The 72,089-nt window shown below is 45.1% G+C and overlaps 1 protein-coding gene across 2 annotated transcripts; it reads right to left on the bottom strand.

Annotated features, from left to right (window-relative positions):
• Positions 1–15,865: 15,865 nt before the first annotated feature.
• On the bottom strand, positions 15,866–51,505 carry LOC142099363 (PC-esterase domain-containing protein 1A-like). Of its 2 annotated transcripts, XM_075182787.1 has the most exons (10): positions 51,439–51,505; positions 45,014–45,109; positions 34,151–34,230; positions 33,299–33,531; positions 33,076–33,217; positions 31,900–32,140; positions 29,325–29,378; positions 29,178–29,243; positions 26,106–26,198; positions 15,866–17,299 (listed from the first exon to the last, which is right to left on the bottom strand). In XM_075182787.1, exons 2-10 carry the CDS (start codon positions 45,093–45,095, stop codon positions 17,100–17,102), a joined length of 1,191 nt encoding a protein of 396 aa, XP_075038888.1. In that variant the 5' UTR covers positions 45,096–45,109; positions 51,439–51,505; the 3' UTR covers positions 15,866–17,099. The 2 variants fall into 2 exon arrangements, with proteins under 2 accessions (XP_075038888.1, XP_075038963.1); XM_075182862.1 differs by lacking the exons at positions 26,106–26,198; positions 29,178–29,243; positions 29,325–29,378.
• Positions 51,506–72,089: the final 20,584 nt, after the last annotated feature.

Raw genomic sequence — 72,089 nt, forward strand, 5'->3', positions numbered from 1 at the left:
TGCAGGAACCTCATGCCTCATATCAGTCCTGCTCTCAGCTATTCGCTTTTTAAAGACCTCAACGCTTCGGTTCACTGCCGTTCACCTGAACCTCTGCATTTATCGTCCAGCAGTCCTGCTCCACTCCACGGTTCCATCTCATCCTGCACTAATTCCCCTTAGAGGACCAAGACCTGCGGCTAGAAAGCAGCTAAGTCCATATTCCCTTGCGGGGATCCATGAAGAATACCTCTCTACCGTTAAAATCCGCACCTCTCTGGGGGTAAGTCTATCTAGAGTGGGCTTCGAGGTCTATTCTAAACTCAGGCTCCGTGACAATACAGGACGTAAAGTATCTGCTGATATCATCTTGGTGTCAGATACCGCAGGACACCTTCAGAGGTCTTGTGGAGTCCATGCCTCGACGGGTCAGAGCTGTTTTGGCAGCACAAGGGCGACCTACACAATATTGTGGTTTTAATGTTGTGGCTGTTTATGTATATGTAACAGCTGCTGAGGTGTACTGAGGTGTGCGGAGGTGTACTGAGGTGTATGGAGGTGTACTGAGGTGTACTGAGGTGTGCTGAAATGTACTGAAGTGTACTGAGGTGTACCCACACCTTAGAGCTGCACCTTAAATATTCCCAAGTATTCACAATAACTAGTCCCCTAGTCTGGTGACTAGAGGACTAGTTCCTGTATATAATGTGTATGACTAATAGGTACGGTAATAATAATTATAATGATGATAATAATAATAAAGATAATGTTTAGGCTCTTAACTAATGATTCTACATATGGCCTCAAATATCACTAAATTTCAGATAAGGATAAAAAAAATCTGTGCTCATAGATTAGCTTCAAAAACTGCTGTGGAGACAGAGCTCTGCAGAAACATGCAGCCAGCAATTAGTGTTGATACTAAGCAAGATCTCCGAATATCTGTTCTTCTGCCAGCCATAGTAATTTAACATAATAGTCTGGTAATAGGACAAATAACATTCCAGGGCTGGCTGGGATCTGTAGTTCCACAGAACTGAACTGTATCCAATAGTCATGAGGATGGTACTTCAATGCAGGCTGAGTCTCGTAATCCTACCAATCTAAATAAAGTTCTGATTCATTCTCTGCACCAAACAAAATGTCTGATCCTTGATGCTGCATTCACTGTCTTACAATGGTGGTGGTTAACAAACACAATTCCTTTAACTGTTGGGCAGTCTCAATTACAGTTCTGGAACAAGGATAACTTACTGCTAGTGAGGTAGTTTCCCTTGTCATGTACTGCAAAAACTTTAATTACAAAGTGCTTTTATATCCTGAAGCTGGCTGTGACCTGTAGTGTCACACTGTTACCCCATACTTGCCAACTTTTGAAAATTCATTTCAGGGAGAAAATAAAAACCAAGGTGGGCGTGACCAGCCCCGCCCACTGGGTGTGGTCAGCTCCGCCCACTGGGCATGGCCAGCACCGGCCACGTACCGCCCACATACCATATAGTTGTGCCTCATGTTCATATTATTATTCCACAGTAATGCCCCCGGTTCCTATACAACACAAAATGTGCAGCAGTTCAGTGTTGTGGAGATGTGCTGCATTGATAGCCGCTCAATGTGCCACAATGCAGGGCGCTGCACGCCGAGGGTTGCCGACCCCTGAACTAAAGTGTCTTCCACTATTGGAACAGCTTACAAAGTAAATTGTGTATGTGCAAAATAAAAATGTTAACTCTTACCTTCTCCTGGTTGGCTGGTAAGGCCCAGATGTACTGATATCTGACGCAGAATGCTGTCCAAGAGCAAATGCAGAATATCTAAAGGAGTGGCACAAATATTAGATTTCAGAACAGAGCAATAAATTATACATCACTCACCGGTTACACACTGACATGGGGTGCAGCGGTAATCTCACAGGGGTGCCACAGCCAGGGTAAGTGGTATGCAAGGCGGGGGACTACTTAGTAATTATTTAGGCTTAGGGATGTTTTGAAAAAATAGATATGACTGGGGAAGGGGGTTATACGTCCAAAAAGGCTGTGTCTCCATATCACCCACGGCTCTACATATATATATTAATTTAATTATCCCTAGTGAGGTTTGATTAAATAAAAAAAAAATCTGCAGCCTGTTCTACTGCATCCTGCCCACGGAATCACGTCATATTGTGCCCACTAACCCAAAACTAAATGAGGCAAGTGCGTTATTTCACAACGGGGGCCATAATAGAAATATAAAGATGGCAAGTATGCACTTCCTGTTGAAACATACACAAACTTTGTAATACTGAACGAGTATTTACTTTCTCTCCAGGTTTTCATTGACTCCACACTTTATTAACAGCCTCAAAAATGAAAATATTTGTGACCACATACTGCGAAGTTGATGCAAAAATTATTTACATAGTATATATTACACAATGCTTTCACATCAGGCCCAGTTTACAGTCTATATTCCCTATTATATGGATAGAATCAACCAATGTTCAAAAGAAATAAAACATATCAGCATTCCTGCCCCATTAAAAAAATAACTTTTCTTAATTCAGTTAAAATAATTCATCCAACCAGACAGCTTGCAAAGAAATATTGATTAATGTTTTATACCTATCTGATAGGTCTATCAGCATTCCTGCCCCATTAAAAAGTAACTTTCATTAATTCAGTTAAAATAAAATGTATTTAATAAATCATCCAACCAGGCAGCTTTTTATTAATATTAATGTTTTATACTTATAGTACTTGCCACCTCCGTATAGCACAATTAGATGCTAATTGCCTCTTTGTATTGTTATATAACATAGTATGGGCGAACTCACACATACAAGATGCCTCCTCACTTACTGGTCTAGGACCCTTCTGGGAGAATAGCAGCATTGCGTCATCACGCCGATGACGTCGCCGGCGCATGCGCATTTTGGCCACAATGAAATCGGCAAAAATTCGGGATTTTCGTGTCCTCTCGGGGAAGTCCGGGAGATTTCCCAGCATTACGGGAGTCTCCCGGACGATCCGGGAGAGTTGGCAACCATGTGTTACACAGATTCTATCATTTTGTGATTCACTCTCTTAGTTCCTCTGATTAATAATACAAGTGTTCCACATACATTCTGAGGATTTATACTTAGAGCTGTACTCTTGTTTCTCACTACTGTTATCCCTCAAACAGTACAAAGTCCCTGTTTCATCTCACGGGAGACTCCTATTGTTCAGTGTTATCGCAGGCTTTCCCAAGGCGCAGAGTCTAACGGACCTCCCGGTCTTCACCAAGAATCGCCGCAAGGCTGGATGGGTTTCGCTGCCGGAGGCCTGCAGGTCGTGACCTTAGGTTAGCCCCCTGACGTAATAATTGAGAAGCAGTAGATGAGGGATCTGGAGAGCAGACTCCGTAGCAGTATAGTAGTACAGTACGGTAGGATACAGAAGACTCAGTGGAACATCGGGTCGGATAAACTGAAGAGATACCACATACAGGAGAGTCACAGGGTTGGATACACTGATACTCAGACAGTGGAATGGTCAATATGGATAGCCGGGTCGGATACTCAGGAGCACAGGAAGCAGAGTAGTCAGTGTGAATAGCCGGGTCAGGTGCACAGGAGCACAGGCAGCAGAGAAGTCAATATGAATAGCCGGGTTGGATACACGTGAGCACAGGCGGTAGAGTAGTACAGAAGCAGTGATCTAACAAGCCAGAGGTCATACACGGAGGAACACCAGAAAGCAGCATATGATACACATAGAGAGCCAGACGACAAGTTGTAACTTGTTGCACTGACACAGGCCGTGTGTCAGAGCGTGCAAGATATAGGGGAAAGGAATTCTTTTTCCCCACCTCTGTGTCACATGACCGCAGCCGCGCGCCTCCCCCCCGCCTGGAAGAACAGAGCAATGGCTGCGAATGAGAACAGGAGCGAGGGTCAGGTAAGTCTCTTACAGTCCCACTCTTATAGGGTATAGTTTATAGACTCACCCCAGCACACTGGGCTGCTGATATCTCTGTTGCTGAGTTGTCTGTCAGGAAAACTTGTCAGTTTAGCTGCTGTTAAAACTCCAACCAGCCTTTAGCTTGTCTGTTTTCATTTTCAGTTTACTTTACATAGCACCTCACATCACACTTCTTCTTTCTCTCCACAGAAGCTCCTAGCACAAACACACACACCAAATCTCGTGGGATTTTGGCTGTAATCTCACTCTGTCTGTCCCTCCTTGACTGACGGCTGCGTGAACCAATGAGCAGCAGGAGCAGGGAAACTCCTGGGTCCTATGCTCACTGAGCTTGTGCAGACCTTTTTTAAAGGGACCATATATACACATAGATATTGTCACGAAAACCAGGTTGTCGGGGTTCCTTGACCCCTCCTCAAGGGGGGGGTACTGTCACGAGCCGCGGCGGCTCCGAGCACCGCCGCGACTCTCCGCCCTCATGTCCCGGCCGTCGTCATGACGACCGGGACGTCACTTCCGGGTCGTCCCGGCCGTTGCCAAGGCAACGGTCAGGACGCATTCAGACTCCTGCGCTGCGCCCCGGCATGCAGGACAGCCAGGCGCATGCACAAATAAGAAGAAAACCAGCTGGCTAATTATGCTCCCCGGGGCTGCCTTCCTCTCATTGGCCAGGGTTAGTATTTAAGGCAGGGAAGGGCAATCCTTCCCTGCCGGTTATAGTTCCAGCTTGCTGTACTTACCCTGCTCCTGTTATTTGCTCTGGTGACTTTGGATTTATTTACTACTGCCGACCTTTGCCTGTTTCCTGACTCCGTTTGATTGCCTGTGACCTTTTGACCCTCTGCCTGGACATTGACTACGATTATTGCTTGTGACCCCTGATCTTCTGCCTGGCTATTTACTACGATTGTTTGCCTGTGACCCCTGATCTTCTGCCTGGATACCGAATCTGCTGGCTTGCCCGTCTCCTATTGGACTTCTGCTGGACCCTCACTTCACTCGCCTGGGTTCTCCACAGTCAGCACGCAATTCACGACCCTTTGTTGTCTGCAGCCAAGTCTGTCCCCACCACTAGGGGCTCCAGCGAACACCAGACTTCAGAGTAGACTCCGGGTATTGTGTTGCAGATTATGGGGTTCCTAACATTATAACCGGCCCAAAAATTTTGAAGTGAGTGATATTACTGACACCAGTTTGATGGAACCAAGTCCAGCTCAAGTATTGGCAGGACAGATCCAGACCCTGTCTCAAATGGTCCAGGAATTGTCCCAGCGACAGGCTGCCCAGGAACAGGCGTCCCGAGCCTCACAAGCTGCTCAGTCTCCTGTTGTGGAACCCAAGATGCATCTTCCACACCGGTTTTCGGGAGATCGCAGGGCTTTCCGTAACTTCCGCAAAAGTTGTAAACTTTACTTTAAGTTGAGACCACTGTCATCCGGGTCCCCACAGCAAAGAGTGGGGATAATCATCTCTCTTCTACAAGGGGATCCCCAATCTTGGGCATTTAGCCTGGAACCCAATTGTCCTCAGTTGCAGTCCGTAGATGTCTTTTTCGAAGCTCTTGGTTTAATCTATGATGACCCGGACCGAGTGGCTTCTGCTGAAGCACAGCTTCGATCATTAAAGCAAGGACGACGTTCCGCTGAAGAGTATTGCTCCAACTTCAGGCGGTGGTCTTCAGACTGTGCTTGGAATGACCCAGCTCTTCGCAGTCAATTTCGCTTGGGTCTCTCTGATCAAATTAAGGACTCCCTAGTCCAGTATCCCACTGCGGAAACCCTCGAGGAACTCATGAAATTGGCCATTCGGATTGACAGGAGATATAAGGAAAGAAGAGCTAAGAAGGAAGACACTTCAACTTATTCTCCTATGCCTCCTCATGTTGCCTCCGTGGATCAGGTTGAACCTATGCAATTGGGAGCGTATCAACTGTCATCTGAGGAACGTACCCGAAGGCGCACCTTGGGTCTCTGCTTATACTGTGGAGGAAAGGGCCATCTGCTTCGTTCCTGCCCCGTTAAGCCAGGAAAAGACCAGGCCAAGTGAACATGGAGAGTGTCCATTTAGGCCTACAAGTCATCTCTCCAAACAATTCTTTACTTGTACCTGCTCAACTCACAGTGAACGGACAAGACGTTTCCATTCCAGCATTTGTGGACAGTGGAGCTGCCGGGAACTTTTTGGATTTGGCCCTCGCCCGGTCCTTGGGTTTCATAGCCGTTCCTCTGGAATCCGTCATTACTGTCGTTGGATTGGATGTAAATTGTCTAGATAAGGGTGAGATATATTTTCGTTCGCCTTCTCTACAGTTAAAGGTGGGTCACCTACACTCCGAACTTATCTCCCTATATCTTATTGATTGCCCTTCGGTTCCTCTAATTCTGGGTCACCCCTGGCTTGTTCTTCACAATCCTTGTATCGACTGGACCAAGGTTGAAATTATCAAGTGGGGTCCTCAATGTTCTTCTTCTTCATGCTTGTCTCTACCACTCAGAATTACTCAGGTCTGTCCGGAGCGGTTGCCTTTTCACTACAGTGAATTCGCTGACGTCTTCTCTAAGAAAGAGGCCGATGTTCTTCCTCCACACCGGGAGTACGACTGTGCTATTGACCTTGTCCCTGGTTCTAGGTTGCCAAAGGGGAGACTATATGCCTTATCTATTCCAGAGACCCAAGCCATGGAATCATATGTGAAGGAGAACCTACAGAAAGGCTTTATTCGGCCCTCCAAGTCTCCCGCCGGAGCAGGCTTCTTTTTTGTGGCTAAGAAAGACGGTGGGCTTAGGCCTTGTATTGATTACCGAGGGTTAAATAAAATAACCATTAAAAATACATATCCTTTGCCACTGATCTCAGCTATCTTCGACCAACTAAAGGGAGCTACAGTTTATTCTAAGATTGACCTACGAGGGACCTACAATTTGATACGTATCCGTAGTGGTGATGAATGGAAAACTGCGTTTAATACTCAAACGGGCCATTACGAGTACTTAGTTATGCCTTTCGGTCTCAGCAATGCTCCAGCAGTATTTCAAGATCTGATCAACGATGTTCTTTGTGAATTCCTGAGTTCTTTTGTCGTGGTCTATCTGGATGACATACTGATTTACATCGTTCCGCTTGTTCATTCAAGGTTGGGGATTCTGTGTGGCTCTCTACTCGGAATATAAGACTCCGTCAGCCATGTAAGAAATTAGGACCCAAATTTATTGGTCCATTTACCATCCTAAAGCAAATTAATCCAGTGGCCTTCAAACTAAAACTTCCGGAATCCTTAAAGATCCCCAGTACATTTCACTGCTCCTTATTGAAACCTGCCCGACCTGCCAAAAAATCCAAACCTCAACCAGTCTCGGTGGATGGACATCAAGAATTCATAGTGGAAAAAATCCTGGATTCAAAAAAGGTCCAAGGCCAAGTTCACTACTTAGTCGATTGGAAGGGGTATGGTCCCGAGGAACGGTCATGGGTACCACAAAGAAACCTACATTCAGATAGGTTACTCACGGAATTCTTTAAAAAATTTCCCGGAAAACCAGGTTGTCGGGGTTCCTTGACCCCTCCTCAAGGGGGGGGTACTGTCACGAGCCGCGGCGGCTCCGAGCACCGCCGCGACTCTCCGCCCTCATGTCCCGGCCGTCGTCATGACGACTGGGACTTCACTTCAGGGTCGTCCCGGCCGTTGCCAAGGCAACAGTCAGGACGCATTCAGACTCCTGCGCTGCGCCCCGGCATGCAGGACAGCCGGGTGCATGCGCAAATAAGAAGAAAGCCAGCTGGCTAATTATGCTCCCCGGGGCTGCCTTCCTCTCATTGGCCAGGGTTAGTATTTAAGGCAGGGAAGGGCAATCCTTCCCTGCCGGTTATAGTTCCAGCTTGCTGTACTTAGCCTGCTCCTGTTATTTGCTCTGGTGACTTTGGATTTATTTACTACTGCCGACCTTTGCTGTTTCCTGACTCCGTTTGATTGCCTGTGACCTTTTGACCCTCTGCCTGGACATTGACTACGATTATTGCTTGTGACCCCTGATCTTCTGCCTGGCTATTTACTACGATTGTTTGCCTGTGACCCCTGATCTTCTGCCTGGATACCGAATCTGCTGGCTTGCCCGTCTCCTATTGGACTTCTGCTGGACCCTCACTTCACTCGCCTGGGTTCTCCACAGTCAGCACGCAATTCACGACCCTTTGTTGTCTGCAGCCAAGTCTGTCCCCACCACTAGGGGCTCCAGCGAACACCAGACTTCAGAGTAGATTCCGGGTATTGTGGTGCAGATTGTGGGGTTCCTAACAGATATATATATATATATATATATATATATATATATATGATACTCTGGGGCACTACATACACATGAATCGCCATGCTCATCGAGACTTTTTTTATCAGTCATTAGTAAAATGACTTTCATCGCACTAATGGCGACTTTCTCAGGGAATGTAATGTTCAGCAGCTGGAGAGTTAATGGGTGCTGATGCAAGGGTCGTCGGGTGTGGGGAGCAGCAGGGATCGCTGGGTGTAGGGAGCAGCAGGGATCGCTGGGTGTGGGGAGCTGCAGGGATTGCAGGGTTTGAGCAGCAGGGATCGCTGAGTGTGGGAGCAGCAGGGATCTCTGGGTGTGGGGAGCAGTAGGGATCACTGGGTGTGGGGTGCAGCAGGGATCTCTGGGTGTGGGAGCAGCAGGGATCGCTGGGTGTGGGAGCAGCAGGGATCGCTGAGTGTGGGGAGCAGCAGGGATCGCTGGGTGTGGGGTGCAGCAGGGATCGCTGGGTGTGGGAGCAGCAGGGATCGCTGGGTGTGGGGAGCAGCAGGGATCTCTGGGTGTGGGGAGCAGCAGGGATCGCTGGGTGTGGGGAGCAGCAGGGATCTCTGGGTGTGGGGAGCAGCAGGGATCGCTGGGTGTGGGGTACAGTAAGATTCGCTGGGTGTGGGGAGCAGCAGGGATCGCTGGGTGTGGGGTGCAGCAGGGATCTCTGGGTGTGGGGAGCAGCAGGGATCGCTGGGTGTGGGAGCAGCAGGGATCGCTGAGTGTGGGGAGCAGCAGGGATCGCTGGGTGTGGGAGCAGCAGGGATCGCTGAGTGTGGGGAGCAGCAGGGATCGCTGGGTGTGGGGTGCAGCAGGGATCTCTGGGTGTGGGAGCAGCAGGGATCGCTGGGAGTGGGAGCAGCAGGGATCTCTGGGTGTGGGGAGCAGCAGGGATCTCTGGGTGTGGGGAGCAGCAGGGATCGCTGGGTGTGGGGAGCAGCAGGGATCTCTGGGTGTGGGGAGCAGCAGGGATCGCTGGGTGTGGGGTACAGTAAGATTCGCTGGGTGTGGGGAGCAGCAGGGATCGCTGGGTGTGGGGAGCAGCAGGGATCTCTGGGTGTGGGGAGCAGCAGGGATCTCTGGGTGTGGGGAGGAGCAGGGATCACATAACCTAGCAAGAGAACCCAACAACAACTTGAATATCAACCAGCAATGCAAGAGTTAAAGCTAGCTGCTCAGAACCCACAATTTCAAAAACAATAAAGCTCAGCATCTTATTACATGCAGGAAAAATGTACATTTCTCATGATTAAATATAGGAACGCATCTTACATACAGGTTCCCCATACACATATCATTTAAACAGATTTGTCGTTGTACAACCCTTAAACTTCAGGGCCAAGTAATCCACTGTGTGGTTTAATATCACACTTATTTACAATATTGCTGTGGTCACTTAGTAGCAGCAGCTTGTTCAACAGGACTCAAATCAAAAAGGTGCAGAAATAATGACTAAATGAGCTACACAGATCTCAGACATGAAAACAATAAAAGTATCACATTTATTTTAAGGCACAAGTGTAATAGTGACTAAATTAGGACTTTCAGAAACGTAAATATGAATGTGTCTGATTAGGATAGTCGTTTATAGATCATTATCCAGATATGTCTTTCAACAAGACTTGGGGGTAAATTTATGATGGTGCAGGTTTGAAAAAGTGGAGATGTTGCCTGTAGCAACCAATCAGATTCTAGTTATCATTTATTTAGTACATTCTACAAAATGACAGCTAGAATCTGATTCCCCGGGTAAATGATACACATGCCTAGTCGTCCACATGATGTAACACAAAATGTGATTCATCAGACCGGGCCACCTTCTTCCATTGCTCCATGGTCCAGTTCTGATGCTCATGTGTCCATTGTAGGCGCTTTTCGGCAGTGGTTAGGGGTCAGCATGGGCACTCTGACCGGTCTGTGGCCCCACAGCCCCATACAACAAGCTGCGATGATCTGTGTGGTCTGACACCTTTCTATCATATTGTATTATAAAAAAAGAGAAAAGAACTGTCGCACTAGATTAGCTTAGATTTGTGTCTACTCCCATTTAGTTCAATAGGTTAATTTTACATTCAGCATTTATTATGGGGAGGTGCTACCGTGTAACAAGGTCTGCAGGGGAAAAGGAAAGAAAAATAAGTATACGAAAACAGTGCACTCGTCTGGAAAACACGTATATAGTTTATACTGTTCTATGTATATAGTTTATACTGTTCTATGTATATAGTTTATACTGTTCTATGTATATAGTTTATACTGTTCTATGTATATATTTTATAGATAGGTGACACTAAAACCATTGTGTCAATTTTAACACAACTTCACTGGTAACTGATTTTAATATTGAAATATAAATAAATTATTTTAATACTTATGGAATTTAAAATGTAAGCGTCACCTATCAAACAGTATAATATATATACCTATTTTCCAGATGAGAGCACAGTTTTCACATATATATTTTTCTTTACCTTTCTATTATAACCAGCATTTACTACTTCAGCAATTTGTGCTACAGTAGCTCTCCTGTGGGATTGGACCAGACGGGCGTCTTCACCCCCCACGCGCATCAATGAGCCTTGGGGACCCATGACCCTGTCGCTGGTTCACCGGTTGTCCTTCCTTGGACCACTTTTAGCAGGTACTAATCACTCCATACCGGGAACACCCCACAAGACCTGACGTTTTGGAGATGCTCTGACCCAGTCATGTAGCCATCACAACTTGGCCCTTGTCAAAGTCCTCAGATCCTTACACTGCCCATTGTGACTGCTTCCAACACATCAACTTCAAGATCTGACTGTCCACTTGCTGCCTAATATATCCCACCCCTTGTCAGGTGTCATTGTAACCAGATAATCAGTGTTATTCACTTCACTGTCAGTGGTTTTATTGTTGTGGCTGCTCGATGTATATCTGCAAGTTATGTAATATCATTTCACTTATTAGGACAATAGTTACTTGTAGTTTAGCTTCTTATACACACTAAGTATCTCTATGCTGCCGTCTCAACATTTCCTCTCTGCTTCCTCTTTACAGTCAGGTCTGTACTGCGGGATGAACACTTAAAGATATACTAACTTCCTTTCTATATGTGTGTGGTATGTATACTGCAACATAACTGTCCATCAGGATTATGGGTTATAAGGGCGTTGTGTCCTGTACGATTGCTGGGACGTCTCATCAGCATCACCTCAGTATTTGTAGGACGTACCACACGTGTAAGGGAAGATTTTCTTGAGAACAGGCGCCGAAAAAAAGGTGCTGTAACTTCTAACAACATAATAATGGACACTGGAACTACACACCCCAGCATGCTGTGCCAGTAGATAGCTAGCCAATAAATGTCAGAGCATGCTGGGACTTGTAGTTTCACGACAAATGGAGAGCCACAGGTTGGCCCGACCTACTGTAGTGAAGTATATTATTACCTATGACAGGCAATGTCCGAGAGGGGCAGAGATAAGGATTTCTTTCATTGCCGTCCATACAAGTATTCACACAAGTCATAATCTGCCATCATTACAGGAAAAAGATTTTACAAAGAATTTTTTAATATAATTAATGAACCTGAGAAAATAATTTAGGCCTCAGATATAGATGAGAGACGAGACTACGATTAGAATTGGTGTTTATTTGTAATGCACCACAGTGGCCCGTAGCACATGAAGGTGGAGAAAACAGTGCCCACATCAACTGGGGATGGGGCAGCACGGTGGCCTAGTGGTTAGCACTTCTGCCTCACTGCACTGGGGTCATGAGTTCAATTCCCGACCATGGCCTTATCTGTGTGGAGTTTGTATGTTCTCCCCGTGTTTGCGTGGGTTTCCTCCGGGTGCTCTGGTTTCCTCTCACACTCCAAAAACATACTGGTAGGTTGATTGGCTGCTATCAAAATTGACCCTAGTCTGTCTGTCTGTGTATGTTAGGGAATTTAGACTGTAAGCTCCAATGGGGCAGGGACTGATGTGAGTTCTCTGTACAGCGCTGTGGAATTAGTGGCGCTATATAAATAAATGGTGATGTGTGAATATAAAGGTAGAGAATGTAGAGTCACTGTTGCTGCATTTTAAAACAGGGTTTAGTTCAAGGTCCCTTGCAGTATTTCAAGTAATAGGCGTCTGGTGCCATCTGGTGGAAATAGGGAAGATTACACATCATATTAATTTACCTGTGACTCTGAGGTCATACATGGACCCCCAAAGATTCTTCTCCACCAAGTGCATCCTCAGGTGCACACCCTCATAATGGCAAAACTCAATTAAGACCCCATGGAGGCTCTATGCAAGATAACGGTGTGGCCCCCCCTCTCCACCATGTTTGTTAAAAACAAAACAAAAACATACTCGGGTAATCCGGGCCCACGGCGGCCTGGACGGCCTCATGGATGGTGCAGCTCTGCTCCTAGTGTTGCGGGTTGGTGGATACTCTGGAAAACGTGAAGAATTCCCATGATGGTCCACCCTCCTACCACTTTAGTATCGCCCTTTCATGCATTTTAAATTTTCCAAATACTGTTCAATTTAGTCTCATTTATGTATTACTCTTGGCACCGTCCTTATTGTACGTGTCACTTTTGTCTATTTTAAACTTCTTACAGTCCCCCTAGAACCGCTCTTTCCTGCACTGGAAGTCGCAACAGAATTTCATGTCGACACATTTTCTTGCACTGGAAAGTATGAAATGCTGCAGATGATGCCTTTATCAAGCTTTAAAAAATCCCTCTCATAATTCTTAATTTCAGCAGCTAAGGCAGTAATTCCAGTGAGATGGAGATCAACTGTGCCTCCAACTATTCGAGACTGGTCTAATAGATTGGGCTGTGGATGAGATACACCTTTCAGATATGGATTCACTCGAAACGTATTATGCCATTTGGGGCCCATGGTTAGACCTTATAGACCCCCCAGAGTCCCCGATCTCCGACCTAATTGATTGGTACTGTTCCTATTGTGCATTCGAATGTTGACTTTGTTAGGCGACCACATTGGTTTGTTTTGTATATACATAATTTGCAGGGTTAGTGGTGCCCTAAATTGAGCTTTTGAGTGAGGATTGTTGTCAGATTTTCCCCTCACCCTTCCTTATGGCGTTACCCTTCCTCTCCTTTTTCCCCTTGTCTTTGTCCCTGTGTTTTATGTTATATATATATATATATATATGGTTTGATATATCTCTGTTCTATGTACCTGATTCCATATTGCCCTGGAGCCATGATGTCATTTTGTTAAATATGCATTTATAACCTGTTTGTGTATTAAAACCCAATAACAACTTTTTTAAAAAAGAAAGAAAGAAATGCTACTGATGGTAAGTATAGGCGAGATCCGGCCTCCAGGATATCTGCTGTGCCGAGAGTACAAGGACTTCAATACGTCCGAACGTAAAGCATAGACACCCCTGTACCTGCATCATCTCCACCCCTTTAGGTCATGAAAATAACCCGTCCCATAAAATGACCAGAAAAGATTTGGACACATAATTAGAGAAGGGGTCCGGCAGGATTATGCGCGGGTGGTTCATGACACAGGAACTCTGCAGCGCACTTACGATGAAATCATGGGGGGTCAGCCACGTTCTCCTGCAATGCAATCACGTAATACTGGGTGTTACAAACAGAGAGGTAAGAGGGCCTTGCTCACAGGCTTACAATCTATGGGACATGGGAGTCTGATAGCTCAGGGTAAGTGCTACATATTGAATATTGGTCCACCCAGATTGCAAAGGTAAAATTGCTTAGTGGGCTGTACGACCCAGCTCGATGATGGGGTTTAGCTGCTTTTTAGAAGGTGTGTGAGGAGTGTGGGTGTAGTATAAATAACTACCCCCTAAAACGATATAGGATTTCTTGTTGGAGAAGCCAGGGAGCCCATTAAGTCTAACAATCTATCCACCTGAATGTGAAGTCTGTGGGGGAGGTGCGCTGCTTCTTTGACATTACGGTGCTCGGACCTTAGTCAAAAACACACGGTAATAAGCTGCAGATATAGTCCCTGACCCACCACTAGCTCCACCTGTGAGGCACAGACACCTCCCAACAGCGGACAACACAGCAAATTTACAGAAGACTCCACATGGAGATTCACAAAAGAAGTGACCCATCAAAGAGATGTTACCATCTTCCCCTTCACCAACATCCTGTACAAACCTGGCAGGATAACTCTTATCCCAGACACGCCGAACACACTGCTTACAGCTGCCGGCAACAAACCTCCCCAGATGTGATGGCAGAGAGTGATGGTCTTCACCAAGGACCATCCCAAGAGGAGCGACCGACTTCAGCGCAGAGAAGCCACAGGCCGCGGCCCCAGAACTGGCCTCATTAGGCAGCAAATACTGGACTGTGGAAATGGTTTAAAGTCTATAGGCAGAGGTCTGGGTCCCAAGCAAACAAGTAGTGCTAAAAACAAGTAGTCATTCAGGAGCGTTCGTCTAAAAAGGGTGACCAATCAGATGGACGATCTCCAGGAGCAAACACACATTGTCCGAAATGGTAGAAACGCAAGGGCAGGTTGTGACAGAGCCCATAAGACAGATGAGATCCAAGTCAGAGGTCCTCAGTTTATCAGCCAGTGATTGAGCACCAGAAAGGTGGAGAGTGCTGGACTGAAAGGGCGTTCTACATGCCCACGACGGAGCTACGTACGTACAGGTGGTAACGTATAATCTCTCATTTTCTGGGGAAAATAAGCAACCCACACTGCGGAAGGACGATACTGCTAGAATTCCTTCTACAGATATACAGATGTCTACAACAGTTCCATGTGCGACCACTATATTCCAGGATACAGGTACAATGTGTGTGTGTGAGATGCACCATTTCCTATGGCAGAATTGTAGGTGGTCAACATGTAGTAAGCGAAACAGACATCCACCGAGCAGAAGCACGAACCTACACCGGAATAGGGAAGAAAACAACTTGTAAGGCCCAGGTCAGATCATGGAGGACTAGAATGTGCCCCCAGATTGGGGTAGTATAAAACACCAGTCATTAGAACATAAAAGGCATTTGGAATGGGAACGAATATCTCACGTCTAGGCGAGTTGTCTGATGCATCGATAAAGGAACGAACAATCTGCCCCTTCCACACCCAGATTCTGGTTTATCCAGAAGACAAGGAAAGCCACCACAGGAAGGAATCTTCTCATCTCTGGAAATCTCTACTTTCCTATTCCCTCATTTTCCGATCATAGTAAGGCGTAGTTCCAATCCTGAGACTCGCTCTGGTAGCCAGACACAAAACCTTTACTTTGTGGATAACATTTGTAAGCTGGTTCTTGGGGCTGTCCAAAGGCTCATTAAACACCTGGAGAAGCGTGTGCCGTGTACATATAAGGCCAGCATGGTGGCACACTGGTTAGCATTGCCGCCTCACAGTGTGTGCAGATTGTATATTCCCTCCGTGTTTTTGTGGGTTACATCCGAGTGCTTCCATTTCCTCCTATATTTCAAAAACCAAACTGGCAGGTTAATTGGCTGCTGACAATATGGACTCGTGTGTGTGCGGGAGGGGATTTAGATTGTCAGCTCCAGTGGGGCAGAGTGAATGACATATATCCTCTGTACAGCGCTGTGTAATATTATCAGTTCTATATAATAATATACAGTATATTTGTAAAACAAAAACAACAATCTGTCCGAAACAAACTTTATTCCAAATGTAGAAAAAATATATTCATCTGAATATTAACAAAATTTACCCAAACAAACAGGGGTGGAATAAATCAGAACCGATTTAAACTTCTTCATTAACACTGTGACCATTGCACACCCGGAATACTGTATTTATGTGCAGGGAGACAAGGACACGCGTTTCGCCCCTCTGACAGAATGGTAAGGGGCTGGACATTGTGAAGCCGCCGCCCCCCTCTGACCCTTCTGCGCATAGTGGGTGCGGAGGGAGTGGCACAGAGCACCGACAGGGCCGGTGGGATCACTTGAGCAGCTCATTTCTATCAAACGACCTGTAGGCCGATATAATGTTATATAATTGAACTTTCACCCTACGCATATCGGAGGCAGCTATTTTGTGGACTGGACAGATTCAACTTTCACCTTTGTGCTTCAGGGCAGTCACCAGTTCCAAGGTGGTTGTGTGGGGAAAATAAAGATTAGTTCAGCCTTCAAGATGGCTGCCTCCACGGTGTGCAAGACACAGTACAAGGTTTAGGAGCAGATTTCCCTCACCTCCCAGTAGTTTTCTCCAGCTTCAGATAATCTATTAAAGTTGATGAAAATAAGCTTCTCCCCCCTCGCCAAACATAACATCAATATTAACCTTACAGAACATGAAAGTGCATTGAACAAGCCCTTAAACTCTTCGACGGAACAGTACTAACAGACAATAAAAGGACATTTAACACTATTAGATCTTAGCAGCAACTTGGTGGAGTGCAGACATCACTTTCCTCATCTCACAGCCGTCAGTAGCCCATCAAAAAGCCGAAACTCATAAACCTGACCTGGAGTGGTTCCCCATCCATAATACTGGTTTCTTAGAAAGCACGGAGACCACACATAGGGCCAGATAGCTCACCATGGACGGGGAAAGTGACGCTTGTTGACCGACCTCCACTCTAACATCAACATGAATACTTCAGCAACATATGGACAACATATCCGAGTGCTTCAATATAAAAATAAACAACTTTCACTCCAGATAAAAAAAAGTGCAAACACAAAACTCAACTCTGTCCTTGTATCCAAACTTTCAGGATTGCTCAGGACAGTAGACAAAGTACTGTAGTGCCATCGCTAGGAACCATTAATGGCTTTGAAGGTGACAGGATGTAGGGTTGGGTAAGGCACTGTGTAGATCGTGTCTTCCTTCGAGGATGACCAGGCCGTTTTCCTCTAATGACCCAGCCGTTAGTAGATTCTGTGTGGATAGGGGGAATAATGGCCATAGGAGCGGGTCCAAGTACCCCTTGTACTCATCGCTCTCCTCATCGTGAACCTCTGATGACTTTGCCAGGCATCTGGTGGCCATGGACCGTGATAAGGAAATCCGATGTTGGGCTGAGGGATGATGCCCATGTCAGCAAATGGGTTGTTTAGAAACATGGGACCTGGAGAAGATAAAGAGGCGAAAGTCAGTCATACATTACTCATTACACACTAATTAACATTATGTACCAGCGGTGAGAACTGGTGGAAGGACCCAATGACCAATTATTGTTTACAAGACTATTGCCGTGCAGAGAACAGTCACACAAGAGATCTATTACTGTACAGGAATGGATGCCCAGATATCGCTCATTGTCACCCGGTTGACGTGAGCTGGAGATATATATTACGTATGTCCACTGGGACTTGGTCCTCCTTGGACCCCGATGGGGTACTAACAGTCACTGGATCAGGGATATCACCTGCTTATTATTATTAGTTTGCAGAAGAGAAAAAGACAGCGTCTAGTAACCTGTGGGGTCAGAGCCTTCTTATAGGGTTATATCCAAGGCCGGCACTACTAATCGGAGGTAAACCTAGACCATCTCTGAATAGAGGGCACCTAAATAACTGTCAGTCCAGGTCCCCACAGTGCGCCCACCAGCCCTGGTTACATCTTATAAATACAATGATAAAATACAGATTTCATTTAGAGCTGTACTACCAACTACTCGATACGTTATATAAGCTCAGACGGAGCCCTGGGGGCTGCTCCCTGCATCAGATTGTCACAGAGCAGTTCCAGATGTGTAATGCAGAAGCAGCAAATCAACTCCGTTCATCACTTTAGAATTGCGGCAGAGAGACCGGGTGAGACGGGAGAACCAATCTCAAACCAGAACCTTAGGATTGGTCCCCCCATACTCAGCCTGAAGCCGAGAAAAGGGTTAGGAGACGGTTAGTCAGATTTACGCAATAAATGGTCGCTCAGTTTTCAGAGTAACCTCTTGGCAGTTTCATACCATTAATCATGTACAAGTTGTAACGTTCTCCTTCTTACAGACAGGTGGTATGCCGGAGAATGTGTTTCCTATCTCTGAACGCAGGGCCGGTCTGTTCTGTACTCTGAGTGACCTTGTATCTCACAAAAGAACAATAACACTGCTGTATCCCAGGGTTGTCCCTCTTGGCTCCCAACAGTTCAGATTCTGTGGTGCTGTATAACGTGATTATAACACAATAACACAAGATGAGCTGTGTGTAATGGTGCGCACAATACAGCGTCTACACAGGATAATAACACAGCTTATCGCACTTCCCAGGGACGACGTTTACTTCTGGGTAAAGTATATTATACCAGACTGTGCCCCCTTCACACCAGATACCAGCCCGAGCCGCCATACGTCAGCTGGGAACCATCACAACGAGTTTTCTGTGTGTTCCAGAAGGTTGCACCATTACTTCTGCAAGACCTTCGCTCCGACACACAAACCCTGGTTTAGAGGTCGCCAACGTGCAGCTCTGGGCACAGTTATTACATAGTGCTATAATACTGCTTCCACGGCGGATCAGGCCACCATGTTCCCGAAGTTTCCTTATCGAGAGACACAGGTGCAGACTTGTCCAGCAAACAGCCCTAAATAGTATCTAAAGCTGCTGTCTAAGAGTGTCCTAAAGCTGGGTACACACGTATGTAATCATCGTGCAGATCACACAATAAACCACCGTTAGGTCAGATACTGAAGGAATGTGTCCGCTCCCTCCCTCAGGTGTCATCACACCAAAGGACATTGCATCGTTTGATTTGGTTTTCTAAACTTCCTAAAATCACAAACAACATGTTGCGCAAATTTGAAAGTGTGCACGCACTCACGACCGTCTGCCCGACGCTTCTGGCGATCGTTCCTCCACCTTAACGGGAGGGCATATTTACATCTAGAATGTTGTCTCCTACGTGCTGTATTTAGTAAATGTACAAGTACACATGGAAATACAGCGATGTTTTCATAGTGAATCAACAGGAAACGTTCTTTACATGCTCTGTGGGGGGGGGGGGGATTTAATTTGGACGCGCTCAACGCGGCGTTATACCTATTACAGTTAATACAGTCATTTTAACCCCGGTTTCTGCTCACGGCTCCCTGAACTGCGAGCAAAAAACTGCGTTAAAGATCATATTAACGGTAATAATGTACACTATTACCGTAATATTGGTAATAGGGCACAGGCCGCGTTACTTTCAGCAGTAAATCAGCCAATTGAATTCCCCCTATATGTCATCTTGTTCCTGCAGGCAAGTGTATACAACATTAAGTGTAAACACATGTACAAATACAGATTCTCAATAAAGTCTGTTTTTTACTAACGTGCTATGGTACATTTTTTACATTCAATTGCCTTTGATACAGACTTATATAGTGTGTGTGTGTGTGTGTGTGTGTGTGTGTGTGTGTGTGTGTGTGTGTGTGTATATTGTCTTTCAAACTTCTCAATAGAGAATGCACTGATTGATACATAGCAAGAAATACATATATGATGTGTTCACGATACATAACTCAATGATAAAAGCTACACAGCATCCAAATATATTTATTTGTCATCTCAATATAATCATTTAACAAAAGACATACATACATATATGACCATTTCAAGTGCACACACTGTACACAGGGTACAACCTGGATTCTCTACTGTGGTCCTACACATATGCCTTGAATATATTTGATTTGTACACTATATATACATATTATATATACATATAACCATACATAGATGTTATATAGCCATGCAAGATGCTGTGAGGTGCTTACTGCAGTCCACATATAATACTGATACATCCACATATTTGAACTATATGAATCAACGATAACAAAGTTCATGTGATTTGAATATGACTGAACTATATTGAAAATTTAACGTTTGAGCTGAATGGAGACTTCCAGCAGGATTTCCTCATCCATGTGATATAAATCAAAATAATTTGCTTTATCTCACAATGCGATATTCTTGCAGCTTTGACATCTTTTCGGCTACACCAGTTGCATCATCGGAAGCCAGAGAACCCTCTTGGGTTCTCGCTCATGTATACTGATGGCCTGTACTGATATATATATATATATATATATGATATATACATACAGACACAGGGTACACAACATGACATTTTACTTGATTGTTACTTACCTTTGTGAATGTAAGTGGAGTACGGGAAGCTGATCAGAATAAAAAAAAATAGATTCTCATAATGTTCTCATGTACTAGTTCAATGCTGAGCTAGTCAAACATATGCTTCATCCTGTTATATGACTGTATGTATTGTGATTCATGTCCGGAGGGAAGAACTCTGGTCCTCAAGGGTTACAACATAGAAATCAGACGCTCTATGCATCAGCTTTGTATTAATATTAATATCTCAGGATTATAGAAAGTTCAATGTCATATTTACGTATTTTATAACTGTAGATATGATACTTAAATGTCCTGAATCCAGGAAAAGTATTTCTGAGTAGGCAATAAAAGTCAATGCTTTGTAATGGTAGAATTGATATGTTCGCCATCTTGTACAATGCTCAGTTCACAACAGAACTTGTTTCTATGAACAAGTACCATTCGATGGGCTATATAAACTGAGCGTATGGTGATATTGCCAGGTCTATTCTTATATAAATTAGACATCCATGTGAAATAAAGAAGCTTTTGCTTCCCATCTGACCCTGCGCCCAGATATCACTTTCCTATCACACTCTTTGACTTCCTCTTTTATTTCCACATTGGCGCAATCAGTTTTTTTTTCTCTTCTGATTTAGATAATTGATCACTTATTCTTCCTCCTATAAAGGAGGACACTGATTACTACACAATTATTGGCATCGATAACAAGTTTTTACCAGGTTTTAAGACTCACTTTTTTTTTTTAAACATTTGTTCGTATTTTCTTTAACTTCCCTTGTTCCGCGGATCTGACCATCACTTCTGTATCTGGAACTTGTGTCTTCTGTCTCCCCCATTCATCTCTGAACTTATTAATCAATCTCTGCATTATTATTTCCTTTCTGTCATTTTTTAAAGCAATCCTAGTCGTGTTGGTCCAGAACTCTCATCATCCCCATCTCCCAGATTCACTGGCTTGGTTATTCTCCATTCAGCTGATGGCATCATCTCTTCTTCTCCTCCCAATCCTCCTTCAATCGTTTTATCTCCCTCCACCCTGAGACATCTGGAGATAGTGTGGCTCCTCTGTATATCTAGAATATTCTCGTGGGCGTATACAAATGGTATGGACCAATCACAGCAGTTCTAGTAATATAGTGAGCGAACATTCATTAGCGTTATTCTGCAGTGGTTGTTTTTACAAAGCATTGAGACTCTTGATTCCAGTTTTGGGATTTTCCGAACGTATTTCTCGATTTTTCATCCCATCATACCAAGGTAAGTACTTTATTACATATGACTTTGTTTCTATGAGTTTTGTGCAGATTGAAATATAACAATACATGTTTTATCTATTTTCAGAAATGTCATCATGTCTTCTGACAAGAATGTATAACTCATGAATGATTCCACTGAGGCTACAGATCACATCCCTGCTTGTGGCAGAGAGTCCAAGGACTACAACAGGCAGAAGAGGACGAAGGTTGATGAGGAAATGGCGAGAGTCATCTTTCTCCATTAACCGGAGGCAACAGCAGACTGGGTCCGAGGGAAGACACAGAACACGCGGACTGTCTTCCGCAAAGAATTAAATAAGATCGAGGCCTCTATAAGATCTGGTGGGTCGGCTGAAGATGTCTATGAACCAAAGTTCACGGCGGATCAGGAGCTCGTCAGACCATAACAGGATTACTCGAGTTCCTCATCTGGCCCGGCAAGTGGCCCAGTAAGTACACACACAATCAGGAGTGCTTAAAATATTTATTTGCATATTGGTCAAAAGGAGTACTGCAATATAACATACGTCAGTGTACACACATTATAACATGTCGTTCTGCCACGACACGGCGTCCTCACCAAATCCTCCTCCCAACATAAAGTCCTAATTTTGTTTGGGTACGTGTGGGCAAATTAAGTGCATTGTTTTTAAGCTGGCCATGGAAGGGCATCTGTTCCAATGATCCGTCATCAGACACTTTCCCATTTTTTCAAATGCCGACGAAGATTAATTCATATCTGCATCCACAATGGCCATCAGGATAATACTGAAGAATCCCCCCTTGTAACTGTAGAACTAGGACCTGATTTAGAGGGTGGCATAATTCTGACGTTTCCCATCTATGGGCCCCGCCACAGTTTTGGAAATTTCAAGTTTCCTCAAATTCTTCTGCATTAACTTGTTATTCCTCAACCTTTGATGGAAGCTGAAAAGAACGATTGTTGTAATCTTAAATCCATATCTATTATTATCAAAGCAACTATTGTAATTTATACTTTCATTCCACAGCCGCCTGCCGTCACGGAGGACGGGTTTTCTGATGTGGTGCGGGATACGGTGGGTGCACTCGCTCGAACCCAGTCGAGTTCTGAATCCACCCAGCAACAAGGTCAACACCCTGGCAGCGGGAGCCAGAAAACACAGAGGTCATAAGTCATCGGATACTGGCCAACAGGCAGACGGAAAAAGACGATGAGTGTGACCTGATGTGGGCGGCAATAGCAAACAGCGTGAGCTTGGTTTATTTATAGGTTTTATGTATGGTGTGGTTACCATTGTACCGATGTTGGTAATTCCGAAAACAGTTAAACCTACAAAAAAAAATTTGCGATTTAAAAAATGCCTAGAAAACGAAGATAATGGCTTACAATAAACATGACAGTGGACGTCCTCTGCATGCTTACGCTACATACCGATTCCTCTCAATACCGGCACTTTGAAATTACGTCACTCACCATAGCCACAGCGATATCTCAGATCCTGGCATTGGCGCTTTAAACACAGAGATATCTCTGCGGCTACGGAGAGTGACGTAATATCAAAGTGCCGGTATTCGGAGGAATCGGTATGTAGCGTAAGCATGCAGAGGACGTCCACTGTCATGTTTATTGTAAGCTATTATTTTATTTCTGTAGGCATTCTTTAAAACGCAATTTTTTGTAGGTTTAACGGATGTCCTTATAGTGGTAGTCATTAATACGACTACCACCGTTATGTATTTGTGTTGTTTTTTTTATATTTGAAGTTCATTTTCTATGTTTATTAAAAATAAAAAAAGTGTTTAAAATCTGTGTATTCCTTTCACCTACCTTCATATACTGTCCATGCAGAACTTGTACGATGGCCTCACAGGTCTCAGGTATGATCAGACCCAGCTTGTGGTGATATTGCTGTGCTGTATATAAGCTCAGACGATGTCCTTCCTGTGGCCAAAAATCTCAGTGTACCAACCAGTCTCTGCTCAGCAGATGAGGGTCTCCTAAAACGGGCGTCCTCCCTCTGGATCAGGTGGGAGACAAGCTGGAGCAACTCTTGGAATGTTGGTTCATTCATCCTCAGGAAATTCCTGAAGTCATCACGAATATTCCCCCATGTCTCCTGTACCAAGGACTCTGCTCTTAGCAACCAATCCTTGGTCCAACAACTGAAACTTTTGCTTTGACTTTTTCTCCTGTTTAATGTTTGTAGCGTTGTCAAAATTGTGATAAGTAAACAAACACACAATTTTCTTTTATATTATCACCATAAAACTGTTCTGGGAACCCAATGTAAACTGTACACAAAGCAATAAATGGCGATGAAACCATTTCCTGGATGTTTGTGTGTGTGGTGAGATATCTACAGTGTGTACGGAGTCTCGATCTTCTCAGCAGATGGTTATGAGACAAAGATCACAGATCTGATGGTAAACCGTGTAGGTGTGTACACATGAATCGGATTGTTCACCCGGACTTTCAATTGTTGGTAAAATTGTTACTGAAATGGCATCTGAAGTAAGATTACATAGGTGTGTACCCATCTTAAGAGGCGTCATCCAAAGGTGTTCCACATTTATACGCTCTTTCTTTGCACAAGGGGTGTAAATTGAGAACACAAAGCACTTGTCTCACATGATCCCCTACAGCCGCTCGGGTTTCTACAACAAAGGCCATGGTGTCTCGCCAAAATCAAAAACGGTACTTTGGCTAAAAGAGAGTGGGGGGGTGTGACCCATATGTACATTGTGGAAATAATAATTCACAATAATCCATATTATCACTATATGTATTCTTTATATACATTAACTTATTAACAAGCACAGAAATTATTATGTTTTAATACTTGCACTTTAAGTATTTATTTACTTATCTTAAGCAAGGTCTACATGACAAACAAAACAATACATTTTGTGGTCAATATCATAAAATGAATAGCAGGATGAGGGCTGAAGTACAGGAATAAGGAGTATAGACAGGATGAGGGGTAGAAATAGAAAAATGTCAGCATAATAAGTCTGATAAAGCCAGATAGAGAAATAGCGGGACACCTGGTCAATGTCTAAATAAAACGTGGAATTTTACCAAAAGTGCTGAAACAAACATTAAACGTCATTAAGAAGGATTTTGATTGGTTTAAGGAGATCATTATGTCATTTCGGGTATAAAAGATTTGTATACTAAAAATAGACTCTGTATCTTAGAAAATCTCAGAATCTGAAAACCTTTATGACATTCAAGCTGTAACCTGTACCGAATAAACATCTATATCGCATCAAAGACTATTCATCGCTTTCAATCAATATCGTTCCAATACAGCAACAACTTAGTACGTTAAACTACAGGTATGCTCACAAAGTCCGCTGATAACACAAGACAAAGATTTAACCCCCACCCCTGCTCCCATCGCAGGACCAGCTTTGATTTGTGTCGGACCATCCTCCTTCCTGCTATTTATCAAAGGATCCTGGGAAAAAAAACATTCTCACAAGTTTCCGTGAACGCAAAATGGTAAACGCGGTCCAACGGAGGGCACTGCGCTACTGGCGTTAGCATTATCTGAAAAATCGCATTGTCGCTCAATCTATATTTGATTATATAGGAATGTACAAGATCCACGTATGTCCGTCACTTAACAATACAATATCCAACAGTCGGAATGAAGGTGGGACAAGGTTTTAGTTTAGAGTTTCAAACTAATCCCTTCCATGGCCGAGATGTGTGTAATACACGGCCGCTAAATACAAATCTATACGTGAGCTTCCCGTAGCACAAGTTACAATCTAGGACACTGTTTCTGACCACAGTGCCAACGATTTCCCTCCGTTACAAACACAATGCGGATGAACTCGGGAGTGAATCTTATTTGTCTTTGTTCACTACACGGTCAGTGGACCAGAGGTCAGACACAGCGAGGCAAACATGGAGGGAAGCTCTAATAATATCATATTAACTGACTAAACACACACCAAAAGCTGGATCTGGTGCCAGCGCTACACTGAGGTAGATCCGGCCATTTGCTAATGTCACATGACACGGTTTATACGTATATATATATTATACTATATCATCCAGCATTATTAAAGTCTGACGTAGTGCACACATACAGTGGACACGAGGGTAAGTCAGACTGGTGAACACTCATAGGCTCCATCATACTCTCGGACCGCGCAAGTTACAAAGCGCCCCACACCGGCTTCTTCTCACACGATTATAAACACGTTATACCTGTATCCAGCAACGCTGTCATTCTTCTGTCCCAACCCCAAAACAATACACACAGATAACAAGGACAGGTCAATTAGGGGAGCTTCTGGCAAAAATAATGCTGTAAATATGTAACATTTTATCCATAAACCCCCCTCACACACAAACAATACCTTATATCTATGTTTAATTTGTACTTACACAATATCTTGTCCACCCTGCTCCTCCAGGTGCTGAGCAAATAAACTATACACACAGACTGTAACTGTTACATCGTCACCCGTTACATCGTCACCCGTTACATTGTCACCCGTCACATCGTCACCAGTTACATCGTCACCCGTCACATCGTCACATCGTCACCCGTCACATCATTACCTGTTGCTGTTGTACAACTCTCATTAAAATTGAAGTACCCCGGAGGTAAGTTACCGACCAACACAGGATTGTCATCGACAAAGGATGAGGTAGCTGCAATTAAAAAATATCTGCATATAATTTTCAGAGAGAGCAGCGGTATAAGAGGCCCGACCCAACGCAGAGGGAGAGAGGGGACAGCGCCAGGACACGGCGTGTTAGGGCAGAGGGGGGGACAGCGCCAGGACACGGCGTGTTAGGGCAGAGGGGGGGACAGCGCCAGGACACGGCGTGTTAGGGCAGAGGGGGGGACAGCGCCAGGACACGGCGTGTTAGGGCAGAGGGGGGGACAGCGCCAGGACACGGCGTGTTAGGGCAGAGGGGGGGACAGCGCCAGGACACGGCGTGTTAGGGCAGAGGGGGGGACAGCGCCAGGACACGGCGTGTTAGGGCAGAGGGGGGGACAGCGCCAGGACACGGCGTGTTAGGGCAGAGGGGGGGACAGCGCCAGGACACGGCGTGTTAGGGCAGAGGGGGGGACAGCGCCAGGACACGGCGTGTTAGGGCAGAGGGGGGACAGCGCCAGGACACGGCGTGTTAGGGCAGAGGGGGGACAGCGCCAGGACACGGCGTGTTAGGGCAGAGGGGGGGACAGCGCCAAGACACGGCGTGTTAGGGCAGAGGGGGGGACAGCGCCAAGACACGGCGTGTTAGGGCAGAGGGGGGGACAGCGCCAAGACACGGCGTGTTAGGGCAGAGGGGGGGACAGCGCCAAGACACGGCGTGTTAGGGCAGAGGGGGGACAGCGCCAGGACACGGCGTGTTAGGGCAGAGGGGGGGACAGCGCCAGGACACGGCGTGTTAGGGCAGAGGGGGGGACAGCGCCAGGACACGGCGTGTTAGGGCAGAGGGGGGGACAGCGCCAGGACACGGCGTGTTAGGGCAGAGGGGGGGACAGCGCCAGGACACGGCGTGTTAGGGCAGAGGGGGGGACAGCGCCAGGACACGGCGTGTTAGGGCAGAGGGGGGGACAGCGCCAGGACACGGCGTGTTAGGGCAGAGGGGGGGACAGCGCCAGGACACGGCGTGTTAGGGCAGAGGGGGGGACAGCGCCAGGACACGGCGTGTTAGGGCAGAGGGGGGGACAGCGCCAGGACACGGCGTGTTAGGGCAGAGGGGGGGACAGCGCCAGGACACGGCGTGTTAGGGCAGAGGGGGGGACAGCGCCAGGACACGGCGTGTTAGGGCAGAGGGGGGGACAGCGCCAGGACACGGCGTGTTAGGGCAGAGGGGGGGACAGCGCCAGGACACGGCGTGTTAGGGCAGAGGGGGGGACAGCGCCAGGACACGGCGTGTTAGGGCAGAGGGGGGGACAGCGCCAGGACACGGCGTGTTAGGGCAGAGGGGGGGACAGCGCCAGGACACGGCGTGTTAGGGCAGAGGGGGGGACAGCGCCAGGACACGGCGTGTTAGGGCAGAGGGGGGGGACAGCGCCAGGACACGGCGTGTTAGGGCAGAGGGGGGGACAGCGCCAGGACACGGCGTGTTAGGGCAGAGGGGGGGACAGCGCCAGGACACGGCGTGTTAGGGCAGAGGGGGGGACAGCGCCAGGACACGGCGTGTTAGGGCAGAGGGGGGGACAGCGCCAGGACACGGCGTGTTAGGGCAGAGGGGGGGACAGCGCCAGGACACGGCGTGTTAGGGCAGAGGGGGGGACAGCGCCAGGACACGGCGTGTTAGGGCAGAGGGGGGGACAGCGCCAGGACACGGCGTGTTAGGGCAGAGGGGGGGACAGCGCCAGGACACGGCGTGTTAGGGCAGAGGGGGGGACAGCGCCAGGACACGGCGTGTTAGGGCAGAGGGGGGGACAGCGCCAGGACACGGCGTGTTAGGGCAGAGGGGGGGACAGCGCCAGGACACGGCGTGTTAGGGCAGAGGGGGGGACAGCGCCAGGACACGGCGTGTTAGGGCAGAGGGGGGGACAGCGCCAGGACACGGCGTGTTAGGGCAGAGGGGGGGACAGCGCCAGGACACGGCGTGTTAGGGCAGAGGGGGGACAGCGCCAGGACACGGCGTGTTAGGGCAGAGGGGGGGACAGCGCCAGGACACGGCGTGTTAGGGCACCGAGTGATTGGAGGAGCACACCGAGTGATTGGAGGAGCACACCGAGTGATTGGAGGAGCACACCGAGTGATTGGAGGAGCACACCGAGTGATTGGAGGAGCACACCGAGTGATTGGAGGAGCACACCGAGTGATTGGAGGAGCACACCGAGTGATTGGAGGAGCACACCGAGTGATTGGAGGAGCACACCGAGTGATTGGAGGAGCACACCGAGTGATTGGAGGAGCACACCGAGTGATTGGAGGAGCACACCGAGTGATTGGAGGAGCACACCGAGTGATTGGAGGAGCACACCGAGTGATTGGAGGAGCACACCGAGTGATTGGAGGAGCACACCGAGTGATTGGAGGAGCACACCGAGTGATTGGAGGAGCACACCGAGTGATTGGAGGAGCACACCGAGTGATTGGAGGAGCACACCGAGTGATTGGAGGAGCACACCGAGTGATTGGAGGAGCACACCGAGTGATTGGAGGAGCACACCGAGTGATTGGAGGAGCACACCGAGTGATTGGAGGAGCACACCGAGTGATTGGAGGAGCACACCGAGTGATTAGAGGAGCACACCGAGTGATTAGAGGAGCACACCGAGTGATTAGAGGAGCACACCGAGTGATTAGAGGAGCACACCGAGTGATTAGAGGAGCACACCGAGTGATTAGAGGAGCACACCGAGTGATTAGAGGAGCACACCGAGTGATTAGAGGAGCACACCGAGTGATTAGAGGAGCACACCGAGTGATTAGAGGAGCACACCGAGTGATTAGAGGAGCACACCGAGTGATTAGAGGAGCACACCGAGTGATTAGAGGAGCACACCGAGTGATTAGAGGAGCACACCGAGTGATTAGAGGAGCACACCGAGTGATTAGTGGAGCACACCGAGTGATTAGTGGAGCAGGGCAAGGTGGGGACTGGAAAGAGTGATTTATGACTGAACACCAACATCCTGAAGAATTTTGTTCTCACCATTTGATCGAATACAATGGTCATCAAAATTGAAGTATCCAGGAAGGAATGGTCCTGTCGGAGGAGCTGAAAAGAAAGCAGCTAGTTTTACTGGAAATATGTTGTGTAGCATTCAGAGAGGAGTAACAATAGAGCATCAATACTAACCAGGAGCCATGTTACCACCATTGAAAGTCGTGTACCCAGGAATGTACTCTGCAACTAGAGAAGGAAATCGGTTTATGAGCAGAACTGGACAAGTGACCACCCCACACCACCCTTTTCACTGCCATCAAACCAGCCACATGTAACACTGCATCCCAACCAGTCAGACTGCCAGATATGGCACTACATCCAGCTATATGTGACCAGGCAAATGTGCCCGCGCAACCAAGCTAACTGCACGTGACCTCATAACCCAACCGCCCAGCAGCAAGTGACCGCACAACACCACCAACTGCAGGTGACCTCATAACCCAACCGCCCAGCAGCAAGTGACCGCACAACGCCACCAACTGCAGGTGACCTCATAACCCAACCGCCCAGCAGCAAGTGACCGCGCAACGCCACCAACTGCACGTGACCTCATAACCCAACCGCCCAGCAGCAAGTGACCTCACAACGCCACCAACTGCACGTGACCTCATAACCCAACCGCCCAGCAGCAAGTGACCTCACAACGCCACCAACTGCAGGTGACCTCATAACCCAACCACCCAGCCACATGTGGCACCCCAACCCAAAATATAACTAGGCAAACGTCAGACTGCCAGATATGGCACTGCGTTCAGCTATATGTGACCAGCCGCAAACGACCGTGCAACGCCACCAACTGCACGTGACCTCATAACCCAACCAACCATCCAGCCACATGAGGCAAAGTAATCTGAAATATATAACCAGGCAAACGTGAACCAGGAAAGCCAACCAGTCAGCCACATGTGACTCCGCAAATCAGCCGCAACCCAACTAGCTACACCCGACATTGCAACCCAACCACAGCGAGTCAATATCAGTAGTAGTTTAACCCCAACTATTGCGACGTCTATAATGGTGGCCAAACATGTACCCTTGTTTTCTTTACAATGTTGCTAATATTATGGTCACTACATTATAATTGCCTCCTAACAGTGGGTAAATATGTTCATCCACCCCACATGACATTGTAATAGTTGAGCTGTGTAACCAGTGGATTATGGAGACTAGAATATGGAGCCTAACCCCGATAGTGATAGGCTGAGTGTCCAGTGTGATTTGGGAATCATTGAAGGCTTTTTCCAGAGGGGTATAAGCATCACCTTGAGCAAGTAATTGAGGTAGCTTGTGGATAAGATGGTGTTGGGAAAAAAACCTTTCCCACGATTACTAAGATGGAGGACAACTGATGAGAGTGCTCTTCATTGCACAGAAACGCGTAAAGGTTTATATAGACGTCTCACTATTAGACTGCCATGAAAGACAGCTAAAGAGAAAGCTGTTCCTTTAATACTCCAAATAAGAGGCTGGATGACATTGGTCTAAAACGACTTCTCTACAGTAGACTAATGAATGACGTCCCGCATGGAGGATAATCTGAAATTGATTTTTCACCTGATCATCAGCTGAACTGGAAGCTGCCTATCGGTCAGTGAGCTGCAGACGCTGGAGTATACCAGCGGTCTGTGCTCTCATAGCGGATAACAGTGATCCACATTGTAATAAGATGAACTGGAAGCTGCCTATCGGTCAGTGAGCTGCAGACGCTGGAGCATACCACCGGTCTGTGTCGTCATAGCGGATAACAGTGATCCACATTGTAATAAGATGAACTGGAAGCTGCCTATCGGTCAGTGAGCTGCAGACGCTGGAGTATACCAGCGGTCTGTGCCGTCATAGCGGATAACAGTGATCCACATTGTAATAAGGTATTTACACTGTGGAAATCGGAACTATTGAATTCATACTCATGCCGTTTGGACACAGAATAAGAAAATCCTTATATTAAGGTAGAGATACAATTAATTTAGAGGATTGCACAGTGAGTGACATATAACATGTATGTTTCCTAATACACATACGGTAATTCGGATACAACATATTATATCTCTACTGAATGCAGCAACTTCCCTCTATTAAACTGGGGAACAAGCACTGATAGACATTACATCCATTAATCAGTCGGAGAGACTTTTTACTTATTCAACAATGTACATCAGTTTTTATATTAGGTCGTTCAATTTTTTAATATATATGATGTGAAATAAATGTGTTTAAATACATAAAGGAGTTGTGACATTATATATTTTTTTTAGATTCTTATATTCAGAATATGTAACTAAATAAGAGCTGCTCTGTCAAACACTGAAGCTGTCAGGTGGAGGACAGGTCCGCACGTCACTCATTTTCGGAAGTGTTTTTAACAAATTTATTCTAAAAACATGTCCGAGGCCAGTGAACTATATAGTGGAATAGATTTCGTTACAAAGTACCTGAACCTGCTTAATAGGAATGCTGATCTTTTGTGGAATTTCTTAATATTAAAATATATAACTGAAATATCCCTTAGTAGCCCAGCTCTTTAGATGGACCTCTGGGTCCATGTTTGGTACAGACAAGGAGATTAGCGGATCACCTGCATAAAGATGGCCGTGGAGAGCCGTAGAGGACTTGAGGCACCGTACGGAAGGGTATAGTTGAAGAAATGGTGATCGCTACAACATTATGGCGCAAAGGATTCCGAAACGCCTCCAGGGCATCCGCTCACCTTCTGCCGTCTTGGTCTCGGGTACCTCCACGCCCCAGGCCTGGGCGATGTGGGTCAGCAGGATCTGGGTGTACTTGCGATGTGCCAGCTGGTTCCAGTGGGTAGCGTCTCTACATCTGGAGTGCAGTTCCAAGCGGAAGTGGTAATGCATGTCCAACACGTCCATTTTGTGGAAGTTGGCCAAAGTGGCGCTGTAGAAATTGCCCGCAACAATGTCCCATCGAAGGTTGGTCTTTGGGAGCTGAAAGATGGAGGAAGGACATGAGCTGATGGACAGACGAATTCAGCAAACAAACAGCACAAAGACGACCAACACAGACCTGATCGCACCCAACACAGACCTGATCGCACCCCAACACAGACCTGATCGCACCCCAACACAGACCTGATCGCACCCCACACAGACCTGATCGCACCCCAACACAGACCTGATCGCACCCCAACACAGACCTGATCGCACCCCAACACAGACCTGATCGCACCCCAACACAGACCTGATCGCACCCCAACACAGACCTGATCGCACCCCAACACAGACCACTCACATTGCTTTCATTGTTGAATAGGCAAAGTAAACAACTTTTATAATTTCCTTTTACCTTTCAGAAATGCAAATATTTGAAATCAAATCTGCAGTACAATTTTAATGGCAGGATGATAAGAGACTTTTACGTTGTGACTATTGCCTTTTCTCTATCCCATGATCCCCTGCACCCTATCCCAGGCTAACCCCCCCCCCCTTCATTACAAGATCCTCCCCCCGAGTTGTTGCTCATGTATTCATGAAAGTATACTTTACAATCCTGTGAATTAGCGCACATCTACACTAAGCGCAGTCCTCAGAAGCCAGCGAGCACTCTACAGCCGCTGTGATGGCCACGTGACCTGCAAGACTTAGTCACATGACGGCTGTAGATGCCGTTTGTCAAGCAATGGCCTCGCTGTACGTAGATTCACCACAGTGGTGTATGTCTGACGGCATCTGGAACATTATCAGTAAGTGCAGTTTGCGGAGATTAATAAATGCCCCATCTGAGATGTGGACCAATGACTCCACCACTGGTACAACCATTAATGTAGAATGAGGAGATGGGAAAAACGTTGCAGAAGACAGACTGGTTCCATGGAACACGTGACCAATCTCCAGTAATCATATTACAGGTCCGAGTTACCTACCTCTTGCATTTGGCCCTCTTTGTAACCCACAGGCATGGTCATGTTCCACAGAATGAGACACTCCGGACTGAGAACCTGTGTGAGCCGGTGGAACAGATTGTCCACGTTTGTTTTGTAAGCTTCCAATTGGAAGTCCTGGTACCTGCAGGAGATAGAAGGTGACAGATGAAGTTCTTCACAAGATGAAAGCAATCCTCTGGGATGAGGCGAGGGAGGGGGTTACCTGCTGATGTCCCAGATGCAGGAGTTAACGATGAGCACGTCAGGTTGGAGGCCGCTCTGGAAATCCGACAGAACGCTCTCAAGGTAGGTGGAATAGACGCGGGTCAAAAAGTAGAAACGCACAAGATGGTAGCCGGTGCGGTACTGGCGCACTTCCCGGAAACTCGTACCGTTGTGCATCTCATTCAGCTCTCCCCCCTCAACCAACGTATCGTTTGCAAACGTCTTTTCCCCCTACGGAAACACAAACACTATCTCACAATCACAGATGGATGTGTGTGACCCTCCTCCATCAGGTCACATAGGAGTGAGCCTAGGGCACCATAACTGCAGGGGGGTAATAACATTGTCTATGTTGGGTGCTGCTGGTCACTTCTCGTGGTCATTAATAAAACCTGTAATTGATCCACCAATGATCCACACTACCAATCTGAGGCTACAGAATTAGTCTGTTAGATATGGACACCCAAATATTTTGTACGCTTCACATTAATACATCGGCCCACGTGTAAATGGACCATGTATTTTTGACCAGGTGTCATGTTGGAAGAATGAGAGAGACGCTTTGTATTCAACGTTATCATTTAGGATCATTAATGCTCTTATAACTAATGTAAACTCTGATTAGAAGAGACCTGAAGAAGTCCGACCGTGTAACACAGTGGTGGTTTATCCTCACTGTAGCGGTGTAAGTGTCAGTTACCAGGCGGCACTAGTGGCAGCGTGCAGCGTATAACTTTACTCAAGACCATCTAACCCTTGTTTGACGCGTCTCGTAACGCGGTAGCAGTGTGTAATCAAGCTACAAGTATAACTCTGCCACGTCACAGGCCCACGTGGTCAGCCAGCTCACCTTCTTCTTCAGCTGAGACTCCGTCAGATATCGGTCATCTTGTAACAGTTTCACCAGATCTTTGTAAACCGTCCTCTGAACTGAAAGACAGAATGAAGTATTGTACAAGGATTACAACCGAGAATAACAATGACGTCTCCTATACCCTGATACAAAGGGAACATACGGTCCAAAATAAATCATATACACAATTAGGAATTTATTGCGAACAAATTGATAATAAACATTATTTCCATAGTGATCTGCGGGTGGTTATTTATATGTATGAGACTGGTATATTTTGCAGAACATGGTTTCAAGTTTCCTCATACAGAATATCTATTATTAATGGGTTATGTGTATGATATATATTGTTCACTGATAAGATATTTATGTTAAATAAGAATGGAGCATTGGATCGTGATCTAAGGAAATCATTCTGCTATCTTGGAATTAACAATTATATAAAGAACAATTTGTGCCAAGAATTCATAACAAACGTGTGGAATAATTAAAGGACTTCTGTGACCGGATTACTGCTCTTTATTAAGCGTCCGTAAGAACACACTCAGCTACTGCTTTCTGATGTAAGTGTCCAAAGACAGTGAAACGCGTTAAGCTGGATTTGAATGCACTACACACAACTGTACCAGTTACACTGTGCGATATGAGCGCGTAGGAGGGGGCTGTTTGTGCGGCTGGGAGATCGGAGACCAGAGGTATAACAGCTGGGCATTATAACAGAATTTCCAGCTGGTCATTATAAACAGCATTTCAACAAGACGCACAGAGGAAGCTGCGTGGCGGTCTAAGACAGACAGCTAATAGGGCATCGTGGAAACAGAGTCCGCCGAACAGAGGAGACCGCTAGTGAGCGCCATAAATATTATCTCTCTATTGGGTAGTCAAATATTCTACGAGACTGATGGAGACTGTTCATTATTTCAGCAGTGCTGATGAATATACTTATACCAACGATAGTCTCTATATAAAGCTCTCCCAAGACGACGGATATACCTCCCACCGCCTACCAGCCGTATATATTATTGTTCTTGATTGATCCAGAAGGACAAAGTGACGCGTTTCATTATATTTTATGGTTTGCAACTTTGCGATAATTGAAATTTTATGTATATTTTGTCAAACCCCAGCTGGTGGTGAGCGATTATTAATATTTTAATAAATAGTTATTGTTTCCAAAATAGCAGAATCATTATTGAAATGAGAGCGCAGTCAGTTTCTTGCGTACATGGATATCGCCCAGGACAAATCTCCGGTAAATGGAAGCTGTAGAGCCGGTCAGACAACCAAATTATCAGTTCAAATATCCGCACCTCTGACAAATGTACAGCCAAAATCTACGGCTTCTTTTCTGGCCATGTTTGTAAATCCCACCACTAAATACCAAAAGCACCCAACAGGTGTCAATGTACTCCGGCTGCACGTAGGTCAATCACCAAATGGCCAGATTGCCAACATGAATACCCGTATGTTTGGCCAAATCATAATGTCACCATGCACCATTTCCCTTACGTATGTCTCAGTAATTGGAGCATATAACACATGTTCTCGCTTACAGTACCCTTGTTCTTTGTCCCACAATCCGCTCACGATACCCTCAGATTAATCTTTGTGCTTACTAATACTCTGTGCGAGATTTCCTCCGGGTTGCCCTTCAAAGAAACAGAACACGCTATAGGTTGAACTAAAACCAACCATATGCAGAGAGGGTGGACGAGCAACAGGGGGCGGGGCTGACCTCACTGGGGACATGTCATGAGGTCATCACGGGAAGGAGATGGATTGCGGAGTACCGGGGCCCCCCTACATTAAAGTGTTCAGTGGAATGGACCGGATTTTTAGATGGAAATGAGCCCAGCATTCATACTGCAACGGTCGATCCAGACAGGTGTATAACTAAATGGTGTATCAAACCTTTACAAAGATGTATTACATGGTGATATGATATACAGTCATGGCCAAAAGTTTTGAGTATGCCACAAATATTATTTTTCACAAAGTCTGCTGCCTCAGTTTTTATGATGGCCATTTGCATATACTCCAGATTATCATGAAGAGTGATCAGATGAATTGTAATTCATTTCAAAGTCCCTCTTTGCCATGACAATGAACTTCATCCAAAAAACAACATTTTCACTGCAAAAGGAACAGCCGACATCAGATTAGTGATTCTCTTGTTAACACAGGTGAGAGTGTTGACGAGGACAAGGCTGGAGATCCCTCTGTCATGCTGATTGAGTTAGAATAACAGACTGGAAGCTTTAAAAGGAGGGTTGTGCTTGAAATCATTGTTCTTCCTCTGTTAACCATGGTTATCTGCAAGGAAACATGTGCAATCATCATTGCTTTGCACAAAAAGGGCTTCACTGGCAAGGATATTGCTGTTAGTAGACTGCACCTAAATCAACCATTTATCTGATCATCAAGAACTTCAAGGAGAGAGGTTCAATAGTTGTGAAGAAGGCTTCAGGGCACCCAAGAACGTCCAGCAAGGGCCAGGACCATCTCCTAAAGTTGATTCAGCAGCGGAATCGGGGCACCACCAGTGCAAAGCTTGCTCAGGAATGGCAGCAGGCAGGTGTGAGTGCATCTGCCTGCACAGTGAGGAGAAGACCTTTGGAGGATGGTCTGGTGTCAGGAAGGCCAGCAAAGAAGCCACTTCTCTCCAGGAAAAAAATCAGGGACATACTGATATTCTGCAAAAGGTACAGGTATTGGACTGCTGAGGACTGGGGTAAAGTCATTTTCTCTAATGAATCCTCTTTCAGATTGTTTGCGGCATGTGGAAAAACACTCGTCCGGAGAAGTAAAGGTGAGCGCTACCATCAGTCTGTGTCATGCCAACAGTAAAGCATCCTGAGACCATTCATGTGTGTGGTTGCTTCTCAGTCAAGGGAATGGGCTCACTCACAATTTTGCCTAAGAACACAGCCATGAATAAAGAATGGTACCAAAAATTCTCCAAGAGAAACTTCTCCCAACCATCCAAGAACAGTTTGGTGATGAACAATGTCTTTTCCATCATGATGGACACCTTGCCATAAGGCAAAAGTGATAATTAAGTGGCTCGGGGATCAAAACATCGAAATGTTGGGTCCATGGCCAGGAAACTCCCCAGACCTTAATCCCATTGAGAGCTTGTGGTCAATCCCCAAGAGGCGGGTGGACAAACAAACACCCACAAATTCTAACAAACTCCAAGCATTGATTAGACAAGAATGGGCGTCCATCAGTCAGTATGTGACCCAGAAGTTGATTGACAGCTGCCAGGGCGAATTGCAGAGGTCTTCAATAAGAAGGGTCAACACTGCAAATATTGACTCTTTGCATAAACTTAATGTAATTGTCAATAAAAGCCTTTGACACTAATGAAATACTAACAATAATAATAAGTAATTTTACTTCAGTATACCATAGCAAAAACACTGAAGCAGAAAACTGTGTGAAAACCAATACTTGTGTCATTCTCAGAACCTTTGGCCATGACTGTAAGTTTTTCATATCCAGCCAGCAGGACAAGGGGCTGACAGACAAAAGATTATTTTGATTCTTCAGATGGTGACTCAGTGTCAGAGATTTATAATGTATATAAAAAGATCCTAAAGATATAAATTGTTGGATGTGCACACATAGCCCCTTCGTCTAGAACCTGGAACACTTGTCCATTAGCTAGAAAGGGTGTATTAAAGATAGATTGGGTTAAAAAGAGTTCTCCACATTCCTCATCAGAATAACTCCACCCGCAGCATTCCGTAAGCAGCCGCCACGGATAGAACGAGCGGATTAGCACCGCTCCGTATACTTGTAAACGATTGAGAATGGAAAGAGAAGTACTGATTTCCGTAGAGGTGTGAAGAAACAAATATATTGGGTGGTCGGACATAGGAATTGTACTAGAACAATTTTCACAGTAAAATTTACAATCAGAACTGCAGAAAATTATACATCAGTGTATATAATAACTACTACTACTATCATCCTCCTGTGTCTGATACATATATCAGTGTATATAATAACTACTACTACTACTACTACTATCATCCTCTGTATCTGATCCATATATCAGTGTATATAATAACTACTACTACTATCATCCTCCTCTGTCTGATCCATATATCAGTGTATATAATGACTACTACTACTATCATCCTCCTGTGTCTGATCCATATATCAGTGTATATAATAACTACTACTACTATCATCCTCCTGTGTCTGATCCATATATCAGTGTATATAATAACTACTACTATCATCCTCCTGTGTCTGATCCATATATCAGTGTATATAATAACTACCACTACTATCATCCTCTGTGTCTGATCCATATATCAGTGTATATAATAACTACTACTACTACTATCATCCTCTGTGTCTGATCCATACATCAGTGTATATTATAACTACTACTGCTATCATCCTCCTGTGTCTGAGCCATATATCAGTGTATATAATAACTACTACTATCATCCTCTGTGTCTGATCCATATATCAGTGTATATAACTACTACTACTACTATCATCCTCCTGTGTCTGAGCCATATATCAGTGTATATAATAACTACTACTACTATCATCCTCTGTGTCTGATCCATACATCAGTGTATATAATAACTACTACTACTATCATCCTCCTGTGTCTGATCCATATATCAGTGTATATAATAACTATCACTACTATCATCCTCTGTGTCTGATCCATATATCAGTGTATATAATAACTACTATCATCCTCCTGTGTCTGATCCATACATCAGTGTATATAATAACTACTACTACTACTATCATCCTCCTGTGTCTGATCCATATATCAGTGTATATAATAACTACTACTACTATCATCCTCTGTGTCTGATCCATACATCAGTGTATATAATAACTACTACTACTATCATCCTCTGTGTCTGATCCATACATCAGTGTATATAATAACTACTACTACTACTATCATCCTCCTGTGTCTGATCCATATATCAGTGTATATAATAACTACTACTACTATCATCCTCCTGTGTCTGATCCATATATCAGTGTATATAATGACTACTATCATCCTCCTGTGTCTGATCCATATATCAGTGTATATAATGACTACTACTACTATCATCCTCCTGTGTCTGATCCATATATCAGTGTATATAATAACTACTACTACTATTATCCTCCTGTGTCTGATCCATATATCAGTGTATATAATAACTACTACTACTATCATCCTCCTGTGTCTGATCCATATATCAGTGTATATAATAACTACTACTACTATCATCCTCTGTGTCTGATCCATATATCAGTGTATATAATAACTACTACTACTATCATCCTGTGTCTGATCCATATATCAGTGTATATAATAACTACTACTACTACTATCATCCTCCTGTGTCTGATCCATACATCAGTGTATATACTAACTACTACTACTATCATCCTCCTGTGTCTGATCCATACATCAGTGTATATAATAACTACTACTACTATCATCCTCTGTGTCTGATCCATACATCAGTGTATATAATAACTACTACTACTATCATCCTCCTGTGTCTGATCCATACATCAGTGTATATAATAACTACTACTACTATCATCCTCTGTGTCTGATCCATATATCAGTGTATATAATAACTACTACTACTACCATCCTCTGCGTCTGATCCATATATCAGTGTATATAATAACTACTACTACTATCATCCTCTGCGTCTGATCCATATATCAGTGTATATAATAACTACTACTACTACTATCATCCTCCTGTGTCTGATCCATATATCAGTGTATATAATAACTCCTACTATCATCCTCTGTGTCTGATCCATACATCAGTGTATATAATAACTACTACTACTATCATCCTCCTGTGTCTGAGCCATATATCAGTGTATATAATAACTACTACTATCATCCTCTGTGTCTGATCCATACATCAGTGTATATAATAACTACTACTACTATCATCCTCCTGTGTCTGAGCCATATATCAGTGTATATAATAACTACTACTATCATCCTCCTGTGTCTGATCCCTATATCAGTGTATATAATAACTATCACTACTATCATCCTCTGTGTCTGATCCATACATCAGTGTATATAATAATAACTACTACTACTATCATCCTCTGTGTCTGATCCATACATCAGTGTATATAATAACTACTACTACTATCATCCTCTGTGTCTGATCCATACATCAGTGTATATAATAACTACTACTACTACTATCATCCTCCTGTGTCTGATCCATATATCAGTGTATATAATAACTACTACTACTACTATCATCCTCCTGTGTCTGATCCATATATCAGTGTATATAATGACTACTATCATCCTCCTGTGTCTGATCCATATATCAGTGTATATAATAACTACTATCACTATCATCCTCCTGTGTCTGATCCATATATCAGTGTATATAATAACTACTACTACTATCATCCTCCTGTGTCTGATCCATATATCAGTGTATATAATAACTACCACTACTATCATCCTCTGTGTCTGATCCATATATCAGTGTATATAATAACTACTACTATCATCCTCTGTGTCTGATCCATATATCAGTGTATATAATAACTACTACTACTACTATCATCCTCCTGTGTCTGATCCATACATCAGTGTATATAATAACTACTACTACTATCATCCTCCTGTGTCTGATCCATACATCAGTGTATATAATAACTACTACTACTATCATCCTCTGTCTGATCCATATATCAGTGTATATAATAACTACTACTACTACTATCATCCTCTGTCTGATCCATATATCAGTGTATATAATAACTACTACTACTTACTATCATCCTCTGTGTCTGATCCATATATCAGTGTATATAATAACTACTACTACTACTATCATCCTCCTGTGTCTGATCCATATATCAGTGTATATAATAACTACTACTATCATCCTCTGTGTCTGATCCATACATCAGTGTATATAATAACTACTACTACTATCATCCTCCTGTGTCTGAGCCATATATCAGTGTATATAATAACTACTACTATCATCCTCTGTGTCTGATCCATATATCAGTGTATATAATAACTACTACTACTATCATCCTCCTGTGTCTGAGCCATATATCAGTGTATATAATAACTACTACTACTATCATCCTCTGTGTCTGATCCATACATCAGTGTATATAATAACTACTACTACTATCATCCTCCTGTGTCTGATCCATATATCAGTGTATATAATAACTATCACTACTATCATCCTCTGTGTCTGATCCATATATCAGTGTATATAATAACTACTATCATCCTCCTGTGTCTGATCCATACATCAGTGTATATAATAACTACTACTACTACTATCATCCTCCTGTGTCTGATCCATATATCAGTGTATATAATAACTACTACTACTATCATCCTCCTGTGTCTAATCCATATATCAGTGTATATAATGACTACTATCATCCTCCTGTGTCTGATCCATATATCAGTGTATATAATAACTACTACTACTATCATCCTCCTGTGTCTGATCCATATATCAGTGTATATAATAACTACTACTACTATCATCCTCCTGTGTCTGATCCATATATCAGTGTATATAATAACTACTACTACTATCATCCTCCTGTGTCTGATCCATATATCAGTGTATATAATAACTACCACTACTATCATCCTCTGTGTCTGATCCATATATCAGTGTATATAATAACTACTACTACTATCATCCTCTGTGTCTGATCCATATATCAGTGTATATAATAACTACTACTACTACTATCATCCTCCTGTGTCTGATCCATACATCAGTGTATATAATAACTACTACTACTACTATCATCCTCTGTGTCTGATCCATATATCAGTGTATATAATAACTACTACTACTATCATCCTCCTGTGTCTGATCCATATATCAGTGTATATAACAACTACTACTACTATCATCCTGTGTGTCTGATCCATATATCAGTGTATATAATAACTACTACTACTATCATCATCTGTGTCTGAGCCATATATCAGTGTATATAAGATACTTGTTAGGAACACTCCCTGTTCTGCTGCTGATCTGTGAGATTTTATGACCCCATCCTGGTTCTTATCTAGGCGGGCGGACACACACACACACACACACACACACACACACACACAGTAAATGCTTTGAGTTCTTATCTAGGCGGGCGGACACACACACACACACACACACACACACACACACACACACACACACACACAGTAAATGCTTTGATCAGCTGACTGATTAGAACCCAGCATGGTAGCTGAATTACCCCTACTATAACTTAGCTGGGGGGAGGGGGGCGGACGTGGCGGGGGCAGGGCAGGTTGTCTTTTCACACAGTGTAGGAAGTATCTCCTGAGATCAGTCTGACTCTGTCCTTCTTATCTCACTGCCCTTGACAATACAATCTGATAAAGTTATTTTTGCTTCTCTATTTCCTTAACCTAATTGCTCCTTTATCTTAAGTTCTTCAATGTTTAACACACTGGGTCTAGCTGTGGAAATATTTGCATTGGACTTTTCACACAGTCAGGGGGCAGCGCTGCCTCAGCCCCCCACCCAGACGCTCGATCTCTGACTCCTCCACTAATGCCGCTACTCCAGCTTCCACTCGCTCACCGTTACACGCGTCTCACTATTGCCCGTTTCTATTGCTACTGTCATTGGGGTTGGGTACGATGTGGCATGCCATGCTGCCATTTGTCTCTCTCCAAACAATCCCCATCACTGTGCTACATTGAAAAATCCCTCCTGACCCAATATTGCAGTCCTATTTTACCCTGGATCCACTGCTGTCCTTCATTTTAATTAACAGTCATAACCCTGGCAGTGAATTCCATATCTTGACTGCCCTTACTGTAAAGAACCCCTTCCTTTGCTGGTTGTGAAATTTCCTCTCCTCTAACCTTAGAGGGTGACCGCATGTCCTGTGTATGGTCCTTGGGGTAAAAAGTTCCCATGAAAGTTCTCTGTATTGACCCTTAATGTATTTGTACACAGTAATCATATCTCCCCTTAGACGCCTCTTTTCTAAAGTAAACATGCCTAAACTGGCTAACCTTTCCTCATAACTTAATGACTCCATACCCTTTATCAATTCTGTCGCCCTTCTCTGAACCCTTTCTAGTTCCAGACTATCTTTTTATAGAGTGGTGCCCAGAACTGTACTCCATATTCAAGATGAGGTCTTACCAACAAATTATACAGTGGCAAAATTACACTGTCTTCCCTTGCATCTATGCCCCTTTTTATGCATGCCAATACTTTGTTTGCCCTTGCAGCTGCTGCTTGACATTGAACACTATTGCTAAGTCTACAGTCTACGAGCACTCCCAAATCCTTTTCCATTATAGATTCTCCTAAATTAATTCCATTTAATTTATAGATTGCGTTCTTGTTTTTGATCCCTAAATGCATAACTTTACATTTATCTATGTTAAAACTCATATAAGGGCAGCACAGTGGCCTAGCGGTTAGCACTTCTGCCTCACAGCACTGGGGTCATGAGTTTGTATTCCCGACCAAGGCCTTATCTGTGTGGAGTTTGTATGTTCTCCCTGTGTTTGCGTGGGTTTCCTCTGGGTGCTCCGGTTTCCTCCCACATTCCAAAAACATACTAGTAGGTTAATTGGTTGCAAACAAAATTGATCCTAGTCTGTCTCCCTCTCTGTCTGTCTGTGCCTGTGTCTATATTAGGGAATTTAGACTGTAAGCTCCATTGGGGCAGGGACTGATGTGAATGAGTTCTCTGTACAGCGCTGCGGAATTAGTGGCGCTAAATAAATAAATGATGATGATTATATTCCATTTGGCCGCCCAATCCTCCAGTTTATTTAAGTCCGTCTGTAGAGAAGCTACATCTTGCTCTGATTTTATTACCTTAGAGTTAAGTGTCATCTGCAAAAATAAAAACTTTACTCTCTAAACCATCACCAAGGTCATTAATAAATATATTAAAAAGCAGTGGCCCCAGCACGGAACCTTGAGGTACTCCACTTAAGACTTTTGACCAATTAGAAAATGTTCCACTTATCACAACTCTCTGTTCCCTATTCTCCAACCAGTTTTTGATCCAAGTACAAATGTTGATTCCAAGACCCAGTTCCCTTATTTTGTAAACCAACCTCTTGTGTGGCACTGTATCAAAGGCCTTTGCAAAATCTAAGTAGACCACATCTACTGTGCTGCCCTGGTCTAAGTTCCCACTAACTTCCTCATAGAAGCTAATTAGATTAGTTTGACATGACCTATCCCTCACAAATCCATGTTGATTCCCACTAATAATCTTATTGCTCACCAAGTAATCCTGAATACTGTCCCTTAAAGTACCTTCCAGTAGTTTCCCCACTATTGATACCAGACTTACAGGTCTATAATTCCCTGGTTGTGATCTCGTTCCCTTTTTAAACAACGGCACCACATCTGCTATTCACCAATCCCTTGGTACTGAGCCTGATGAGATTGAATCTATGAAAATTAAGAATAGCGGTCTAGATATTTCCGAGTTCAGCTCCATAAGGACCCTTGGGTGCATGCCATCTGGACCTGGACCTGGCATACACAATTGTTGGATACATAATTGACAGTTACAAAATCACACATTTTGATTTTTATAAAACGTGTCCCCAGACCTCATTTTGTGGCTTTACAATTGATTGCATTACAAGTGTGTTTCTGAAGTCCACTTTGAGCACCCACTTAGCAAAATTTATTATTTAGACAAAATCTAATTTCACAAACGGCAGCTGTAAGTGTGTGAGAGAGATGGACAGTAGATGAGAAACAGCTAAGAATGGACTAAAACACGGACCAGAGACGTAGAAATAACATTGCCCGTTCTGAGCACTTACTGGAGTCTCCGAGGACGACCACAAACTTGTTGTGCAGCAGCTGACGAACGTCCCCTGAGCTGAAAGTTCCCATGATCCACATATACCATCCAGCCCCTGCCGTAAAACACAGAAATACAGCGCTCACTTTACTAGACACTACTAAGTGTAGTTATAGAACAGTAAAAAGTTATGCAGAAAACCATTCAGAGATTGCTCACTAAACGCTGCCATATTGATCTGAGAGTCACAACTCAATTGACGGACTGGGATATATAAACAGGCCATGATGTATGTATGATACAGCAGACGTTCCATCATTCACATAGGAGGAAACACACAGAATTATCTTCCCTCTCGCACATTCAGAGATAACACGAAGGCCAGGACGGTAGAGCCAGCGTCCGTATATATCACACACTCATCACGCGGACAGACGCGCTCCTTACGTAGGTGTATAATAAACATTTCATTATTTTGGATTTTGTTTAACTTAAACATGATAAAGAACAGCAGGTAACCAATACACATAATACGGACAGACACGGAGAACTGGTTCCAACATACAGAAAAGGAGAAGTGGTTCTGTGCAATGGCCCATACATATAGTCAGGGCAGATACTGAGAAGACACACACAAGTCATACAGAACAGGAGAAGTGGTACTGTGCAATGGTCCATACATATAGTCAGGACAGGTACTGAGAAGACACACACAAGTCATACAGAACAGGAGAAGTGGTACTGTGCATTGGTCCATACATATAGTCAGGACAGGTACTGAGAAGACACACACAAGTCATACAGAACAGGATAAGTGGTACTGTGCAACGGTCCATACATATAGTCAGGGCAGATACTGAGACTAACACACAAGTCATACAGAACAGGAGAAGTGGTACTGTACAATGGTCCATACATATAGTCAGGACAGGTACTGAGACTCACACACAAGTCATACAGAACAGGAGAAGTGGTACTGTGCATTGGTCCATTCACATATAATAAGAACAGACGCAGATAATTATATTTAGCAATAGGAATAGAGTTACAGATATTCCCGTTGTTGATTAATTTAAAAGCAAAATCTTTTCAGAATATTCTCAGTTTATTATGTACGTACAGTACAGACCATCAATTCAAAGTGACCAATTACAATTATATATTAATGCCCAAGATGAATGTGCCATTATTAGATGTAACCAATCATAGGACCCATCAGTAACATGTCTGCATCGTGAGACAGTCCCAGATGACCAGATACAGCACACAGAGAGCTGCACAAGTAACATCTGATAAAGCAGAAACAAGTTTATTTCTCATTTCTCATTCTCAATCCATATATTGTTAACCCTTGAACATCCGAAGAATTTAAGCATAATCTGTTTATTCAACTTCCACTTTAAAGTCACCGATTCTCCCTATTCCCGTGCAGACCTGTACTCACGCTGTAATATAGGATACCAGGCAGTATGTCTGCACAGTCCATCAACAAGACATTATAGTCATATAATACTTATTGGAACTTTTACTAATCCACAGAATCTATGGGTGATAACGCTCCGCGGAGGTTGTACGTGGCCGTCGCACGATATAATAAGAGCCGGTGCTGAGATACACGAGCAGAGGTCACGCTGCACTCGGACACAGCCCCTACCGCACTCATTCTTCCCATAACTGGGCACATACAGACGAGCGGGGAGGAAGTGGGTGGGATTAGAAGCACTGGTAGCCAATCAGAGCAGCACAGAGTATTTCAGTGCACTCAGTTCATATATCTAAGGAGCAAAACATAGCCCACATGAGCGTTTTAACATTAAAGAGACCATAAATATAATTAAATAAACTACACCCCGGCCCTACACCCCGACGGGTGTTCAGGTCTTCGGTCGGAATCCCTGCTGGAGAAGGCAGCTTGGAGAGCATCCATTTCTATGGAGACATCGATGTTGGGTCAGAGGCCCAAGTCCTAAGGTCGGAATGAACCCCCATGCAGACAAGGAGGCGTGTTAGAGGGTCCAACACGTTTAATACATGCAATAGACACAAGTCCGTGTACTCATCTAACACTATGTATCACAGAACGTTCTGTTAAAGACACATCCCATGAAACATTTATCATGTATGACGCACAGGTTATCCTTGGATAACATACATGTCTAAGAGGGACCGTCCACCTCTGGTTCAGCAACGTCGTGGGTGATTTACACGAATGCAAATAGGAAATGTAAAAACCCTGCAAAGGCCCCCACCCCCTATACTGCACTGTGTCCGAGCTTACTCGTTAGGCACCTCAGGTTAGAAGCAAAAAACAAGATTAAAAGATCATTTTAATAGGACATAATGCCGGTAGCTCAGCCTGGTCGGTCTTCGTCAGGACTTACATCTGCGTTACAAGGCAGAATAAATGTAGGATTTGGAACCCCCAGCACAGCGCACACTTCCAGTATTGTATAGCGGGTGACAGAACAGCGGCGCAGGTAATAGGACAGGCTCTGTGCTCTCCTGTACCCTCGTCGGTCACGCACCACCGAGATCAACCGGAGCTTAATAAACACAGAATAAGTACAGATACCGAGAGCTACACCCAGATCTCAGTATAAGAGGACTTGTGTTGTGCATGCTGGGATATGTAGTCCACCCTAGGTCACATAGAATGAAACATAAAGTGCAGATGTTGGCGAAGATTAGAGGTGAAACATCGCCACCATCCTCCATATGTGGAAAATGAATGGTCTAATCTGCCCCCCCCCCCCCCCCCCCCCCCCAGAAGTTACAGCTTAGTCATTTCATGGTAACGTCACCACTGGGTGGCACTGTTACCTACGCCCGCCTCGGCAAGCATCACAGTCACCTCAATCAGGGCAAAATAGGCAGGAAAGCGGGAATGTTCTAAGAGTCTCCCGGACATTCCAGGAGACTATAGAACCAGGTCAGTACAACCGAAGTGTACACGGAGGACACCAATAGTGAACGTGTATATGGGACTTTACTTTAACCATAAAATGGTTACCAGTCAAAGGTAGGTTCTGCATTTTGATACAGATATAATGTACTGTTATTCTCTCCCATAAACAGGTCTGCTGCGCTGTAACTCTATGTAATGTCTCCTCTGAATAACTGACCTCCCATATAGTCCTGTAGGTAGAACAGAACAAATGAGATTCAGGTGCCGCCACTGAATGAACAGGCGGCACAGAGAGGTGACGGGGTACTCTCAGCGTGTGAGTACTCTGAGCGTGTGAGTACCCACACTAGATCCTAATCCAGCACAGCGGGCAGAGCGTCTCCAATGCTGATTAATGGGTAATAAGGTCGGCAGGCTGTGAGATCTCTCACCTCCCCCAGGTGTTTACAGACATAGCAGGTACAGGACTGGCTCCGTTACTTTACACATGTAAATCACAATGACCCCCCCCCGATCCTTCCCACAGAGCGGTATAATCAGATTCAGGCCAGAATGTGAATATCACGCAGAGAGCTTACACAGGACGTTCTGTGAATAGAATGGGGGTGACGCTAACACGTATGATGTTTTCACACTTGTACCATTACTACATACAGACAACCAGACCCACAGGACACGGACATCGGAAACTCAGCGAGGAACATGGAACACAGTCTTGTTGTATTAAATATGACACATAGGCCAACACCAGGGATGTGACGTCCAGCATAGAGGGCAAAGCAGTGGTACTGTGCAATGTACAGCAGGAGCAGATACTGAGAATCACTACAGACCAGGACACAAAGAGAGGTTAATAGTCCCAGGATTTGGGCTGTTTATGTATTCGGCAGAATTAGTGGAAACGGGAAGAACTGCTGGACCCAAGAAACGCAAGAACGAACTGAAACGTCACGAGTGTCCCAGATTCCCGGGAAAGACGGAGGCCCCAGGCGCGCAGAGGACGGGGGCCCCAGGCGTGCAGAGGACAGGGGGCCCAAGGCGCGCAGAGGACAGGGGGCCCCAGGCGCGCAGAGGACAGGGGGCCCCAGGCGCGCAGAGGACAGGGGGCCCCAGGCGCGCAGAGGACAGGGGGCCCCAGGCGCGCAGAGGACAGGGGGCCACAGGCGCGCAGAGGACAGGGGGCCCAAGGTGAGCAGAGGACAGGGGGCCCCAGGCGCGCAGAGGACAGGGGGCCCCAGGCGCGCAGAGGACAGGGGGCCCCAGGCGCGGAGAGGACAGGGGGCCCCAGGCGCGCAGAGGACAGGGGGCCCCAGGCGCGCAGAGGACAGGGGGCCACAGGCGCGCAGAGGACCGGGGGCCCCAGGCGCGCAGAGGACCGGGGGCCCCAGGCGCGCAGAGGACCGGGGGCCCCAGGCGCGCAGAGGACGGGGGCCCCAGGCGCGCAGACGATGGAAGCTGTACCTGACAGCATAGGAGGGAGACATGGTTTGTGTAGAGATGATCGGGGTGCTGGTTGCCCCTCAGCCCTATGCAGCAGCAGCACATATATCGGGGTGGCTGAAGCACCCACAGAGCCGGCTCCTACGTCTGGTCAGATAATGAGGTTATACAGGGGCCAGTGACGTAGAAGGAGGGGGGGGGGTGCAGGATACCAAACAGCAGCTGGGGAAACGAAAGTGAAAGCTCTCACTACACATCAGGTCTTGTTTAAGGAAACAAACATTGCAGAAGATATATCTAGTCTGTGGCCTTGGGTGTGAGAGGCAGGAGACCTCTCAGTGCCAGACTGACTGCAGCTTGTTCTATAAGGTGGTCTCTGGGGAGGGGGCACCAAACATCAGCTTATAGTACATCAGCTCTCCTGACTGGAGCCGGCCATGATGTAGTGTGAGGTATCTGTCACGGACAACTCTATCAGTGTCAGGTACAGCAGTGTATCTGACCAATGTACAGCAGAGTATCTGACCAATGTACAGCAGTGTATCTTACCAATGTACAGCAGTGTATCTGACCAATGTACAGCAGTGTATCTGACCAATGTACAGCAGAGTATCTGACCAATGTACAGTAGTGTATCTGACCAATGTACAGTAGAGTATCTGACCAATGTACAGCAGAGTATCTGACCAATGTACAGCAGTGTATCTGACCAATATACAGCAGCGTATCTGACCAATGTACAGCAGCGTATCTGACCAATGTACAGTAGCGTATCTGACCAATGTACAGCAGAGTATCTGACCAATGTACAGCAGAGTATCTGACCAATGTACAGCAGAGTATCTGACCAATGTACAGCAGTGTATCTGACCAATGTACAGCAGAGTATCTGACCAATGTACAGCAGAGTATCTGACCAATGTACAGCAGTGTATCTGACCAATGTACAGCAGTGTATCTGACCAATGTACAGTAGCGTATCTGACCAAAGTACAGCAGTGTATCACAATCTCACCCTGCAACATGGCAAATCAGGTAAAAAAAGAGGATAGGAATAAATTGTGTATTCGAAGGCACTCCGCGATATCAATAATAAATTAAAATAACTATATCTTTATTGGTATGCTTTAAGAAAATCCCTCTTTTGGATAGCGAAATATTAAAACCAAAGTGATTAAAGTGAATTAAAATAGCAAAATAAATTGCTATGCCCCGGCAAATATTATCTGCACACTGCTCTGCATGCGACCTCCAGACATACATGCTCTGTGTTTGGTACCTCTACAATGCTCTGCATGACTACTTTCACATACACACACAATGCTCTGCAAGGTAAACATTTACATATACACACATAATGGTATGGGAACCTTTACATACATACACACACACACACAATGCTCTGCATTGTGTGTGTGTGTGTGTGTACACACACGCTGCGTGAATACAGTTAGTATATAGTAGAGATGAGACGCTCTGCACGATAGGAATAAGGACTGTGAGAGATGCTCTGCAGATAGGGATAACTCATCTGTGAGATGTTCTGCAGAGTACAGTTAGTAGCAGTGTCTGTGCATGCTCTGAAGTATAGAGATAAGTACTATGAGATGCTCTGCAGCCAGTATAGTTAGTACAGTCAGGAGCAGTGTCTGTGCATGCTCTGCAGGATAGAGATAAGTTCTCTGTGAGATGCTCTGCAGAGTACAGTTAGTAGAAGTGTCTGTGCATGCTCTGAAGTATAGAGATAAGTACTATGAGATGCTCTGCAGTGTATAGTTAGTAGCAGTGTCTGTGCATGCTCTGAAGTATAGAGATAAGTACTATGAGATGTTCTGCAGCCAGTAAAGTTAGTACAGTCAGGAGCAGTGTCTGTGCATGCTCTGCAGGATAGGGATAAGTACTCTGTGAGATGCTCTGCAGAGTAGTTAGGAGTAGTGTCTGTGCATGCTCTGCAGGATAGAGATAAGTACTCTGTGAGATGCTTTGCAAAGTACAGTTAGTAGCAGTGTCTGTGCATGCTCTGAAGTATAGAGATAAGTACTATGAGATGCTCTGCAGAGTGAGTACAGTGTGAGTGTAGTGTGAGTACAGTTACTCACCGTCCCAGTCCCGGTCTCTCTGTGCAGACTCCGCTCAGCAGCTCCGACTATTCCCCGGACCCCGCCCCCACACGTGACCCCGCCGTGATGGACAGGTGAGGCCCCGCCCCGCCCTCTGCTCTCACTGAGCCCGTAACACACACACAGCGCTGAGTGATCCCGATACCTACCTGACCCCTCCCCCAACCAGCAGGAGCACCCAGCCTCTACCCCCACCCCAATAACCCTACCCCCGACCCTATACCTCTTCCTCAACTCCCACCATGACCCTATACCCCTCCCCCAATCCGGGCACCCAGCCTCTGCCCTCTCACCCCAATCCGGGCACCCAGCCTCTACCCCCCCAACCCAATATCTCTACCCACAACTTTATACCCCAAACCGGGCACCCAGCCTCTATTCTCTAACCCTTCACCCCAACCCTGACACCCAGCCTCTGCTCTCTAACCCCTCACACCAACCCAGGCCTCCTGCCTCTGCTCCACAACACCTACCCCTCACCAAAACCCTTACCCCAACCTGGGTACCTGCCTCTATTCCACAACACAAGCACCCAGCCTCTGCTCCCCAACCCTCACTCCAACCCATGCCCCTCACACCAACCCAGACATCCAGCCTCTGCTCCACAACACCTACCCCTCACCAAAACCCTTACCCCAACCTGGGTACCTGCCTCTATTCCACAACACTAGCACCCAGCCTCTGCTCCCCAACCCTCACTCCAACCCATGCCCCTCACACCAACCCAGACATCCAGCCTCTGCTCCACAACACCTACCCCTCACCAAAACCCTTACCCCAACCTGGGTACCTGCCTCTATTCCACAACACAAGCACCCAGCCTCTGCTCCCTAACCCCTCACTCCAACCCATGCCCCTCACACCAACCCAGACATCCAGCCTCTGCTCCACAACACCTACCCCTCACCAAAACCCTTACCCCAACCTGGGTACCTGCCTCTATTCCACAACACAAGCACCCAGCCTCTGCTCCCCAACCCTCACTCCAACCCATGCCCCTCACACCAACCCAGACATCCAGCCTCTGCTCCACAACACCTACCCCTCACCAAAACCCTTACCCCAACCTGGGTACCTGCCTCTATTCCACAACACAAGCACCCAGCCTCTGCTCCCTAACCCCTCACTCCAACCCATGCCCCTCACACCAACCCAGACATCCAGCCTCTGCTCCACAACACCTACCCCTCACCAAAACCCTTACCCCAACCTGGGTACCTGCCTCTATTCCACAACACAGGCACCCAGCCTCTGCTCTCTAACCCTTCACACCAACCCAGGCCTCCTGCCTCTGCTCCACAACACCTACCCCTCACCAAAACCCTTACCCCAACCTGGGTACCTGCCTCTATCCCACAACACAAGCACCCAGCCTCTGCTCCCCAACCCTCACTCCAACCCATGCCCCTCACACCAACCCAGACATCCAGCCTCTGCTCCCTAACCCACTCCCCAACCCTACCCTCACCCCAACCTGTGCACCCTGCCTCCGCTCCCCAACCCTTACCCTCACCCCAACCTGTGCACCCTGCCTCCGCTCCCCAACCCTCACCCCAACCCGTGCACCCTGCCTCCACTCCCCAACCCTTAACCTCACCCCAACCTGTGCACCCTGCCTCCGCTCCCCAACCCTCGCCCCAACCCGTGCACCCTGCCTCCACTCCCCAACCCTTAACCTCACCCCAACCTGTGCACCCTGCCTCCGCTCCCCAACCCTCGCCCCAACCCGTGCACCCTGCCTCCGCTCCCCAACCCTTAACCTCACCCCAACCCTGACACCCAGCCTATACTCCTCATCTCAGACACCCAGCCTCTGCTCTCTAACCCCTCACACCAACCCAGGCCTCCTGCCTCTATTCCACAACACAAGCACCCAGCCTCTGCTCCCTAACCCACTCCCCAACCCTTACCCTCACCCCAACCTGTGCACCCTGCCTCCGCTCCCCAACCCTCACCCCAACCCGTGCACCCTGCCTCCGCTCCCAACCCGCGCACCCTGCCTCCGCTCCCCAACCCTTAAACTCACCCCAACCTGTGCACCCTGCCTCCGCTCCCCAACCCTCACCCCAACCAGTGCACCCTGCCTCCGCTCCCCAACCCTCACCCCAACCCGTGCACCCTGCCTCCGCTCCCCAACCCTCACCCCAACCCGTGCACCCTGCCTCCGCTCCCCAACCCGTGCACCCTGCCTCCGCTCCCCAACCCTTAACCTCACCCCAACCTGTGCACCCTACCTCTGCTCCCCAACCCTTACCCTCACCCCAACCTGTGAATGTGTTTTGGACTCGTATGCTCTTATTGGGAACAATCTGCCTCCGTGGTCTTTGCAATCTTTTGAATTTGTTCTGATAAACGTTCTGTGTTATTTGGTGAGTCTCATGGTTTTAAGTAGAGATGGGCGGGTCCGGTTCTCCGAGAACCGAACTTTGGGTATCCGAGTACCGAACTGAGCAGCTCGGTACTCTCCCGCCCATTCCGAATCCAAATCGAGGCCGAACGTCATTGTGACGTCGTCGGATCTCGGGGCTCGGTTCTCGCGATACTTCAACTTTATAAATACACGCCTCCACAGCAATCCACCGCCATTTGACAGAGGGAGAGAGCAGGGTGTAGTCATAGGCTAATTAGAGCAGGGACAGAGAATACAATATTGTTCTTGCAATTGCTCTAACCAAAATCGCTAGTGCAGAGAGGAGGATAGAGGTTTATTATTTTTTCTTCATATTTGGCACTCCCCAGCGCTTTTGGGGTGTCCCCCATAATTGTGCATAAATATTTCTGGCTGTCAAAAGTCATATCTGTCAGCAGTATCTACTAAATAATTTGTAACACTCCTCAGTGCTTTTGGGGTGTCCTCCCTAATTGTGCATTAATATTTCTGGCTGTCAAAAGTCATTTCTGTCAGCAGTATCTACTAAATAATTTTTAGCACTCCTCAGTACTTTTGGGGTGTCCTCCCTAATTGTGCATTAATATTTCTGGCTGTCAAAAGTCATAACTGTCAGCAGAATCTACTAAATAATTTTTAGCACTCCTCAGTGCTTTTGGGGTGTCCTCCCTAATTGTGCATTAATATTTCTGGCTGTCAAAAGTCATTTCTGTCAGCAGTATCTACTAAATAATTTTTAGCACTCCTCAGTGCTTTTGGGGTGTCCTCCCTAATTGTGCATTAATATTTCTGGCTGTCAAAAGTCATAACTGTCAGCAGAATCTACTAAATAATTTTTAGCACTCCCCAGTGGTTTGCGCTCAGAATGGATTCAAAGCAGTCCACATATGATCTGAATGAGCAACCAGGTTCTGTCACCAGTCCTGATGTTAGTGTTCCCAGTACGTCATCTGGCCAAGGCGATGTCAAACAACAGAGTGTTTTCAAATTAGTGCAAAAACCAAAAAAAAAATTACTGTATTGAAGCGAAAAAGAAGTGTAACTGAGCAAAAGTTAAGTGACGATAAAAAAAAAATTGCAAGCATGCCATTCTACACACGCAGTGGCAAAGAGAGAATGAGGCCTTCACCTTTGGCTATTAGTGGCAGATCCCAAAAAGTTACCCAGCCTACAATTGGTGCACAACTACTGTTACGCGTCAAAGCCGAGCTGCAAGATAACAGTGAGGCATTACAGGAGAATATTTGCTCTGATTCACAAATGACAACAATCCCTGTGGAGAGTCCATCCAACAGTGGGATGTCTAATCGTGAGCATTCTGCTGATGTGTGCCTTAATAGCCTAAGTGTAGCCGGTGATACCCAAATTGAGGATGCCACTTTGGAATTAGAAGAGGATGAGGGGGAGATTTGTGTAGGCGACGAGGGCGCTAATGAGGATGTTGATGAGGATGAGGTTGTTTGTGTAAGTCCTGCACCAGTGGCAGCAGTTCTGGCACGTGACAAGAAAAAGGCCATTGTCATGCCTGGGCATAAAACAAAAAAATCCACTTCTTATGTGTGGAATTATTTCTACCCAAATCCAGACAATAATTGTATAGCCATTTGTAGTGTATGTGAAGCCACAGTCAATCGAGGGAGGGACCTTAACCATCTTGGAACCTCGTCTATGTTACGCCATTTAACGAGAGTTCATGGCAAAGTGTTGGGAAAAGCTGAAAGTTCTTCCCAAAAGAATACAAGCACTCCCTCATCAGCTAAGACCCTCCGCTCACCGACATACCGACGGCTACAAAATACACCCACCACACCATCCTCATCAATATCCTCAGTAGCGCTCTGAGTTAGCCCGGCATCCCACTTAAGGCTGGATGACTCCGGCACTATTATTGATTCCTCTGAAGAAAGCGTTAGTGCTGCTGTTGCTGCTGCTGGGGGTGAATCGTCATCCCAGAGGCAGGTTAATAAAATGAGCAGTCCTACATTTCAGCAATTAACTGTGAAACAATCATTTGCGAGGGGAAGCAAATATGACAGCAGTCACCCAGTCGCCAAGCGAATCACAGACGCCATGGCTGCAATGTTAGTGTTAGATCTGCGTCCAATCTCCACAATAAACGCAGCTGGTTTTTCACAGTTAATTGAGGTTTTGTGTCCGCGTTACAGAATTCCATCGCGACACCATTTCTCCCGTAAAGCTATTCCACAACTATACCAAAAAGTGTGTAAAAATGTAGAGATTGCGCTGAAAAATGCCATTCTGCCCACTGTTCACTTAACCACAGATATGTGGACAAGTGGAAGTGGCCAAACCAAAGACTATATGACTGTGACAGCCCACTGGGTTGGTCATTCACCTTCACCAGCAGGAACAGCAGCAGCATGTACACCACTACGTAACATTTGTCACAGGCAGGCCACTCTTTGTATCACCGGCTTCACTAACAGGCATACGGCTGACAATTTGTTACGCAAACTGAGAGATGTGATTGATGCATGGCTTATACCACTCGGACTCTCCCCAGGGTATGTCATTTCAGATAATGCCAACAATATAGTGCGAGCATTACAGCTGGGTGATTTCCAACATATTCCCTGTTTTGCTCACACCATCAACTTGGTGGTGCAGAGCTTCCTACGAAATAACCGTGAGGTGCAGGAGATGCTTTCGGTGGCCCGTAAAATTTCAGGCCATTTCAGGCATTCAGTCACAGCATGTAGGAGATTACAGCAGCTCCAAGAGCAGTTTAACTTGCCCTGCCACCAACTTAAGCAAGAGGTGGTAACTCGGTGGAATTCCACCCTGTACATGCTTCAGAGGATGGAGGAACAGCGCAAAGCCATCCAAGCATATTGCACAAGTCATGACATTGGGAAAGGAGGGGGAATGTATTTCACTCTTGCACAGTGGGGAATCCTTTCAGTGCTTTGCAAGGTGCTGAAACCATTTGAAGTTGTGACATGTGAGGTCAGTGCAGACTCTGCTAGTTTGAGCCAAGTCATTCCTTTAATTAGACTATTGGAAAAGCAGCTTGAGAAAATGAAGGAGGAGCTGAAAGCAAGCAATTCAGCAAAGTATGTTGGCCTTGTCGATCAAGTACTTAATTCGCTTCACAATGATCCTCGAGTTATTAAGAACTTGAACTCGGATCAGTACGTTTTGGCCACTGTGCTTGATCCAAGGTTTAAAACCTACATTGAGTCTTTACTTGTAAATGAGCGAGATGTGAACTTTTGCAAGGAGCTATTGCTCAGCAAGTTGGCCGCTGAACTGGGCCTCGGCTTGACGACGTGTCCTCCTTCACTTTCTCAAGCTGTTGCTCGTAAAAAATTAAATTTCCAAAAAAGAAGCAGGGAAGACACAGGGGGGCAGACGAGAACAATTTAACATTTGGGCTGGTTTGAAGGATTTTTCAAAAAAATGTGTCACTTTGCCCATAACTCCATCCAATATGAGTATAAACATGCAAAGAATGGTGGAGGATTACTTTCAAGAGGTAGTTGATATGGAAATGTCAGACAGTCCCTTTCCTTACTGGGAAGAAAAGCAGGCCATTGGAAACCCATGTACAAACTTGCTTTGCAATACCTAAGCTGCCCACCCTCCAGTGTGTACTCTGAACGAGTGTTCAGCACAGCAGGGAACTTAGTCAGTGATCGCCGTAGAAGGTTACTTCCCAAAAATGTGGAGAAAATGATGTTTATAAAAATGAACTACATCTTCCACGAGGAAGGCCTTCACCATCCAAGACATCCAAGCACTGACTGTTCTCTAATGGCGGATTCAAGCGGCGATGAATTGATAGTCTGTGATGATGACGTACACACTGATGAGGGTGAGGATTAAGCTGAAGATGATGCCGATAACATCTTTTTAAAACTTTCTATGTAAGTGTAGGGTGCAATCTACCCCCAAAGAGGAAAGGGACTTGTGGCATTTCCATATCACATACCATCTTGAAAGGCTGCTGTTAGGGCAATTTATCCTTAAGGGTAGGGTGTCATAGACAGAGTGACCCTAAACTGGCTTTGTCCATTTTTCATAATTATATTGTACAGTCTATAATGGCTGAATTTTTGGGTATTTTATACAAGTGGAGGGGGGCCTAGAGAGACAGAAACCAAACTGGCTTTTTCCATGTCAATTAATATTGTACAGTCTATAATGGCTGAATTTTTTGGTATTTTATACAAGTGGAGGGGGGCCTAGAGAGACAGAGTGACCCCAAACTGTCTTTCTCCATGTCAATTAATATTGTACAGTCTATAATGGCTGAATTTTTTAGTATTTTATACAAGTGGAGGGGGGCCTAGAGAGACAGAAACCAAACTGGCTTTCTCCATGTCAATTAATATTGTACAGTCTATAATGGCTGAATTTTTTGGTATTTTATACAAGTGGAGGGGGGCCTTGAGAGACAGAAACCAAACTGGCTTTTTCCATTTCTTTACATATTTAACTATAAGTGTAGGGTGTAATATACATTCAAAGACGATGGCTGCATTGCCAATATGCATAGATGGAGAGGAAGACAATCTGTTTTGTGTGTAGAATAGGCCTACCAACGAAGAATTAAACTGTTTTTTTGGATGATTTATTACCTCAACAATTAGATTACTTGTCTCTAAAACAGTTGGAGCACTAAATTGGGTTAATTTTAGGCCAAAAACATGGATTTTCCCAAAAAATAGCAAAACAAAACCAAACAAAACCAAAACCAAAACACGCAATGGCGGTTTTGCAAAACCAAAACACGACGGTAATCCAGATCCAAAACCGAATCCAAAACCAAAACACGGGGTCAGTGACCATCTCTAGTTTTGAGACTCATGTTTTTTTTTTTATTATTCATGTTTTGTCTAGTTGACAAGAAAATCTTCTACTGGCTATCGTCAATCTCGTTGCGCTTTGTAACTTAATATCTGCACGGACATTAGTATTCATACCTCCTGGTTTATGTTAGAACCTGTTCATGTGGTGACAGCCTTGCTAAGACAAGGGTAAGATGTTCTGCCTCTATTACTGCGGTTACAGGACCCAGACCAGTGACGGAACTACCATTGGTGCGGAAGGTGCCATATGCATTGGGGCCCATGGAGGTAATGGGGCCCGACGCATGGCAGAGGGTCGGGGGCCCCGGTTCCCTCACCTGCTCCCCACCTCTGACCCAGACAGAGGGTGAAAATACCGTAACTAGCATTGTGTTGTGATATCTGACACTAATGGGTGAAGTCATCCGCTAGTCGTATCATTAACATTTATTTACATAGCACCAGCATATTCCTTATTGCATTACAATTGGGAATAAACACCATATTAAAACAATACTGGGTAATACAGACAGAGAGGTTAGAGGGCCCTGCTCACAGGCTTACAATCTATGGGACAATGGGAGTTTGATACATGAGGGTAAGTGACACATATTGAATATTGCTCCAGCAGAGGTAAAAAGCGCTTAGTATGCTACATGATCCAATGTTGGTCAGAGGGTTGTTGTCTTGTGTTAGCTGTGTAGAGGGTGGTAATAGGGTAACCTAGGGAGATTAAGATGGTGGTTGAGGAATATTATAAGCTTGTCTGAAGAGGTGGGTTTTCAGAAAACGCTTGACTTACTGTGCGAGGGAGGGAATGCCACAAAGTGGGTGCAGCACAAAAAAAGTCCTGTAACCGGGAATGGAAGGATGAAAGTGGAAGAGAGACGCAGATCTTGTGCAGAACGGAGGTGTTGAATTGGGAGATATTTTTAGACTAGTGAGGAGATTTTGGATTCACTGAAACACAGGCAACCAATGTAGAGACTGACAGAGTGGATCAGCAGTGGATGAACGATTAGCAGTGAAAATCAGTCTAGCTGCTGCATGCAAAATAGATTGTAGGGGCTCGAGTCTGATTCCGGGAAGACCAGTTAGGAGAGAATTGCAATAGATGATATGTGCACAAATTAAAGTTTTTGCAGTGTCTTGTGTGAGATATGTGTGTTCTGGAAATGTTTTTTAGATGTATGTAACATGATTTGATATAGAGTCGATGTGGGGAACAAAGGATAGTTCTGAGTCAAGGATTACACCTAGAAACGTAACTAATCCAGTGCAGAAAGTAAATAAAACTAGATGTTGTACTCTTACTTAAAAATTATACTAGTCAATTATTGTTAATTCAAATTAAAACAATAGGTGAAGGCTGCTGCTATGATAGAGGTTGCTAAAAGCCTTTCAATAATAAACCAACAAAAAACCCACTTATAACAATGCTCTAAACCTAATAATAAAAAACTAATATATAAAACACAAATGGCAGAAAATATCACATTGAACAAAGCTGCAAACAGTATAAATAACAAAAAACTTAATTGCAATACATTAAAAACATCATACAATAAAAATAAGTGCAGAAGTAGAGACGCAATCACCATAAACTATCCTATAATGGAATCTAGTGGCTCATAGCAGTAAGTCATTAATACAGGAGCACTCCATTCAAATAGTTACTTTTTGCTTCATATAATCAATAGTGGAATTAATATCCAAAAAAGAGCATTCACAAAAATGTGAAGAAAGTAAGTTACTTTTCATTTACCCAGACCATGGGGTGATGGTTCGAATAATAGTAGTTTCCTCCTCTCTTTGTGTATCATTTGCATAGATCATCTGTGTCATGTGCTTGCTAATTTTTTGTGTTTTGTTTATGTTAAACAACCCCGAGGGGGCTGGTAGATAAGAGCCTGGATCCATTGTAGCGCCTTGTATCATGTATGGCAGATCACAGAGGTGAAAGCCTTTGAAAATATCTCTTTCAAGACAATGAAATCTAACACATGTTTGGGAGGCCCCAGACAGGCCGACTGCGGAGACAGGGTTATATTTTAATGACAGGTTCAAGCTGAATAGGGTCACAGGAAAATATCATATCATTTTCTCCAATATCATACTTACCAGAGGCGTGTGTGGTATGCAGATGCCAGGGAACTTATGACCTGTGGTGTGGAGGTAAAATCATACTTGCCGGTGGGGACGTGGCCTGGCAGCCATCTCGGTAGGACACGCTAGTGAAGGGCTCCGTGGAACTTATGTTTTTATAAGTCTCCCTGACTGCACCCAAGGTCTCATTTGGCCTCAAATATAGCACCATAAGTGGTGGGTACCTTCCGCTGCAACCTAACTCTGCTTTAGAGAGCCTCGCAGGCGCCCAGCTCGGCCGGATCTCCGGAGGCCTAGAAAGGGCTGAAAAGCCGCGGCATCAATTAGCGGACCCCGCCGGAAGTCATCACCGTGCTGGAGTGGTCTCTTCCCGCCGGACCCTCGACGGACATACTTGGGGCTCTCCTTTCCCCCTGGTCTCTCCCCGCTCTCGGGCACTCGTTGGCGGCTGAAGGTGTGTGACGGAGGGCTGGTGCTGAGGGAGGCCACAAGACCAGCACTAGCAGCCCTGGGGGGTGATCCCCCGGCGGTTCCCGCAATCTCCGCACCATAGGCTGGGGACCCCCAGTGGGATGAGGAGCACATCCCTGAAAGGAGGAGGGGATCGGGAGGAGCCCTGTATTCATCTGAGACGCCCTATATAGCCCCCAAGGATCTTATCAACCTGAGCGGCACCCAGAGGGAGGCAGACCCTTACTTACTGGACTTGTTGCACTGTCATCAGACACGGACCCACTCTGCTGGAACTGTCGCTGGACGGGAGTCTCAGGTTAGTGTCGGGCCCTGTACGTTCTGACCGGCAAGAACAGAGGGTGAAGAGTTTAGGCATTGATAGCTGCCTTTGTACCACTCTGCAGATAGCAGCCTCTGTAAGACTTTACCGGCAGAAGTATACTGGTGCTTCACAGTAGCTAAAGTCCGATATTTCCGTGCTCTGCTAGCCTACGAGCCCTGCTCACATAAGCTTTTATCTTTAATGTAAAAATAACAGGTTTCTTCCTGTGACTTTCACTTTTCTGAGGATGTAAACCCTGGGGTTGCAATCGTCCAGAGCATTACTAAAAGGGCAAGCACTTCCTATACACAAGCAACTCTTTATTTCTATCCTCTCTTTAATCATAATTAAATCTGCCCCTAAAATAAAAAGAGGCAAAAATGCTGAAATTACCCAGCACTTTTCTAGACAAGACAAACCAACCATGGCCGGCCCCTCGTGCCCGAGAAATGGGTCATCTCAGGAAGAGGACATGGAAGTGGAAGATGCTCCGGCAACAAGGAAAGACATATCAGACATTCGCTCCCTCCTGGTAGATCTTAAACAATTTCTCACAGCTGAATTTCAGAAGACAGTGGGGGAACTGAAAAAAGATATTTCTGACCTGAGCCAGCGAACTAGTACCTTGGAACAGTCCCAGACACAATGTAAGACCTTCCAAAGTGAAACCAACCAAGACTTGGAATACCTCAGCAGGGAGCTTGAATTCCTACGAGACAAGAAAGAGGACTTCGAAAACCGGGAGAGAAGAAACAATCTCCGTATTCGGCATATCCCTGAGGACATTGATGCTCATTCATTGGAACCCTATTTGATCTGCCTCTTTATCTACCTGGTGCCCTCCCTCTCTGAGTCCCAGATTCAGATAGAGAGGGCTCACAGAGCCCTTCGGCCCAAACCTAAAGACTCATCCCCTCCCAGAGATGTCATCCTGAAGTTTCTTTCTTTTAAAATGAAGGAAAAGATCACAATGAGCACCAGGAACTCAAACTTCATCTTCTTTGAAGGTTCCAAGTTACAAATTTTTCAGGACTTAGCTCCATCTACGGTCGCTAAGAGGAGGGACCTTAAAGAAATCACAGTCGCTCTAAGGGACCAAGGTTACAAATACCGATGGGGATTCCCCTTTCGCTTGGTGGTGCTGTCGGAGGGACGCTCAGTGTCTATCAGATCTTTGGAAGAAGGCCGCCATTTCTTACTCCAACTTCAGATCCGAGCTCCTCCAGGTCCAGCTCTTGAGAATGAGACCTCAAACTCACAGCCTGCCTGACTTTTGATAAAAAATATGTGTTAACATGTCTTTCTTTCCTAGAATAACTGTTCTCAGGTAGTGCCTCAAGAGGCATATATTTTCCTTATCTCTTTTGCTCAAGTGTTAGATTATAATGCATAGTCAGAAAGTTCCCTATAAGGGAGTCAATACATTCTAATGCTTTTGTACTTGTCTAGGATGTCTTCTGCCCACGCACCCTGGTTTGGAATTTCCTGATGGCAGTAAGGGAATCTGGGGGCTTGGAAGGGGGAGGTGTCATCCCCTCTCTACTCTACCCGGAGAAATTCCCTAATATAGCTGTAGGTTCGGCAGTGTCCACTGGGCCTCTTTCATTCCAGAGGGCGAGCATAGTCTTTATTCTCTTACTTGAATAAGTTACCCGTCGTTGAGTTTGTGGTGTTTTTTGTATTTATACTTGACCCTAATAGTCAAAATGTTATTCTTTTTTTTATCTTATATTTAAATGCTCTGGACGGTGGCGGCCATCTAAGGCCAGTGCCACTCCCCCCTCACAACACAAAGGAACCACCATAGTCAGTACGAATTAATAGATAGCACTTTTTCCCACGGTCTATTACGCAAACTACACCTCCAAACGCCATGGGGTTGCGATTATGATACATAATTCAGTTCCCCTTGTGGTGTCCAAGACCATTGCGGACGCAGAGGGTCCCTACCTCATTATATTGGGTAAGATTGGGCCTATCCCGATAACTTTAATGGCAATTTACGCCCCTAACACGGGTCACTCTAATTTTTTTCATACTATTTTTCGGGAACTTCACTCCCACCGTTCGGGTAGGGTGTTGTTAGGAGGTGACTTCAACACAATTCTTTCCCAAACTCTAGATCGCTCAACCGGAATAAATGCCATCCGCCCCTATCGGTTCATTTCCAATATATACAAATTCGGAACTTTATACAGTCACAAACCAGATCCACCCGATTGCGTAAAAGATCCCCATTTGAGCGACATTGCATACATTCGGCGGGACGCAGGGGTAACATTTCAATTTTGTACTGCATGCTCATAGCCCCTCTGGACCAAACTCCCGAACCTCACGAGGAGGCTTGGCAACAAGATCTGGTGATAACACTGGACAGCGAGGAGTGGTCTATCATTCGGGCGAGAACTGTAAAGGTCTCCATAAACGCAGGTATTCAAGAAAACTGCTTTAAAATTTATTCGCGCTGGTACCTAGACCCAGAAAAACTGCACCGTATGTACACATCTGCTTCTGACCGTTGTTGGCGTCTATGTGGAGCTAATGGTAGTTTCCTGCACATTTGGTGGGAATGCCCGGTTGTCCAAGCTTTCTGGAATCTAACTCTGGCCATTACACGTAAGGTAACTGGAATCAGAGTTACTAAGGTTCCGGCTCAGGTGTTGCTAAATCAACCTTTTCCTGATATTAGCAAGGCCGAAAACTGTTTAATCACTCATATCTACCAGGCTTCCAAGCTACTTATTGCAAGAGCATGGAAGCAGCCGTCCACTCCTTCTAAAACAGAGCTGCTTAATCGTATTTGGTTTATCTCCTCTATGTAACATATCTCTGCTCTACTGAATGACACTGTTCCCAAATTCCGGGAAGTTTGGACACCGTGGTTCAAGTGGCAACAATCTCCTGTTCCGGGTATTGTTTGATTCATATAACCTAACCCTATACCCGCCCCCCCCCCCCTCCCCACCCAAAAAAAACAAAAAAAAAACAAAATCACCGCTTTACCATAAATGTTTTCAAGTCTTACCAGGTAATAGATTACCCTGTTTCTTCTTTCAGCACTGTTTCCTAAATGACGCTAGGGCTAAATTTTATATGTGCCAATTTGGGTCTTCTATTTTTGTATTATCTGCCACGTGTTGTTGGCATAACTGTTAAGGATGTTACCTCTTTTGTCTCTGCGGTTTCAAAATAAAAGTTAAAAAAAAACAAACTTGCCTACTTTTGGCAAGTTATATCCAGCGAAAGGGGCGTGTCTAGAGGGTGGGAGGGGGTGGGGCGCAAAGAAACGCGCCATTTTAGCCATGACAAAGATGCCGTTTTGCCACGGGGGCGGGACCAAAATGACGTGATTCACCGCAAGTCACATAATTTTAGCCCGGCAATTGCGGGAAGTGGGAGACTTGCCAGCTCTACCGGGAGTCCATGAGACCGACCTGAATTTCAGGAGTCTCCCGGACATTCCGGGAGCGTTGGCAAGTATGGGTAAAATCATGTTTCTAAGTCATACTGGGCAGCACGGTGGCTTATTGGTTAGCACTTCTGCTAATGAACTCTCATGACCTCACAGCACTGGGGTCATGAGTTCGATTCCCGAACATGGTCTTATCTGTGTGGAGTTTGTATGTTCTCCCTGTGTTTGCGTGGGTTTCCTCCGGGTGCTCCGGTTTCCTCCCACACCCTAAAAACATACTAGTAGGTTAATTGGCTGCTATTAAATTGCCCGTAGTCTCTCTCGTTCTGTCTGTGTGTATGTGTGTATGTTAGGGTATTGAGTCTGTAAGCCCCAATGGGGCAGGGACTGATGTGAATGAGTTCTCTGTACAGCGCTGCAGAATTAGTGGCACTATAAAAATAAATAAATAGATGATGATGATGATGATCAGTATCTTAGACGTGATGTATGCTGATAGCACAAGCTTATCTCTCTCGGTGGAATGGGTGATATTAAACTATCATATTAAAATATTTATCCATAGGGTTGGTAACAGTAGGTATATATTGGATCATTTTTTAACGATTTATATATCTATTAGAGATGTGCAGTTCAGATTCGGAGAAATCCGACAGATCTGAGACCGCTCATTTCTAGTCATTATACTGTTAAAGCAACATTACACTTAGAATTATCTTAGAATTACAATCTATTATCTTTACTCTCTTACCCCCCTTCCCAGACATTTCATTGCCCATTCCACCATGGTGGTTTTAATCCTATATATGCCTTAATTAGTCAGTAGAATCACCAAGCATATGACAATGCCCCCCCTCCTACCCGATCAGTACATCACCCCCCAAAGAATTCATGACCACACCACCCTCAGCCAACTCATCATCCCTCTCCCCAGCCATTTCATGTCATGAGAGACTGGCCTGGACTAAGAACCACGGCCCGCACGGGATCACGTAATGGTGATTGCTTGGACAGCAAGCCCCCATCTGCAAGGACAAAAAAAAGTTATCAGAGAAGAAAAATGAAAAAAATAAAATAAACCAGTTCCCTATCTGCAGCACTGTCAGGCTTTGGTTGATGAGCCGCCGGGCACCTATTAGGCGACCTAATTCCTCGTTTAGGACCCAGTAAGTTCTGAGGGGCAGGTCACAGTCTGAGCAGAGCCTGGTTTCCATGATGTAGGAAGTGGGGGCTGCTGGTGGCCAGGGCTCTCGTCTGGACGGCCCAGATTTAAAAGGCCATTGCTGTGTTTCCAGGTGTGCTGGACGCCAGATCAGTGATCCTTTTCTCTCCTTCCTTCCCTCCCCTCTCCACTGCAGCATATCCTTCTTCTTTACTGCCCTCCCCTCTACCTCCCTTCATTATTAATATGTGGAGGGGTATTAATGTTATGTGGTGGCCCTTTATTAAATGTGGAGGCTGGTAGAGGGCATGTTATATAGTGACTGACTATTAAATGTGGAGGCTGTTAATGTAGCATAGTGGGGCTATTAATAAATTGTTGTGGCTTTTAATGCAATATAGGATCACTATTAAATGTGATGGGTATTAATTTAAATACAGAGCTGGTTGGTCTTTTTCTTAAATGTGAATACTATTAATTTTATTTAAATTCATGGCTGGTTGGAGAGAACATGTATTTAATGTTGGAACTGGTTGAGGGGATGAAGGCCTAGAGTGTTCACTCGTTGTTCAGCTTTCCAGAAGGTAAATAGTATCTATCTCTGTACCAAACTGGGCCCCAACACTCCAGGATCCAGAGAAGCAGCAACGGATCTAAAAACATTATCAGCAACAGAAACGACGTAATTGATGATGAGTGAAGCACTGCTGGTCCACTAAGAGAGCCGCATACAAGTAGCATTAGATGGAACATACTTGATACAGGAGCAATTTACTGTAATCCGATTAAACAGTATTATGCACCCTATTATCAGCCAGTTGTGGAACTACAAGTACCAGCATGCATGGTATGCATTGAATATGAAATTTGGAAGGCTTTAGGTTTGGAATGCTTAACGAACTAGTTTCCAGGTAATAAAGATACTGATTTCCTTTCCCAAGCCTGTCTTTAGCTGCCTGTGGTGTTTTTGCATCATTACACAAATGTCATACTTGCCCACTTTTTGAACCACCCCTCCGGGAGATGCCAGAGGTAAGGTTCAAGGGGCAAGTGCAGGGGACGTGACAACACAATTTGCGTAATCCTGCCCCTGCCCACTTCACTAAGGAAGTGGGCGGGATCCAGGGAGAGTGGCCTACTCTCACGGTAGTCCAGGAGGATTCACCGAAATTCAGGAGTTTCACGGACATCCCGGACGACTAGACAAGTATGACAAAAGGTATCGGCTTCCAAACTTTGTGAAATAAGATTCCCACTTAGATGGATGGTGAATCCTGTGTTCTCACACTTTCCTGCCAGTAGTCAGCCCTAGCATACAGCACAGTATAGTGCCATGAATGTGGACACATGAGAAAAAAGGGGAAGATAACACCAAATTCATCTCTAATCTTCAGGTTACTCCATCGTCCTTCCTGTTTGCTTCAAGTTATTGTTGCAACCAACAGAAATGGTAATTTTAATGCATTGGAAATGTTTAACGTATGAAAAATGACAGCAAAAGATAAGACAATAATTAATTTCTTGTGTTACACGTGTTTGCCTCATTTTTATACCCTCAATTTTCAAAGGCTGAATAAAGTTTAGAGAGTTGTAATGTTTTGTTTTTTTTTGGGAGATGGTAAGACGCTGATCTAGTGATTAATGTTTTAAGATCTGTCAATAGGCCTCATTTATTCTCTTTCTTTCTCATGTCTTATTGCTGCAATTTACCAAAAAATATTGCCGGGGTAGATACGTGATACTCACCTCTCCAGGTGATACTGACTGGGAGCATTAGGGGTTAACTCACCCCTCCCCGGGATAGTCTTGGGGGATATCCACATGTGAGCTCCAGCTAGCTATGCCCAGTGCCTAAGCTGGGTACACATCTATACAATTATCGTGCAGAGCACACGATCCACGACTGTTAGGTCCAATATCGCATTAGTGTATACGCTCCAACAATCATGTTTCATTGTACCAAAACACATTGCATCTGATGATTTATTTTTCTAAACTCCCTAAAAATCATGATCAATGATGGAACAATGGCGGGGAAATGTTTGAAGTGTGTACTCACACACGACCAGCAGCGTAGGCAGATATCTGTACAGTGTACAGAGTCACCATCCTATCAGCAGATGGTTATGAGAGATGAAGATCACAGATCTGATGGTAAATCATGTAGGTGAGTGCACAGGAATCTGCTGATCATCGGGACTTTCAGTCGTTGGTGAAATCGTTACAGATATCACATCTGAAGTAAGAGTGCATAGTGTGTACCCAGCTCTACAGTTCCACTAATAAAGAAATATTATTTAAAACAAACCAAAGAAAAATATTTAAAAACCCTTCAACTTTAAAAAAAAGTAATTTATAATGTATTTATTATTATTATTATTATCCTTTATTTGTTAGGCGCCACAAGAGTTCCGCAGCGCCGTACAATGCACAAACAGTAGACAGTACAGGGTAGTACATTACTGAACAGTAAACAAAAAATACTGACACTTCAGGAGCTCCAAGCAGGCTAATGCGGTAGAGATGGAGCAGAAGAACAGGTAAGGATACAAGAGAGAAGAGGGCCCTGCTCAATGAGCTTACATCCTAAGGGAGGGTGAACAAGACTCAGATACAGAGGGAGTGAGTTGGCGTATAAAGGAGGGGAGTAGGGGTTAGGTGGAAGGTTGGTAGGCTTTGAGGATTAGGGGGGTTTTTAGTGCCCGTTTGAAGGAGCTAAGAGTGGGAGAGAGACGGATGGAGCGAGGGAGGTCATTCCAGTGAAGGGGGGCAGCGCGGGAGGAGTGGGAAGAGGTAATCAGAGTGGAGGAGAGGCGACGGTCATTGGCCGAGCGCAGGGAGCAGGCAGGAGTGTAAATGGAGAGGAGGTCAGAGATATAGGGGGCAGTGGACTGAGAGAGCACCTTGTACGTTGTGGTCAGGAGTTTGAAAAGGATTCTGTAGGGTATGGGGAGCCAGTGTAGGGCAAGGCAGAGAGGGGATGCGGAGAAGGAGCGGCAAGATAGGAAGATGAGTCTAGCAGCCGCGTTAAGAATAGAGCGGAGGGGGGCAAGATGGGAGAGGGGGAGGCCGGAGAGGAGGAGGTTGCAGTAGTCCAGGCGGGAGATAATGAGTGCATGGATGATAGTTTTGGTGGCATCCTGAGAGAGGAAAGGTCGGATGCGGGCAATGTTGCGTAGTTGGAAGCGACAGGCTTGGGCAAGGGATTGAATGTGGGGGGTGAAGGAGAGAGAAGAGTCGAAGGTAATGCCTAGGCAGCGAAGTTGGGTGACAGAAGAGATGGAGGTGTTATTAACAGTGATAAAGAGTTCATGGTGGGAGGGGAGCCTGCGGGGAGGAAAGACAATGAGCTCCGTTTTGGAGATGTTGATCTTGAGAAATCGCGAGGACATCCAGAAGGAGATGACAGAGAGGCAGTCGGATACACGAGAGAGAAGGGTGAGGGAGAGATGTAGAGTTGAATGTCATCAGCATAGAGGTGATACTGAAGACCGAAGGAGGAGATGAGAGCACCAAGGGAGGAGGTATAGAGTGAAAAGAGTAGAGGGCCAAGAACAGAGCCTTGAGGGACTCCAACAGGGAGAGGGGAGGGGGTTGAGGAAGAGCCAGAGGTGGATACCAAGAAGGAGCGATTAGCGAGGTAAGAAGTGAACCAGGCGAGGACAGAACCCGATAGGCCAAGAGAGAGAAGAGTTTGTAGCAGGAAGGGGTGGTCAACGGTATCAAAGGCCGCACAGAGGTCGAGTAGGATGAGTTTTATTTAATAATTGTTATATTTTATCATCACCCTGAGATTATATGATGATGATGATTATGATGGAAGAACGTGATGATGATGATTATGATGGAAGAACATGATGATGATGATGATTATGGTGGAAGAACGTGATGATGATGATTATGATGGAAGAATGTGATGATGATGATGATAATTATGGTGGAAGAACGTGATGATGATGATTATGATGGAAGAACATGATGATTATGATGGAAGAACATGATGATTATGATTATGATGGAAGAACGTGATGATTATGATGGAAGAACGTGATGATGATGATGATTATGATGGAAGAACGTGATGATGGAAGAACATGATGATGATGATTATGATGGAAGAACGTGATGATGATGATGATGGAAGAACGTGATGATGATGATTATGATGAAAGAACGTGATGATTATGATGGAAGAACGGGATGATGATTATGATGTAAGAACGTGATGATGATTATGATGGAAGAACATGAGGATGATGATTATGATAGAAGAACGTGATGATGATGATGATGATGGAAGAACGTGATGATGATGATTATGATGGAAGAACGTGATGATGATGATGGAAGAACGTGATGATGATGATTATAATGGAAGAACGTGATGATGATGATGATGGAAGAACGTGATGATGATGATTATGATGGAAGAACATGATGATGATGATGATGAAGATTATGATGGAAGAACGTGATGATGATGATTATGATGGAAGAACATGATGATGATGATTATGGTGGAAGAACGTGATGATGATGGAAGAACGTGATGATGATGATGATTATAATGGAAGAACGTGATGATGATTATGATGGAAGAACGTGATGATGATGATTATGATGGAAGAACGTGGTGATGATGATGATGATGGAAGAACGTGATGATGATGATGATGATGATGGAAGAATGTGATGATGATGATGATTATGATGGAAGAACGTGATGATGATGATGATGATGATGGAAGAACATGATGATGATGATGATGGAAGAACGTGATGATGATGATTATTATGGAAGAACGTGATGATGATGATGATTATGATGGAAGAACATGGTGATGATGATGATGATGGAAGAACGTGATGATTATGATGGAAGAACGTGATGATGATGATTATTATGGAAGAACGTGATGATGATGATGATTATTATGGAAGAACGTGATGATGATGATGATGATGATGGAAGAACGTGATGATGATGATCATGATGGAAGAACGTGATGATGATGATGATGGAAGAACATGATGATGATTATGATGGAAGAACATGATGATGATGATGATCATGATGGAAGAACGTGATGATGATGATTATGATGGAAGAACGTGATGATGATGATTATGATGGAAGAACGTGATGATGATGATTATGATGGAAGAACATGATGATGATGATGATCATGATGGAAGAACGTGATGATGATGATGATGATGATGGAAGAACGTGATGATAAAGATGATTATGATGGAAGAACGTGATGATGATGATTATGATGGAAGAACATGATGATGATTATGATGGAAGAACATGATGATGATTATGAGGGAAGAACATGATGATGAAGATGATTTATGATGGAAGAACGTGATGATTATGATGAAAGAACATGATGATGATGATGATCATGATGGAAGAACGTGATGATGATGATGATTATGATGGAAGAACGTGATGATGATGATTATGATGGAAGAATATGATGATGATGATAGAAGAACGTGATGATGATGATGATGATGGAAGAATGTGATGATGATGATGATGATCATGATGGAAGAACGTGATGATGATGATTATGATGGAAGAACGTGATGATGATGATGATCATGATGGAAGAACGTGATGATGATGATGATGATGATTATGATGGAAGAACATGATGATGATGATTATGATGGAAGAACATGATGATGATGATGATGATGGAAGAACGTGATGATGATGATGATGGAAGAACGTGATGATGATGATTATGATGGAAGAACGTGATGATGATGATTATGATGGAAGAACGTGATGATGATGATTATGATGGAAGAACGTGATGATGATGATGATTATGATGGAAGAACATGATGATTATGATGGAAGAACATGATGATGATGGAAGAACATGATGATGATGATGATGGAAGAACGTGATGATGATGTTTATGATGATGCTGAGAGATGAGAATGTAAATATGAC

This window comes from Mixophyes fleayi, chromosome 1 (genome assembly GCF_038048845.1).
Source record: "Mixophyes fleayi isolate aMixFle1 chromosome 1, aMixFle1.hap1, whole genome shotgun sequence".
Lineage (NCBI taxonomy): Eukaryota > Metazoa > Chordata > Amphibia > Anura > Limnodynastidae > Mixophyes > Mixophyes fleayi.

Excerpts from the sequence above, each read along its gene's own strand:
- LOC142099363 (XM_075182787.1), bottom strand. The coding sequence starts at position 45,095 with ATGTGGATCATGGGAACTTTCAGCTCAGGGGACGTTCGTCAGCTGCTG. Across the intron at positions 32,141-33,075 it reads AAGAGGGCCAAATGCAAGAG|CTCCCAAAGACCAACCTTCG; the intron begins GTAGGTAACTCG and ends TCCATCTTTCAG. Across the intron at positions 29,244-29,324 it reads TGGTGGTAACATGGCTCCTG|CTCCTCCGACAGGACCATTC; the intron begins GTTAGTATTGAT and ends CTTTCTTTTCAG.